We start from the raw sequence: 72,089 nt of genomic DNA, 5'->3' as shown, positions 1-72,089 counted from the left end.
CGACAGACGTGGGATGTCTGTGCGATTTTAGTGGGTCGATTGGCTAGATGTCGAATCGACTGAATTGACTTGCGGGGACTCGAATCCCCGGCTCCGATAGTAAGGGAGTAGTCCTCAAACTTGAGGAATCACGAAAGTTACATGTGTATGATGACTGTATATTGAATTTTTGCAAGAGGTGATCGTGTCTCAGACATGGTCATCATAAGTCTTGTCCAGTGCAGTCAAAGCATGTAGCGAGGATGGTGAGTTTCAAGAAGAGAATCTGTCCCCTATCAATACGTGATAGAGGTATCTCCTGCACACTTGGAGATGCGTTTACGCTCTATGAACCTGTGGCCACAGTCATTGATCGAATAGAAAAAGAGATTCCTATGTCGAGCAATTTGGCGTAACGCGATCTCAAGTATTAAGCATAGGCCTAGTCTAGGATGGGAGCCGACACCCAATTCCATGCCCTAGACTAAGGCCCAGAGACAGCGAACGGATGGACTGTACCCATATGGACCGAGAGCCTAAAAGTTCATATGGATATTCGCCTAGTCTCTAGTGCCATGTACTGTTGCTAGATGGCCACCCATAGTGACGGGCTTTCTTGATCTAGAGTTGATAAAGAATTGTTAATTAAATTAGATTTAATTAATAATAGTGTTTGACACTAGCCCAAGTCTAGCTAAAAGGTTAACCTAAAGAGTCACACACAAATCACCGAGATGGGACGAGGAATTAGTTGGAATTAATTTCATGAGTAATTGGATTACTTACAATGAAAGATATCCATTGGATGGAGGAACCCAAAGATAAATTAATAGGATCGATATTGAGCTTGCTCTTATTATTTAATAAGTTGGACTTATTAATTAATAAAGACTTATTGTCTTAATGTATTTAATTTGATTAAATATATGATGGGCTTAATTAGGTGGATTTTAATTAAATTGAATTTAATTAAAATGACTTGGGCTTTGTATTCTTTATTCCAATAAAATCGGCCAAGCACCCCCTAATTAAACACATTGGATAATTTTAGGAAAGGAAATAGTTGACTAGAAATTCTCACTTTTAGAAAGTGCTATGTTGGTCATTCTTTATTTGGAATAAAGAATATATTGCCTTATAGATAATGGAATGGACCTAGACACATTGGAGTACATCCATACAAGGTATATATATATATATATATATTCTGATTAGTTATTTGGAATAACTAATTATTACACAATACAAAAAAATCCTCCTACCCTAGAAGTCCGCAATCGGTCGGCCCCCTCTCTCTACACACTTGGTGTGTTTTTCCCTTATTTTTTTCTAGCAAAGGGAATTAAGGGTCCCTATATTCCGGTGTAGTGTGGACGTGTCTTTAGAGGACTTTTACGTTGGAGTCTCGCCTGAACAAATCAACAAAACGAGGCGCAAAGAAAATCAAATAAGAGGTAATTCTTGATTTACGTTTCTTGGCGCTCCTCGGTTTTAATTTCACCATAAGCTTCGATAAAGTTTTATATTGTTTATTTTATTAACTGCGTTAGACGCTCAGGAACTCCAAGGGTACACCCCTTGGAGTCATGGTCTTATTATATTCATTTTTTTTAATTTATGAATTTTAATTACTGCTTTCGCTTGCACGTTCCCTATAAGATCCACTCGCTTGCTCCCTTCAATTTTTTAGTTTAAATATATTTTAATAAATTATATTATTTACTGTAAATAATATTAAATACTTGTTTATAGTACATTTATTTAAAAACTTAAATCAATTTTCTTAATTCTTATAATGTTTTAACTTTCTTTTAAAAGTATAATTTTCTTTCTATTTTTTTTGAATTAGTTTATATTAAATTTTTATTTTTTTTATATTGGTGGAGGCGGCTATGCCACCGCTCGCTCAGATGATGGTGTGGGGAGGGCATTCTAACCTCCACGCAACTGTTATCTCCCATAGCAGAGGAGGGCGATCTGTCGCCCTCCATCTTTGGGTGACACCCACTATAAAAAAAAAAAAATTATTGGCGACGAATTTTGGGACGGACTGAAGTCCCATTTCATTTTTGAGATGGTGTTTGGAACAATTTTTTGGATGAAACGATGTCCGTTTGAAAACACCCCATTGAAAAATATTTCGCTATGATTTTGGGACGTATGTTGAAGTTGTCCCATAATTTAGGACAAAATTTGGGATAACCTATAAAAGTCATCCCAACATCTGTCTAAAGGATGAATAATTGAAATATAAGCGTGGGACTGCTTTACGGACGGTTTGGGACAACGTTTGGGGAGTGTTTTCTCTTTTTATTTGGGACAAATAAGACAAACTTACAGATGATAGACATAGTATTTTTTGAACGGTAGTTGGGACGTATTTTCATTTTTATTTGGGGTGGAATGTCGTCCCAAATTCAGTCCCTATTTTTAGTAAATTTAAAAAAAAAACTAATTTCCTTCTTTTGTTGTTATATTTTTTATTGGGCTAAATTTTACTGTATTAAATTTATGATTGAAGGCAATATTTTTCACAATTTAAATCCAATGTATAGTTCACACTTTTAATTTCAAAACAAAAATATTAAAATTTAAATCCTAATGTAACGGCTAGGAAGAATGCTGGTCGGTTAGCTGAGCGTCTGCAGCTTCTTCATCCTATTGTTGCATGGACTCCTCAACTGGGGCAGCAGCAGCCGGTGGATGGTCGAGGCGCAACATCTGGATCCCCATCTTGCTGAAGAGAATTCCCAACATAAGTTTGATTTTTTTTAAGTTGTGTTGAGAATGGAGGTTCTGACGGCGAGGCGGCATTGGATATCGATGCTCTGTGGTCTTTGGTCCACGGGCGAGCGGCATCAGTCAATGTCTCAGACCCCATACCAAAGACTCAACCCTGCTTTCTTGCCCCGGTTGCCTCGGTCCAAAGTTATTTCTCCTCTAAGGGGTGTGACACTGGCAGCAAAGTAGCCACCCTCCTCCGTTGCGTCGACTGCGTGGCATGCTCCTCGAGCATCTTTTGATATGTCTCCTGAGAATAAGTAAGATATAATATGTTAATAAATAATTAAATTTTTTGGTTTAAGGAAAAAAAAAGTGTAATTTCCCGCTACCTCTTCTGCCCTGAACTACTCCAACTGTAGTCGACTTTCTTCTTGTAGTAGGCAGCAAATACCTCTATTCGCTGAGCTGGACGGACGAGCTGAGCTTCCTACATATATATTTTAACATATAAAAAATTTGTAAAAATTTATTATTGAAAATAATTGAACTTGAAATAGATCGAATTAACTTACTAATTTTTTCTTGTGCTCGCCCATTGAGGAGGACCCCCCACGATAGATTGTGTTGGCGGCTGTAGGATCCACTAGCCGATTGGCCTTGTTTTGAGTTGACTTCTTTTTTATTCCATTTCTTGTCCAATACCTTAGAAGGCCAGCCCAAACATTGTATGCCATCCAAATACATTTATCTGAAAACTAAAAGCCCAACAATAAATATGTTCAAGTAATATATATTCACCAAATATATTCAAACAATTACGTGAACAAAAAAAGCAAAATGAAACTGCAAGAAATAATTCGAAGGAACTTGGCAAGTTAATTACTTAGAAGTCACTGGCAAGATAAAGAAAGAACAAAATTATTTCTTCATTTACAACTTATTTCTTAGTAAATCAATCCAAACAATTTATGGGTGGTAGAAAAATAAAAGAGATATGAACCAAAGGCATAAGCAAAGTAAATATACACCACAAGCATATTTATAGATATATACAATTAGACTCAAGATGGATAGTGGTAAGAGAAACAAGTTGGGCAAATCATATAACTGAAAATGTATGCCATCCACACCATGATAACACAATTTCATCATCTTCAGAAAATGTAAAGAGAATAAGATTATAGAGCATTTTCAAGAATTTGTAGGCCAAGAATCTAGTATATGTAAAGAGAAACAATAATATGAAACCAAATATCATGAAGTGCTTCAAACACAACTGTTGACGTGTTAGGAGAATTTAGAGGTACGAAAATAAAGCATGAACAAAATATAAGCTTCAAATTCAAGTATGAGTAGAACTAAATAGTATTGACCTTCTAACTTCTTGAATTCCTAGAAAAAAAATTAGTACAAAAGGAAAATCATTGAAAATGGAGTTTGTAAATCTCATTCTTATAAACAAATAACTGGATTAAGAAACAATCAACAACAAATACCAGTCCTCCTCATCTAAATGAAGCTCAGTTCAAGTTCTCTGCGAAACTAGATCAAGAAAAACTTTCTACTTTCGTTCTCAAAGCTAATAATTGAAAATTCAATAATTGCAAGCAATATACAGTATATCACGTCATGTATTGAAACTGAGGAAAATAAAATATAGAAATGCTTTAACTGAAGAAACGAGAAGATGAGCAGGCAAATAATTTCTATTAAGACGTTTCATCAAACATTTACACATCAAAATTCAAAATCGAGATAAACCACCAAAAGCACAAGAAAATTTCCATCAAGATGCAGTGCAAAAAAAAAAAAAAAAAAAAAAAAAACACCAAAAGCACAAGAAAATTTCCATCAAGATGCAGTGCAAAAAAAAAAAAAAAAAAAAACAAAAAAAAAAAAAAAAAAAAAAAGAAACCAAAAGAACAACTTAGAATAGTAGAAAGAAAATATGAGTATCAGTCGTCAAAGGAAAAACAACTGACAAGAAAATAAAAAAAAATATCTAGCTGTATCTCCATAATAATAATCATCGTCATACACCCATCTCCAAATCATCAGAAAAACAACCCATCTAAGCTCACAAACTAGCAGAAACTTTCAAAACAAAGAAAAAAAAATAGTAGCAGCAGCTATTGAGTGAGAGACATACTTTGAAGAGGGAGAGAGAGAGAGAGAGAGAGAGTGAGAAGTGACGGCCGACGGTAAGTGATAGCGCAACGTGGTGAGAGGGAAAGGAAGAGTGAGAGACACGGTCGGGAGAGAGAGAAATGTTGTGAAAGGAAAAGGATATTAGGATTTGAGGCTAAATCCGAATTATATATTAGAATTTTAGGACGATATTAGTAGTTGTAATTGTCGTCCCAAAGATAGTAACTTACTAAAATGAAGTCGTATTTAACAATGTCTATCTCAAGTATGATGGGATTGTCACAAATTCCGTCCTAAAATAATTTATTAAATTTTTTTTTTCAATTTGAAAAAAATTAGAAAAAACAATACGTCTACAACTCCAAATTGTGTAAATCAATTACTAACATTTGTATTATAGCTCAATTTAATTGTACAAAAATTAAAAAAATTATATCATATATTTACTAAGAAGGAATACGATAATTTGATGTTCATACTTATGAGACTGTTTTTGTAATCAACCATAATTATAGTAAAATTATTCGGCAAAAGCAACTAATTTTAGATCCGGCGGTTAGATACGACCACATTGAAGCCAATCCAAATTACGGATATTGATTTATCGTATTTGAAAAATTAGACTATTATTCAAGGATGAAATGGGATGCCACATTGGACGGATATTAGACAAGAGAGGAACAACTGTCCCAAACTCCGTCCCAAGTTTTGAGATTATTGAATTTTTAACCCACCACAATTTAACTTTGGGATGCACTTTAGGGCAATTTTAGGATGATTTGAGATGGAAATTGAATTTAGTTTGAATTCAAAATTTTTGTGGTTTTTAGGTTGTTGCGGGAATCTGATAACTATTGGGACGATTTTTTCTGTTCGTAGGTCACTAACCCACTGGGACACTTGATCGTAACATCTCTTGAACATGTTGTTTTCGGCCTTGATGTTAACCAATCGGGCAGCCGCCGACAATTGGGATTCATCACAACCATTGTAGAACATTTGATTGGTTGTACATACTACATCAAAAAATTGTGACACATCATAGCTATACGAACTAGGGCCGGCCTCAATACCATCGGCAGGAAAAGAACTATAGGCACCCACGGGTTTAGGGTCAGGATGCTCCAAGAAAAAGTGCGTCTTAGCAGCATCATAAACCATCCTCTGATCCCAACTCATCTGCTCAAAATCACCCAAACGCGTCGCTATGTTAGGTGCAACAAAAGTCTCCACAGAAACTGGTGCAGGCGGATCATCATAGTACTCTATCACTTGGGCCTTGCCATGAGCAGTCCAATTGTAGTATCCCTCCATTAACCCTTTCATACATATGTCGAACATAACCTCCTGTCGTTTTGAAAAAATGATTTCTACATTTACGACACGAGCACCTAATTTTGTTGTCGTTTGCATATGCTTGTTGATCCTTAGCCTAATTTACAAATTCTCAAACTCCCGTCAAACTAATAAATTTCCCGGTGAGTACTTCTCATACATCCACCTCCTCGATTGTCTTAACATATTTAATTAATTAAATAAAATACAATATACATAAGTTACAAACACCTCAAAAATCATATATATATAATTAACTTCCATACTGATAATACATAATATACTAAAAATAAGATATCATAATTTAAATAGTTACATTATTTAATACCTAGATAATGGTACACCTCCTCCACCTCAATTTTCCAAAACAAAATGATTGATCAAACATTGGGCAAAATAGATATTTGTATATACTTCATTACATAAAAGATGAAGGTTGATATATATGTATATATATATATATTCAACTTTTAGAGCTTGAACAGTGTTAGGAATGATGTAATTGAATAAAAACACAAATGAGATGGAGCACAAGAAGTTATGTACCATTTTGGGGTGGTGTTGGTACGGCTTTTGGGATGAAATTTCGATACAAAAAATCCGTTATAATATAGCCGTTAGAGATTTTGGACGGAGTTTGGGATGAAATTTAGGATGGCAAAATGTGGCCATTACAATTTAGTCATTGAAATTGTGGGACGAAATTAGGGTCGACTTGTTGAGATGACATTTGGGAGAACATTCCATTAGAAAATTGGACATATTCAAGTCATCCAAATTGTTGTCCAAATATGGGATAGCTTTGCCATCGTCACAAATGTCGTCCCAAACTATTATCCACTAAAATCTTACAACAACATTTAGGACGATTTCGAGGATGGATGTTGGGACGAACTTGTTATTTTGGGACGATGAGTACTAGAGCAAGATGTTCCGTCCAAAATTCGTCCGAGTTCGTCCCAGAATCGTCTCAATTCAGGATGATTTTTAGGACAAATGTTAGCCTTCCCAAAAGTTCCTCCCAATAAGGCCTCTCTTTTTTGTAGTGACCGTCACCAGATCTTCGTTATTGCCCAATGTCGTCGCCCCTCTTAGGGGTGGGGGAGGGGAGGGGAGGTGGGGTAGGGGGTATGGAGTTCAAGGGTGTGGGAGGTAGAGGGTTAAATTTATTTTTTAATAATAATCTTATTTTTATAAATTATAATTATACATATAATAAAATTTAAAACTTAATTAAATCTAAGCTGTTAATTATTTATAAGTTTAAGATCTAACGGTTGAGACGAACTGATTAGATTCTACAATCTTTATACACTCAAAAAAGATGTAATGGTCATTAAGAAAAGATATAATATATATAAAAAAGGGCATAATAGTCCTTTAATTAAAAAAAATAACGGTGTTAGCTTCAATTAACGAAAAGGGACAAGTGCGCTAGATTTTGTGAAAAAACAGAGGAAGGAGTTTAGCGAGTTCTCAAAACACAGGGGGGTTTTGTGCTATTTGATGTTTTTTTATATATCAGGCCTTTTTATTCTAAGGCACTAATGCATATTAATTGATAGAGTAAGTGCAGCATGATGTCTTAAATTGGAATGTGGGCCGTAGCAGACATTTTTCATTCTTCACCCGGTTCTTAGTTTCTCGAAGGTAATTAGTTAGATTTACTTAAGATTCCTAGAAAACACTATTGCAAACATACTTTGTCGAGGAGATCTCTAAAGCTGCGTTTCAAATGGACCCATTAAAATATTTGGGGCCGGATGGTTACGAGACTATATTAAACATGATGTTGCAAGTTATATTATCAACTTCGTAAATGATCTTACTTTCGACGAGAATATTAGTCGCACCTAAGTGTTCTCATTCCGAAGTGTAGGAATCTTGCTCACGTTTCACAGTTTAGACCTATAAGTGTTCTCATTCCGAAGTGTAGGAATCTTGCACATGTTTCACAGTTTAGACCTATAAGCCTTTGCAATTCTATTTAATTACATCCAAAACTATTGCCAATAGACTAAACCTCTTTTTGATGCTATTATTTCCCAAAACCAATCTGCATTCATCCCCGTTTATCATTTCGGATAATATCCTGATCGCCCTAGAAATAAATCACTACTTGAGGACCAAATTTGGGGTAAGAAAGGTCATGCTATCGTTAAGCTCGATATTAGTAAAGCGTGTGACAAAGTGGAGGGGTGCTTTTCTCGAGAAAATGTTAGTCAAGTTAGGTTTTAATGAATCACTTGTCAAAGTTGTCATGATTTGTGTTAGCACTATGTCGTACTCTTTTATGTTACATGGCAACGACTTTAGATCTCTTTTCGGTACGATAGGGCTCTATCAAGGAGACTTTCTCTGCCCATATTTGTTCTTACCGTGTTCCGAGGCTTTTGGTGCTCTTTTATGTAAAGCTGAATAGGACACCATGATTCAAGGAATTGCAGTTTGCAAGCGTTGCACCGAGCATTTCTCACTTGCTCTTCACGAACGACACACCAAATATATTGCCAAGCTAATATTCCTGCAATGTTGCAAAATCGAGAGATCCTAGATAGTTATGAAAGAGCATCAATTCAAGAGGTTAACTTTCAGAAATCCATGGTGGTCTGGAGCAAGAACGCACTAGCCCATCTAGTAGATGCGATCCCAAAGATCCTTCGTCTCCGTCGTGATGAAAACCATGCAACGTATCTCAGCCTTCCTCCAGTCGTAGATCAATAAAAAAGAGGTGTTTGCCTACATTCAAGATCGAGTTTAGAAGAAGATGGAGGGATGGAACGAGAAAAATCTTTCTCAAGCAGGTAACCAAATTCTCATTAAATCTGTTTATGAAGCCATCTCTACCTATGCCATAAGTGTTTTTTGCTTTTCAGACACGCTTCATGGAGATATTGAATATGTGATTGCTAATTTTTTTGGGCACAATAAGGATAAAAGAAAGGCTCACTAGATTTCTTGATCTAATCTATGTAAAAGGAAATTTAAAGGTGGTTTGGGCTTCCATTCATTGCGAGCTTTCAACTTAGCCCTTCTGGCTAAACAAGTCAGGAAACTCTCGATCAACCCTCACAACCTTCTTGCCTGTGTGTATAAAGCAAAATATCATTCTAATTTAGACATCATTGAGGCCATGATGTGCTACCATCCTTCCTTTACATGGCTCCATCATGAACCCGACAAATTGTCCAAGTAGGGAGCAGAAGGAGAATAGGCGACAAAAGAGGTGTTAAATTTTGGAAATACAAATGAGTACCTAGACCTACAACTTTTAAGATTTCCACACTAGTGATTGACGGACTTGGAAATGCTATTGTGGCTGCTCCCATTGACCCTATCTATAAATGAATCGGATTGATCCATCATTGACATGCTCTTCAATCCCAAATATAGAGACCATATTCTCAAAATCCTCTTTACAAGAGGGAATCAACAAGATTTCCCATGTTGGCATTACACGAATGCTGGTAGTTTCATAGTAAGCAGTGCCTATCTTTTGGCGCTCTTTTGTTTAATCCTGCTTCCACAAGTTTAAACTAGTATTGCTCCAGTCTTGGTCAATGGAAAATTTATTGGATGTCGCCGAACCAAGTAAAGATCAGATTATTTGCTTGAAATTGTGTTGGAATGCTCTATCTACTAATTTCAATCTGCAGAAAAGATTCCGAACGGATGATTTTGTTGTCCATACTGTAAGGATCCAAAATGAAGATACAATTTCTGCAATGCCATTATGCTCATCAAGTTTGGGCTTTATCGAATATTCCTGGGTCTTTAGTCTCATAATGGACAACAAACGTTTTTTACTAGATTCAATGTGCTATTGAGCTATTATCTAGGACTGAATTTGAATTCTTTCTCATACGTTGTTGGTTTATTTGGTGGAGCAGAAATAGAATCCACATGGAAGGCATTTATTGCCCACCAGAACAAACAGTCATCACGACCAGGAGCTATCACGCAACATTACTTCAGAATCCAACCGAAGCTCCCACTCCAGCAAAATCCCAATCCATTCCACGTTGGTCAAGAACTCCCTTGAATGTGGTTAAAATCAACTTTGATGGGGCCACTTTCAACAATGGATCATAGGTCGAAATTGGTGTGACTGGGAAGGATTACACAGGTTCGATCATCTTCTGTATTGTTCATAGGTTTCATTGTATGGTAAATGCTAAAACGCTCGCTGTCACAGAGTCAATCGATCTTGTTCACTGAATGAATTGGCCACAAATAATCTTAGAAGGTGACTATCAGACCCTCATTTTCAAGCTGAAAAGTATAATCAAAATTTCTCATCCTTAGGCCCTCTTATTGCCGAGATTAAATAATCATGTGATCTCTTCTCTTCTTTTAACTTCGACTATGTCAATAGGAAAGCAAGTAGATTAGCATACTCCTGTTCTAAGGGTTCCTTTTTCTCTGATATTGATTTTCATACTTTCAAGTTGTATAACGGCTTATTTTTGTAATAAAATTTTGTCATTTTCCTCTCCAAAAAAAAATAGCTTCTTCCATGTCACCACTCCCACTACCAATGGGAGGACTAAAAGCAGTCTACTTGACAATGGGTCTTTGACTTTGTGTTCAACTGGCTTGGTATTGGCAACTCTAATTGTAGACCTAGAAGGCAAGCCACGAATTGGACTCCAAATGTGCTACTTTTTCTTAAAGAGATTGTGTTATACACCGAATCTACTCAAATCAGAATCAATTATATGATAAGTGTAATATAATTGGCATGTGATTGAAGGTTTACAGATTCACTTGGCTACTAACCAAACTTAGACAAGCTTTGTCATAGAAATCTATTAACATGGCACTTTACCACCATTTTAGCATTTTTATTTTGTAGAAAGTTTTTTGAGAAGTCGTTTGGTATTGATTAAACATGTTTAGTAAAAAATCATTATTTTTTTACTTTCTACAATTGCAACTAATACGTTTTGGGAAAATAATTAGTTTTCAGTTCTTCAATATTGACTTCTAGAGAGATGTAATTTTAGGGGGTGTTTGCAGCTACTTAAAAAAAATATTTATGAACTTATTATTATAATAAGTTGAAAAGAGTTTTTTTTTTTTTTAATATCTTTAGCTTTTTGCTCCTTTAAATTATTTAACTTAAGCTAATTCAAGTAAAAAACTATATGTAGCTCCCTACCAACTTTTGCATCATATTGGTAAAATTAAAAATACTATGTTATTTTCCAAAATGATCCAACTTTAAATTTTCTTGACTTTTCATTTCTTTTTTTAAATATTCTTTCTTACTTAACTTACAACTTGTTCCCACCGTAACACTAAAAATGATCATGATAACCTCTTTATTTTAATAGTTTATTGATCTAATAATGATGAGAAAGCATCCAACATTAATTCTTCGAAAAAAATTTCATATTAGAAACCCATTTAGACTATATTTTTTCAAACAAATCTCGAAAGAAAGTGGTGTTGCTGCAAATAGTATCAACCCATAAATGGTTGTAGATGACAATGTCAATAGAGCTAGCACTTGTGTATTAGTATTAGTAAACTTTGTATGTAGTCGTCAAAATTCAGGGTTTTGAACAAAGTGATGACACTTTACAAAGAATTCTTCAGCTAGAAGGTAGCTTAAAAATGCCTTTCAAAGAGCGCATTACGTAAAGATCCTCGAGAAAATAAACTTGGGAAAGGAGAGTAGCATTTGTGTATGTAAAAAAAATTACAAACTGAATGTGTATTATAGTGTCCTCAGCTAACTTATTAGCTGCCTAGTTCACCTCCCTACAACAAAAAGCCATCCTTGCTTCATTAACTCTAGTCCATATCTTCAAGCAATATCAAAATAGCTGGATTAGGTGCTTGGGCAGAGTTGCTTTCCTACACAGAAGATTGATTACCAACATGGAGTCAATTTGTATAATTAGGTGTGAGAATCCTTTAGTAATTGCAAGTGTTAGACCATGCACATTGAATGAGCGCCCAAACTTCAGCCATAGAGTTTGTATTGATTCTTGTGGAAATAGAAAAAGCAGCAAGAAAATAGCCATTGTTATCTCAAAAACTTGCTCTGCTACTAGAGTGCCCCGGATTACGAAGAGCAGTATTTTCAGACCATACATGAATCGGCCAATTTGACCAGGAACTGACCATGTGTCTGGACCAGTTCATATGGTTAAAATGAGTGAAGTCAAGATCGATGTGGACCGATAAAATAGGTAAAAATCAGTTCACTCAGTAGCCGATCAGACCAGTTTTGTCTTTTGCTAAAAAAAAAATACTAATATAGTTACATAAATATTCCACTAATCAAGTGTGCGGTCCACTAAAAAATAAGATAGTTAAATATAGAGGCAAGTGTTTTATGGATAGTTACTCAAACAAACTATCACTATATTTGTAGCTTGAAATGTTTAAGCTTGATTATGTTTTTTCAGTGTGAGAGAATGAGCAACTTCTTACAGCCAATATGGTGTGCTTGGATTATGCTTCTCTAATGTGGGACAATGAGCTCCTTCAATATGGTTGTTCTTCCCTTCTTCTTCATCTACTTATTTATCCTTTTCTCCAATCTTTTTTGGGCTTTTTATTTATAAAAGATTTTATTTTGATGTAGCGGTTGCTACCTATATTTGATCCAAAAGGAAAAGCAACAAACAAAACATTCAAGTTTCAAACTTTGAGGGATTCTAAATTTAAACTTTTGTTGGTTTGAATTTTGATTTAATTTGCTCCTCCAATAGTTGATTTTCTATTGTTTAATTGTTATAGTTTGATTTCATTTATAATTGTATCATCTTTATAAATTGTTATAAATATATAATGTATTAATATGCTATATATATATATATATGCATGTATATAATATTTTCCGATCAATCGATTTTTTCTCCTCGGTTCGACCGGTCGCACCAATCACCCAGTAATTTTTTTGGTTCAATCACCGATTCATTGTTCAAATATTAGAAAATGGGATCTGTGTATATTTCGTTTGATTCATTGAGGTGGAGATGGAGGTGGAGGGATCCATTTTAATATTTTTATATGCTTTTTTTTTCATATGTTCCATAAAGTGTATAGGCGAAGAATCTATTTAGTACAAGTATTCAATATATGCAGTATGCAAATAAGATTATTTCTTGTATTGAAAAATTAAGATAAGTGGTGTATGGTATCACTATCATTCTTGCATAGAGATAGATGTTGTCTGAGGATAATTTGTGTCGATCATGGAGGAATTTTGATATTGGTAAACTAAGATATCCATGGATCTAGGCATAGAATACGGCTCGAGGAGAAGCTTTGATTTTTCATAATATTTTTCAAGGTAAATGGACAATTGTTGTTTGTTCTTGAAAGTATGCAGATTTTATTGAGAAAATTCTATTTTTACCTTCAAAATATCCATACTACGGGAGAGGAATTGTATTCAGTAAAATGCACCAATACTCTAAAATATAATACGTATCATATTGGATATTTATCCTACATCATGTAAAACATGCTTATGCCTCTAATATTGTATCCAATATATTAGGTAGCGTGTTTTATAATTCAATGATCTCAAATACGCCCTGATAGTTTATCGGATACAATTCAGTAGCCTATTGGACACCTTTCAGTTGCATGTCGAACGTATTTCAAAAATATTTTCATCTTTAATAGTTTTCTTTATGAAAACTTATTTCTTTTGTAATTGATTTAATATTCCTATAAGTCTATTATCAAATATATATATATATATATATATAAATTTGGGTAGAATCTGGCGATCTCCATGGGGTCATGTGTTTTCGATTTATTCAGAACTACCCAGAACAGAGAAGCATGTTAGGCTAACTAGGTGGTTGCCAACTAAGACCCTTTATGCTTGAGTCAACCAAAGATCGAAATGATAATATTCGAACAGAGATATCAAATGTGATAAAAAAGTAATAAATATGTCAAAACTATATAAACGTAGTGGCATAAAGGTATTTATAGGACCAAATATGCCTCCCAACCTAGTCCACGTGTCGTCATCTTAAATCATAAGCTATTAGAGGATTTACGATTTGGATTTTGATTATCTCGATCTCATTAGAGGTTTTATACTTGAAAAATCTTTTTTAGATCTTGATTATCTTGACATCATTGGAGTTGGTACTTGGTAAATATTTTTCAGATTTTGATTTCTCGACTTCATTGGAGGTTTCAACTTGAAATTTTTTTTTTGACTTTGATTGAAATTAAAGATCTTTTTCAGATCAACGTAATAGATTTGAAAGGATCTTATTCAGATCAAAATGATGACTTTTTACGTGAAAATAGTTTATCTTTTTCAGATCGGAATACAGAATGACGTTTTCCATTCTAGCCAAAAATTTTCAAAATTACCTTTCTTAGGTTGCTTTCATACACAAACTTTTTCAGATTGTGAATATCCCAAGGCCTTGGCAAATCCGTGCCTTCTAGATCTTGTAATTTGTAGGTTCCCTTATTTTTACCTTGATCTCCTTGTAGGGTCCTTCCCATCCAGGGTCCAGTTTTTCCGCGTGTTTGGATACCTTGACTTTTTTCAAGATGAGATCACCTACCTGGGAATATCTTAGCTTGACCTTATGGTTGTAGATTTTCATCATCAAACTCTTATGATGCAGAATTATCGCATGAGCATGGTTTTTGTTCTTTTTTATTGTGCTGAGATCGAAAGATATCTCTTGGTGATTATCCTAGGGGTTGTATTGATAGATCCTTGTTATATCTTCTGTAATATATGCGTGGATGATCACTTCAATTTCATAAACTAAGCATAATACAGTTTCGCCAGTTGTTGTAATTGGTGTTGTCCGATATGCCCACAACAACTTGGATAATTCTTCTAACCATGAACCCTTAGCACCTTCCAACCTAGTCTTGAGATGTGGTAGTAGAATTCTATTAGTAACCTCCGTCAAGCCATTTGCTTGTGGATTTCCTATTGCCGTAAAGTTCTGCTAGATCTTTAGCTCTCTAAACCATATTGTGATCCTTGGAATGTCAAACCTACGAATAATATTTTTCCAAATGAAGTTGATTACCTCTTTCTCAAAGATTTTGGCAAATGCCTCTGCTCCTACCCATTTGAAAAAAATATTCTACAACTACAATGATGAACTTCTTTTGAGCTGGTGTGGGGGGGGGGGTCCCACGATTGAATTCCCCATTGATCGAATGGGCATGTGGTCTTCATTGGCCGCATAGGAGTCGCAGTGTGTATCAAGGTCGCATATTTTTTACAACTCTCGCATTTTTTTAGCAAACTCCATCGCATGGACGAAAAAAACCTTTACTGTGCTACTTTTTGTGCAAGCAATCTCCCACCTGAATGGTTTCTTCAAATTCCTTTATGAATCTCCCTCAATACATATCAGGCCTTTTTCAAACTTAAGCATTTAAGTAGTGGTCCATCTATTGATCTCCTATAAATACCTTTGGCTTGAATTTTGGCCTCCTTGGAGAAGTGGGATTGCTAGACACGACCTCATCCCTTAAATATTCGATCACCTCAGTTTTTTTCATGATTTTTCTCCCCATACACAATGTACCTCGCTCTCTACCGCATCTATTGTCGCCACTTCTTCTATAATTACTGTAATATTTGTATCTTTTATTCTTAACCGTGGCTCCAAACTTAGATAACATATCTACCCTCTCATTTTCCTCTCTTGTGATTTTGTTGTATCGGACACTTGTCAAACTCTTTTATAGCGTCCTTCACCTCCTTTAGGTATTGCATCATGGGCGGCACTTCATGGGTCTCGTACATTTCTTCGACCTCATAGCCACCAACTGGGAGTCAGTGTAAATATCTCACTGTCTTACCCCTACTTCATATGCCATTCTTAGACCCAAGATTAGGGTCTCTTCTTTTGCCTCATTGTTCATGTGGAGAAAGCCAACTTTCCTATGATCTCGATCTCTACCATTCTGGTCCTTGAAGCAACACTCCTACTCCATCACTCAAGTTTGATGACCCATCAGCATACAATAGCCATCCTTCCTCTTTCTTCAGTTGTAGTTCACCTGCTAACTCAACAATAAAGTCAGCAAATACCTATGCTTTTATCGAGGTTCCAGCCGGGTACTTGATGTGTAATTATCTAACTCAACTGCCCATTTAATTAGGCAACTTGCCGCATCTGGTTTTGCCATTACCTGCTTTAATGAGTGGTTAGTGAGCACCACAATTTTGTACGGCTGAAAGTAGGGTCATAACTTTCTAACAGTAGCAACCAATGGTGGTGTCAACTTCTCTATCTAGAAGTATCTTTTTTCAGCTCCTTCCAACATTCTACTGACGTAGTACACCAAGTTCTACACCCGTAATTCTTCCTTTACTAGTACCAAGCTTACTGCCTCATTAGAGACCGGTAAGTATAAGTACAAAATTTCTCTTATCTTAGGGTTTGCCAACAATGATGGAGACATCAAACATTGCTTTAAATATATTAAATCCTATTTGCATTTCTCTATCCATTTGAAGTCATTTACCTTCCTCAAGGGCTTAAAAAATGGTAATTTCCTATCAGTCGATTTGGAAATAAAACAATTGAGTGATGTGACCTTGCATGTTAGTTTTTGAACTTACTTGATTGCATTTTGCGAGCCCAGGTGCATAATCGCCTCAATCTTTTATGTGCTCACTTCGATCCCCTTTTCGCTTACCATGTATCCTAAAAACTTACCTCCTCTAACTCCAAAGGTACATTTGGTCGGGTTTAGCTTCGTTTTGTCATTCCGCATGACCTTGAATGCCTTTTCCAGGTGTGTGAGATGCTCCTTCTCCTTTCTACTCTTGACCAATATGTCATCAACATAAACCTCCATGAAATTTCCTATGAGATTCTTGAACATCCTGTTGACAAGCCTTTAGTATTTGGCACCTGCATTTTCTAAAACAAAGGGCATCACATTGTAACACTAGATACTATTTTCAGTAATAAAAGAAGTATTATCTCTATCTTTCTCCGCCATGCAAATCTGGTGATATCCTTTATATGCATCCATCATGCTAAATAGGTGCAACCTGCTGTTGAGTCCACTAGTAGGTCGATTCAAGGTAGTGGGTAGGGATCTTTTGGGAATGTTGTATTTAAAACGGTGAAGTCAGTGCACATCTACCACTTTCCTAATGCTTTCTGCATAATCACCACATTCGGCAGTCATTCTATGTATTGTACCTCCGCTACATACCCGGCTTCTATCAACTTATTATCCTCCTCCTCAATAATCTTATTTTGCTCAATCCGGAATGAAATCTTCTTCTGTTTCACTGGCTTAACTTGAGTATCCACATTAAGTCTGTGAACAATCATCTAGGGTGTTACCTCGCTCGTTCCAAACCCTACAAGAGGGGTTTTAACTAGCTGCAGATGGGTGTCACCTATGTCCATTTTCCTTAGCACTTCCACGAACAAGATGTCAACTGAGCTACTGTTATCTATAAGCACTTTGTGAACCGCATAGTTGGCAAAGTCCATTGTGATTATCATGACATCCTTCTGGGACCCAATCTCTTGGTTCAAGTCTTTCATTCCAAATGTTATCTCTTCTTCGTGCTCAACATTCAGTATCTGCTCTCCCCTTCTCTTTGTTTCTGAAATTTCTCGCGCATTTTTTTCTTGGTCGTCCAGAGTCTCCATTTGTTGGTCCCCCTGAAATCGTATGAATAACTCCTTTAGTGGGAGCATTATCATGAGCTCCTTCCTCTATTCTCACTTCTTTTTCTTTTCTAAATCTATCCCTACTACGAGACTCATTCCTGGACCTATTTTTGTATTTTTTATTGCTCTATATTTTCCCCTCTTGATTCAATACATGTTCCATAAAATATCCTTGTCTAACTAATCTTTCTATCTCATCTTCAGTTGATAATAGTCCTCTATACCATGACCTCTATCCCTATGAAACTTTGTTGGAATACTTCTTGGTTGGTGGGTTACGATTTTTTATTGGCCATTGCATTACCTTTGCCTTTTCTACCACCATCATGGCCATTGTATTAGAATGTTGAGCATCATATCTCTGTGAAGATTCTGAACTTCTAATGTTCCGTTGTTAATCGTTCCTATGAAAATTTTTGATGAAATGTCCTCTCTCTGCCTTATAGTGAACAGGTATGTGGTCGATCTCTTCGCTTTTTTCTTGCTCGCAAAATGGAATGCTAAATTTTGGATCAGCTAGCCATATGATTCTATTTTACCACTAGGTATGCTAGTGAACCATTCTTGCGTCTTTCTTATCGAAGTAGTCATAAACAATTTTGCATTAATAGGATCAAATTGACCATACAAGATCCTTGGTCCCCTCCTACTTGCACAAGTCTGGCAACCTAAAGTTGTGGAATACTATCTCAGTCAATATCTTGTTCGAGAAATGTGAATTCCTGTTTTGGGCAACTATCTCCCCTCATCTTTTGAGTTCATCTATTTACAATCCCAATCTTTCCATCTATTAGCCTACCTCCTCCACTTCGGCTTTAGAAATGCCCGGTTCCCTTAATCCTCATTTCTCACCTGTCATCCCTAATTGTGAGTGCTATTCTTAGTTTTTCCACAAACGGCGCCAACTAATTCGGGTAGAATATGGCTGGAGTCACTTATTTTCTATCTCTTCAAGACTACCTAGATAAAAGTGTAGTCCTTGAGAAGATAGAAGTACGTTGCATTAGTTGGGTGGCCCCCAATTAAGACCCTCGAATGTTTAAGTTAGCTCAAGATCGATATAATAATATTCGAATAGAGATATTAAATGTGATAGAAAGTAATACATATATCATACCATAAATATAATGAAATGAAGGTATTTATAGGGCCATATGTGCCTCTCGACCTGGTCCACGTGTCATCATATCAGCCATAAGCTGTCAGAGGATCTACCATTTGGATCTCGGGTCTCTGAAGCAGATTGCTGGAGCGCATCGGGGCGCAAAAGAAGCAGATTTTGGAGCTCCATCTAAATTTTGGCATTGTTGGAGGGTTATTTGAATCTTTCCTCAAGCGGGTTAAACATACCCCTATTATATATATATATATATATATATATATATATATAACAACATTCCCTGAGGTTTGACATAATTATGAATACTCATTCGTTGTTTGAGAAATTACAAATACACCCCCTCCCCATCTGATATTTGATGAAATTATATAATTCTTGAGTGGAGGTATGAAATTGTCAATTTTTCTCTTACTATATTTTTTTAAAAAAAAATTATAAAAAAATCGAACGGAGTGGATGAAATTTTTTAAAAATTATAAAAGAATTATCCACTTAGTCCATAAAAAATAAAAAATTTTAAAAGATAAAAAAAATATAATTCTTAATCCACAAGGGCATTTTGGTCAGTTCATCACAAAACAATAGATGAAAACCTAACGAATTGGGCTAATTGTTAAACGATCATTAAAATTAGAAGGGTGTTGATAATTTTTCAAACAATAAAGGGATGTTTATAAGGGGAAAAAAATTTAGTCCATTATTTTAGCTTTCGTTAAATTTTAGTCCACTAACTATGATAATTATCACATTTTACGCACTATATTTAAAAATTACTTCAATTAGGTCCAATTTAGGGTTTTGGTGTCAATTTTCCTATCAATTGAATGAAAATTAATGATGTAGCAGGTAATTGCTTATTTGTCCGGCAAAATGAGTCATGTCATTATCTAACATGGCTAATATGTACACAACACATCCTACGTGGCATAATTGAATATAAATATATACATAATTATAAAGCAAAATTATATATATAATAATATAAATTTAAAAAAAATAAAATTCCTACCCTCCAACTCCCCCTCCTATCGGTCCACCTCCGCCGCCCCCAGCGCCCAGTTGTGCGTCCCTAGGTGTCGGCAAGTCACCTAGTGGTGGCGCGTCGCCCTCCGTCTACTGGAGGCGGTGTCGCCACCTTCTGTGGCGGCAAGAGCAAGCGAAGGGGAGGGGGAAGGGGGTGGGGGGTGGGTGGATGGGTTATTTTTTATTTAAATTTATATTATATAAAATAATAGTTTTCTTTTTCATAATCTATAATTGTATATAAAATAACAATTTTTAGTTTTATAATTTTATGTATTATATGATATAAAATAAGAATTTTATTTTTTATAATTTATAAGAATTTATAATTCCCTATAATTTTATATACTTTTAATAAATTAAATCTAATGTATTTTTTCCAATAATTTTTTAATTAAATGAATAATTATCTGTAATAAAATTATTTATAATAATCTTTAATTATTTATAAAATAATAATTATTTTTATAATTTATAAGGATTTATAAAATGATTATTTATAATTATTTACAGTTTTTATGAGTTTATATTTTTTTCAATAATATATTTCTTTGAAGCTAATATATTGAGTTATATATTTTATTCTAATTTATGATATATTTTAAAGTGTGTAAGATTATTTATTATAGGCATGCATAGACGACGTGTCACGAAAGTCAATATAAAATATAAATTCAAAGCTTATTTTTATACAATTTGACCTTTTGTTTATTTAAGTGTTTATGTGGGAGAGAAGGGATAAAAAAAATATATCCACTTCAAATGCCAAGGTATTCTTTAGTGCCAGATGTGACAATTAAACTATGTATAAAATTAATGGACTAAAAAATTTAATTATTCAAGAACATAAATCCATCTCATCTGCTACGTCAGACTTTAATGCCACGTGGGATAAAAAAATCCTCAAATTGAAGCAACTACAGCGAAAATTAAAAAAATCAGCCACCGAAATATCTAATTGAAGCAATTTTCAAATAAAATATACAAAATGTGATAATTATTATAGTAATGGATTGAAATTGAATAAAAGTCAAGTTAATAGATTAAAATTTTATTTTTTATTTATAATTATGTCAAACGTCAGAAAAAGTTACTGTAATTTGCCCTATATATATATATATATATAAATGCCAAAATAATACAAAAGTATTTACATACAATAACAGAGTTGGGTTGTATTCTAAAATGTTAAAGGATTATCTTATCATACTATCATATTTGTGTGACTGTGTTTATATTCATACATCATACTATTAATCCCAAATCACTAACTAATTGTTTGGTTGAAAATTGTTTTGAAAATAAAAAATATATATATATATATTTGGAAGAAATATGGAAAAAAATGTGGGTGGATAAAATAAATAATTCATAAGGTATATTACTCCAGAAAAATATTTTTAGAATATCTAATATATATATATATTAATTAATTATGATTTATAATTAAAAAAAATTGTTAGTTCATCATTAAAATTAAATGAAAAGCTTGTTGTTACATTAAGTTATGAATATTAAAATTAAAAAAAGTATTATAATTTATTAAAATGTCCAAATTTGTAGTCTGTCCACGTGTACGTAGATCTTCAATCATTCCTTGGTTTTCTCTTCCGTTTCTACCCTCCAATAGCTCGCAACGTCCAGAAGTACCCGTCTAGAAACAGGGGCACAACAGTAAATCATCGCTGTTTCTTGCCAGCCTCACATATTATATTTCCAGTTATTCCCCGACATTGTCGTCAGTTCCACCCTCATTATTCATCTGCCTCCGATATATCAGTCCAAATTCTCATCTGACGGCCATAAATCCACCAACTGTTAAAGAGCTCAAAACATCAAACGGCGTCGTCTCAACCTCACCAGCACGAAAACGGCCGCCGTACAGACAGAGTCATCAGAAACGCGCACCTGCACCTGTCATCCGCCGTACCGTCCGTCACCCTCTTGCACTCCGCCACGTGTCCCCCACCCCATATATATATATGTATATATTTCTCTTTATGTAGGGAGAAAATTCATCCATTTCAACTTGCAGAGTAATGGAGGACGAGTTTCAGTTTCAGATACAGCCGCCGTCGCTGCTCCTCAGCGGCGAAGCCTCCTCCGCCGTCGATGAGGCTTATATGAATGGCGTCTGTGCTGGTCTCAGCTTCCGCTCGTTGCTCGCTTACGGTTCTTTGGACAACGCTGCCGCGGAAACCGCGACCCGCTCTTCGCCATCAACGACGGCGTCCCCGCCGAGGCTCCTCCTTACAACTTCTTCTCTGAAGCGGCGTCATCTTCTCTTCATCACCAGCTACCAGGCCTCCTTTCTCTGGAGCTGCCTCAGAACACCGCCGTTGTTGAGTCCCCAATGATGAACCCTAGAATTGAAACGGCGCAGTACGGGAAGCAGAGGCGGAGGCGGCAGCAACAGAGGCTAAGCGACAAGACGCGGTGTTTACAGAGGCTGCTCCCATGGGATGAGAAGATGGACATGGCGACAGTACTGGAGGAGGCGTACAAGTATATCAGGTTCCTCCAGGCGCAGGTCAGGGTACTCCAGTCCATGCCCTGTGAAAGCGGCGGCCGCCCCCGCCGGCTTCATGTGGTACAACAGCCAGCATTGGCTGTGGAGATTTGGGGAGGCTGAATAGGCAGCAGCTGCTTCAGGTGGTGGTTAACTCTCCGGTGGCTCAGACGCAGCTTTACTCCAAAGGCTGCTGCCTCTACTCGGTGGAGCAGCTGGTTTTGCTGAAGAAGAATGCTGAGAGAAAGGCTCTATATCATCAGATGATGTTAGAATCTTCGAACCCTAATCCCTTCCTTTCTTGAAAATTATATCTGGTGGGCCCCTGGATTTTGAAAAATACTCTTCATCTTCTTGTTGGTGTTTTTGTTTCAGACTGATTGATCTGTTGAGGGCTTTTGTGAATGAAATGGTACTTTGTGATGGAAGTGGCATTAATTTGTGTAGATGGAAAGCAGAACTAATAGTAGCTAAGTGAAACTGCAAAAATATGAGTAATTAAAAAAGATGATCAGTTTCTCAAAATCGGAGAATGTGTTGGTTTTTGGGTATAAGCATAATGGATCACTTGTTCATGTAATTCTCTACATTTTGCTTCCTTTCTTGTTCATCAATTTTCTAGACCATGACGTTATGTACATTGTCTGAAATTTCATGCATCATGCCATAATTAAAGTTTCAAACATACATATATAATTAAAGTAAAATCCAAAAATAGAACAAATCCCCTCAAACACAAACACTGATCGAATCAAGTCAAGTACGAATATGCATGATTCACCAGTTTTGTATTAAATCCTCTAAACTATATATATATATATATATATATATATGTTTCTTTTGAGCTGCCACAACGTTAATATATACCTTTAGCAATAGGGTTAATTATTTTTTTATTAATAAAAAATAAATAAATTATATTAATATAATTTAATTAAATAACCTAATATTATTATGACAAAACACGACTCGAATTAAAAAATTATTTCTTTTTATAAAAATACCCATGTCGTGGTTTCATATTTTCTAATTTTTTTTAAATTTTATTGAATTAATTTTTTTATAAATTGATTATATAAAAATAATTTTTAACAATATATTAAAATCTAAAAAATTATAATATTAAAATTGTATTACTGTAAAAAATTACAATTAAGTATACAAATGTAAATAGTATATATTTTTTTGTACAACTGTAAAAAATACAATGAACTACACAATTATTCTTGACAACTCCGGACCGGCACATTTGATTGTGTAGAAGAATTTCTTTGTTGGGCTTGTTGCCTTGAACGCTTTTGTGTCCAATCCATCTCGTTTGTGAATACGTGATGTTTGGTTTCGATCAGGGCGTGAAGAGATACGAATAGTAGTGTCGTGGACCAACTCAAATTCTGGGACATCCGAATAATCTTCGGAATGCACAGGTTCAAATAACTTGGAATATATATTCCTGTAAGCCATTAAATCATAATAATCCTTCACTACTGATACAACATTAATCATGTATGCAACGCATACTTTTTTAGCGTGACTACAAGGAATACCAAATTGAGTCAACTTGCTACAAGAACATTCTCGGTTCGTAATTTTAAGGACATAGGTATTGAGTCCGTGTCCATCTGACTTCTTGTAACAATTGAGGCGAACTGTTGGAAATTATGGTATTTGGTGATTGCTTAACAGAATTTTTTGCCAACATGTGAACATCTTATATACAAAATCCATCCACAGTTGGTTGTTGGCCAACATTACACTACTTTTCGCTAACCTCTTACAAAAATAATGGACAGTTCGTTAAAGTGTCATCTCAGCTATTATTGTCAACGATAGACAGCGAGCCCCTTTCAATAATCCATTAATGCATTCCAACATATTTATCGTCAAAATACGGCATCGCCATCCACCATCATGAGATGTCCATTTTTTCCTTGTTAATCTGGTTCTAAAAATTCAAACACGACTAGTTTCTGGCTCTTTATCTCTTTCATAATTCGATTGAATTTTCTGATTTGATATTCAGAGCCAGTTCTCCAACAAAGATCCTTTAACACGATATTTTTGAAATGACTGTTGAAATTAGAACATACATGCCTCAAGCAATACTGGTACACGCCGTGAGGTGGCACAAAATCCAAACTTTCATGTACTGCTTTAATGAAACTAGGAGGACGGTCAGAAATAAGGCAAATGCCACGTCACCCCCATATAACATATATGCTTAATTGTCTAATAAACCACTTTCAAGATGAATATGATTCTTCATCGACATTTGCAAAAGCAAGAGGGAGTACCTATTGATTTCCATTCATAGCAGCAGCAATTAACATTTTGTACTTGTACTTTGTATATAAATGGCTCCCATCTACACTGATAAGTTTGCGAAAGTGTTAAAACCATTCAATACACGGCTTGAAAGCCTAGAAGACGTATCCTTGCACGTGCGGATGGTACTTTTTGGACCCATTTTTAACAACATAATCTTTTCGTACGTGTAAAACAAATCCTACACCAAATAGAATTTTATGGCGTCTACAGGTGCGGACGCCTTCAATTGAATTGCCATCTCATCACTGCATTGGTGGAGAGATGACGATCCGAAACACACACTTCTCATTTTCGTATAGGGGAATCCACAATTACTCTACAAGATATCCAAATAATATGGGCCCTCCAAATAGATGCGAGCAGGTGATAGGAGTTGATTTCGACCGAACAACACAATAATGGCAGGAATACTGCCTGACTTATTTAAGCTTTAGCCCGGATGTAAATGCGTTCAAGAGTTCTAGACTACAAACGCAGACAATTATATCCCATTTAGCGGCGGTCGAAATTACTCATAACACTCCCCAGGAAATCATCATCCAGTACACACGTGCCATTGTGTTGCTCCTATTGGGTGGGATGATGTGCCCAAATTCATCACGTAACCTGGTATCATTACTATATCTTTCAAAATTAGAGGATATAGAAATAGCCAGGAACTATAGCTGGGGGAGCGCTGTGCTGGCATTTTTATATCGTGAACTATGCAATGTCAGCGCAAAAGGCAAAGCTGTAATTGGTGGTGTGCTGCAATTGTTGCAGGTAAAATTTAATTATTAATGTATACACAATTTTTTTGTTATGAATATTAATTAATAACAAATATTTGTTCGTACAGATTTGGGCATAGTCACGGATCACTCCACTCAGCTCAGGACTTGGTCCGGAACAACTATTTATGGGCCAAGTCCAAACGGACAACAATCGCTGGCTCCTAGCACACCATATGGTGTTATTTGGAATTGTGAGCACATGTTCACTAGAACAATACGAGCCACTGTCCGGGTAATAAGAGACATATTGGATGAGATGCGGGTGGATCAAGTAACTTATATTTAATATTATACGTACATTTATACCGTGAGTTAAATGCGCATTAATTTACGTCTTTTTATTTATTACAGTTCATCTGGAAGCCATATGACATGGACTCAGATGTCATTATAGCTTAAACGGCTGATTTGAACCCCCAGCTATGGAGATCCTCATGTCCATTAGTATTCTATGCAATAGTGGAAATGCATTGTCCTGAACGGGTTCTTTGCCAATTCGGGATGAGGCAAAATATTCCAGAAGCGACGGATACTCGGGATATGAGCCTCCGTCAGATCTCCAAAAAAACTACATGGGCATAGACTGACACCTGCAGCACATACAATACATCACTAGATGACAAAGACGATATGACACGATTTTTCACCGACTCACGATGATTGGTTTCAATCGGCTCCATATATGCCAACCCAAACACAAGATTATTTTTCACAAGTACATTTTGACATTGGTCTTGGTATCAATCAACCATATGCACCAGGATACAATATTTCACCAATTTCATTTCCATCGTTTGGTGCATACAGTGATAATGTGGAGTCTAATTCTACAACAATATCAAGTCGGTTCGGTGGTGATGTTAATGAGGCGCAAAATGAGCCAATCCAAAATGTGGGCGAAAAAATAAGAAGATCTCGGTGTCAACGCCACAAACGCAATTGTGGAACGGGTGGACATTTTTGACATTTGGAATTGTAGAGTTCATTGTATTTTTTACAATTGCATAAAAAAATATACGCTATTACATTTGTATACTTAATTGTAATTTTTTTAAATTTATACAATTTTAATATTATAATTTTTTGAACTTTAATATGTTGTTAAAAATTAATTTTAATAATTAATTTATAAAAAATGTAACTGAAAAAAATTTAAAAAAATAAAAAAATATAACAAGTCGTGATTTGAAACCACGACATGAGTATTTTTATAAAAATAAATAATTTTTTAACTCGAGTCGTGTTTTCAATAATATTAGGTTATTTATTTAAATTATATTAATATAATTTATTTACTTTTTATTAATAAAAAATAATTACCCCTTTAGCAATATATATATATATATATATATTTATATATAAGATTTTACAAGTGGTTGCTAATTATACAATTACACAGTTCTTAATCTTAATCAATTGTGTTTTCCATATATTAATAAAAACACATCTATGAAATAGAATAAAGTAAATTGATGCATGTTCCAAAGATTTAAAATATTAAAACTTTCAAGACACTTAATCTTAATTATAAACATTAAAAATACGAATTATTTTGATTTTCAAAAGAATTACTTCTGTGTATTACATGTGATGCAAATGAAATATGTTCCTATTTTTTTTCATATATGCATAAATATAAGTAATAATAATAATAACAATAATAATAATAATAATAAGAAGAAGAAGAAGAAGAAGGGTAAATTACAATTTGCCCTTGGACTGGTACTGATATAATATTTATCCCCTTAAATTAACAAATATAACATTTACCTTCTTGGTTGGACGAAAATCCCCCTCATGCTTTTAATAATTTTAGTATATATATATATATTAATTTTTTGCATATTAAATCATTAGCAAGTTCTTTTTTAATAAGGAAAGAATTTAAATTACAAGTGGAGTATAAATGCTTTTTAAAAGAAATTAACAAATATATATATGCTTAACCAAAAGCTAAATATTTTTTAAAAAATAAATAAATATAAATATTTACTATATTTTTTTAGAAAAATAAACATTTTACTATATTTTTTAATTAAAAAAACTATTTAATTACTCATTTTTATCTAAAAGAATAAATAGCTAATACCTTAATTTTATTATCAAATAAATAAAATCTTTTTATGAAATTATTTTGTATATTTTTTGTACTCATTCATTACTTCTCTAAAATATAAAAACATTCAAACTATTTAATTTACTAATTTTCTATTATTATTATAATTAAAAGACATTTTTTTCAATTGAGAAAATTTGAGTTAAGCTTAAATTACAAATTGTCAGAAAAACAATTCTTTGAAATATACATATAATATAAGGGCAAGATTGTACAAAAAATTAATTATAGAGGATAAATATTATATTTTTTAGTTTATGGGGTAAATATTACTTTTACATATAATTCAGTAATACAAAATTTATTTTACCCTAATAATAATAAAAGAATCGAGTTCGAAACCTAAAATCCACTCGCATCGTAACCCAGCAGGTTGCCATGGTCGATCTCTTGCTCACTTATAATGAATCATGTGAATCATGTGAAGTGTTTACTTGGAGTAAAGACTCCAACATAATGTTTGGTTCAGTTTTGCTTTATTTACTAGATGTGCTAAAACATGGACAATGTTTGTCTTGATGTATTTTTGAAAGTTTTGGTGGTGTTTTGAGATGTTTTTGAATGGGTGCCTCATTTGTTTTTTATCAAAATAAGTTTACACTAATTATAGGCCATACAGCTAAAAAAAATTATATACATACTCATACATATATATATATATGATACATGATTTCACAATGAACATTAGTTTTCGTCTCCTACTAAACAACATCAAACATACCATACTTATTTTATATTATCTCCAAAAACTAATCCAAATATACACACCATCTCTAACAAATACTTATTTATCTTTGTTTTTCTCTCTCTATCTCCACAAAACACACCAAAATAAATTAAAAATGAAACCAAACATAGTGCAAGTCTTTTTCTCCTTTTTTCGTAAAAAACAATATATATATATATTTTTAAGCCAGATGATTAACAATAAATTTAATGTTTAAATGTTAATTTTTTTAATACTTTTATTAAAATTGTATATAATTTTATACTGTTATAAAAAAGAATTTTTTGTCGTACCAATTTGTGAATACTCAAATTTACCCTTAAACTCATTTCTTTTCTTAAAAACAAATTTGGTCAAAATAATAATTTTAAAATTTTTAATAATCTCACTATTTCACAATTTTTTTTTCTCTCACCCATTAGTTCTCAACAAACTTCTCCATATTTTCTTTTGTTACAAATTTCTATACTTTTAACAAACTTATTATTATAATATATTTTTCTTTAGTCATCCCACTCCACGTTTCTTTTTTTTTTTTTTATCACAAATTTTTATTCTTCTCCAATTAATATTAAAATTCTTTTTTATATGCTCAGGAAAACTACTTTTGGAAGACAAGTTGAAAATAGGTACCAACCTGGATCTGCTTCACTTGGGCAAGTCGTCGTAGGGAGAAGAAAAAAGAAAAACCAACCCCAACGACACACTTGTGGCAATGAAAGACATTATTAGTTTTGTAATATTATCTTTTTAATACAAATCAGACAATATTATCTTTATCAATTACACACAATTGAACAAGAATAAAAATTTTATTTTTCTTTCAGATTCATTACATTTTATTTTAATTAAATAAAATTGAATTCTAATAATGTTTAAATATCAAATTTATTATTAAGATTGCCTACTAATATACCAGCTTAGAAAGTGTTTTTTTTTTTTTTTTTCTTAAGAAAAAACTTGGAGTCGTTGCTATGTAACGACTTCACTATATTTTTCCATTCTTTTGGGAAAAAAAGATTGAATTTTGAAGTCGAGACAGACAGTGACTGAGGACTTGGATTAGGATTGTAATGCTCAGGTTGGTTTCATGTTCTGGCATTTTTTTATACAAGATATAACACAACCAATGTTTGTTTTTATATTTTTTATACCATATCTGTGTGTTTTTTTATTTTTCAACTTTCTATATATAATATATATATACACTTATATATAATATAAAATAAGCATGATTTGACATAAACAGTATGTTTTGCCTCCCAAAAATACAACATTAGATATACTATATTTTTATATATAAAAAAAGTATGATTCGAAAATGAACAGTGATTTTTATCTCCCAAATCCCAACATCACACCTACACCATTTATTTTAAAATATTTTAAATTAACTCAAAACACAAAACCAAACATACCATAAATTTCTTAAATTTGCACCATTCGTGCGAAGTTTTTCTTTTTAATATTATTTTATTATTTAGGCCTTTTATATTCTTTATTTTTTTTAATAATAGATCGATACAACTGATACATCAATATAATTAAAGACGGATAAACAAATTATATCAATTCAACAAATAAGTAAAAGGAAATAAATTACAATAATGCGCATAATGTCTACAAATACTCACATGAAGCGAGATAAATACCCACACATCCGGTGGAACGCTGACCTTGAACTTGTCTCTTAATACTCACATAATGATAGATGATCTGTTTCTTAATACTTTTTCTTGTTTTCTTTTCTATGCTGAAGAACAACTTTACTACACGATCAGTGTTGAATCATAAGAAGCTAACTTTAAGAATCACATGGATAGTATCTGCCCTTTTTTTTCCCTTTCACAGAGACAGACACCAACAAAGTTGTCTTAACTTTCCTGATTCTTTGAGGGCAAGCCAAGATCAACTGATCCAACTACTCAACACAAATTTACCAAAAGAAATCAGAGGGAGACTGGGAAATAAACTATATAGCTTGGCTCCCATGAGACAAAATGCACTAAACTTGCATGTTCAGAATTTAGGCATTTAAATAGTAATCAAACTTGCAAACATTCAGATCAACTTAGGACACAACTAAAATTCGTCTTATGCTATGTCTGCTTTGTATTCAGAAAGATGATAACCAAGTATTCCAAAAGATAGCTCAGTAAATAGAACCTTGAGCCACACAATGCCCAAAAAAAGGTCTATAGTACAACATAAGTTTGCAATTATTGTTTTGTTTACACAAAGGAACTTACAAGGCTGTTAAGAATGTCAGTTCTTAATTGTTGGGAGGTTTCAGACACAAATATGTTGGCAAAATATTTTAGCGTCCGAAAGCAACATAAGCCAGAGACCAAAGAGAAAAAGAAGGAGGAGGGAAACAATAGAAAAAAGTATGAAACTAGGATAAATAAGTCATATCTCGTGTGATTATTGAGGAACTAGTTCGTTTGATCCAGGAAGAGTATTGGAGTTCTGCACAGCCTGTTCCAACACCTTTTCAAATAGGTGCATCAATTTTCAAGCAAAACCAAAACAAGCACCATAATTCGACAGTTCCTCTGTTCAAAGATTCAAACTAAGTGATGCCCTACAACCGAGGGGAGGGGGGGATGGTGCCAGACATCAAGCTTTTCATTTGTCAAACTCCCAGATGACACCTCCATCCTCTGTCAGAGCAGTAGAAATAAACATTACTCACATAATTTTAAACGCATATCATGAACATTAAATGAAAAACGAGTCAGTATAAATCTCCAGGATCATGCAATTAGTTTTCTTTTAACGACAAACTTTTACTGGTGGAATAAAAGAATCAGCATTTTCCAAAAGCAAGTCAGTTAGATCTAAAGTTACATTGACGGCATCATATGAGATCCTATACTGTGCATCTATATTATATAAACATCAAATACGTACAGCAATGGACTTAGATTCAAGCCATGAAAAACATTGGAAAATGCTGGATAGTATATTTCTAAACAGTTGTAATGGAATCAAATACAAAATCAAGAGAAAAATATTGACGAAACACAATACCTTTGACTTTTTTGTTTATCCAAATTTCTGTAAGCATGCCAGCTCCAACTCCAGCAGCTATCCATGCTCCATAAAATACAATAGTAGATGGTAAAGATCTTCTGGGAAGGAAATAATAATCTGGAATTTGCCTTATCTTTTTTGGTAGCCGTTTCTTTACAGCTGCTCCTTCACCAGACTCACTACTTACTGATTCTCCAATACTTTTCCAATCCATTGTTTTAGATACATCTTTCTCTTCCATGCCCATGATGGAAAACCAGTCTGTTACTTAGGGCTCTGCTGCAGATCCAAGCATGCAACATTTTAACCGTAATGATAGAATGTGGCATAATCAACAAAATCACATTAAGAAACAAACACAAAGTTCGGACTATGAGAAAAGTACAGAAACCACCTCATTAACCTGCTTGTAATGAATGCTAAAAGATAGCATGTATGCTCAAGTAAATGAGCATAAAGAAGACCAAGGCTCGTTGCTTGGTATCCAATTGGTGATTGAGTAGTCAGGCAAGAAAACAGGACTTTGGAGAAGAGGTTTATTTTCAGGTGCATAAAGAAATTTTTTTTCTCACCATAGATTCAGATAACAGAATATAATGTGTTGCCATGTGGGTTCTTTGAATTTTTAAAATTATTAAATCAACGAAACAGGCAGTCAATTGGAAACAAGATAGTCCTTTGGACAATTAAGAAAGAAGCCATCTCAATATTTCCAAGCAGTGCAAATATGGTGACCTACGAACAATATTTATAGGCTCTGATTTTTTAGGCCGATAACTTAAATCTAGTTTTATAATTTTAGAATTATCATAGCATTTCTGTCACAGGATGACCATCAATCGATACCATCATAGACTAACAATTTGGTCATGGCATCAAGATATAACCAACAGCCAGCAATGGGAAGAAAAACATAGCATTTTTGCCATTTCATTCTCAATAATGGAGTACATCTCAGAGCAGTAACGAGCAACCGCATCATGCATCAGAACAGTAGAGCAAAATAATGAATATATCTGCCACAAGTATTTAAGAAAAAACTTTGAACAAGGTGTGGATAATAGAAGAAAACGTACATAAGCAAGCACAAGAGCAAAGAAGTTGCACAGAGAGAGAACGGCCGAAAGCTTAAGCATAAAACATGATAGATAAACAAAGTGTAAATTTTGATATATAACTCAAAACAATCAAGAAATCATCATTACAATGTTGCAAGGTCTGTTTTTGCACCTTAGCTTGAAAGAAAGTTCTTTCCAGAATGGCTCTTTAAAACTAGAATGCTATCGCTTAACCAAAGCTAGTCGTAAAATCATGAAGGGCAACGGACGCCGGGTGCATACCTAATTGAGAGCCATAGTTGTTACATGCGCGCAGTGCGCCATGGCAATTATGGATCGACAAATTCACAAATTTCACAATCAAACCAATTTTTCATAAAATCAGAAATCATTTGCAAAGTCACAAATTCACCCGTCTTTTTAGAAATTCACAAAAATAAACCCAATTTTCATAAATTCAGAAATTATTCACAAAGTCACAATTCACCCAAATTTTCAGAAATTCATAACATAAATTTAATATAAGAAATTCATTAATCTGAAAACAAAAAAAAAAATAAGAAACTGAAAACGTACCTGATAATTTGAGAGAGAGAGATATGATAGTGGCGGCTACACTGTTCCTCCGCGTTACCTCAGCCGGTTGTGGTGGTGGCGGACCGTGGTGGGAAATTCCGGCGGGGGTCGGATGGTGGAGGAGCACCGGCGTGTAGGGGAAAGTTAAGGCTCACGAGGGAGCAGAAATGAGGATTAAGAGAGGTACGAGTGACAGTGCGGTGAAAAATGGGTTTACATGTTGTGTAGGAAAAAAGATAAAAATTATTACAGTGGTAATTATAAATTTTAATAAAGTTCATCAATTCCACAAGTTTACATATTCAGTACACCGTTGATGTTGACGTCGAGATCTTCTTTTTTCCTCACCTATTAGTTCTATTAGCTCGTTTATTTTTCAAATTGCGATCAACAACTATATTTCTAAAATAAATTATACTTACAACGGAAATGATACACCTATTAAAATTGACGAGCGCTATTAAAATTTATAATTACCACTATAGTGTAATATTTTTATTCCTTTTCTATTTTTTTAATTATTACTAGATAATAATTAACAACCATAAATCACAAATTTAAAATAATAATTCAATGATTAGTACTATTACTTAAATATTAATAATTAAGAAAAAAAAGAAAAAGTAGACCAATCATTCCTAAATTGACGACTCACATTACAAATACAAGTCTACATCAATTTAGGATAAATATATATTTTATTTTTTTTATAATATTTTAATAAATAACCTGTGGAAAATACTTTTGCTTAAGTATGATAATTTTCCGACAACATTTACAATAGAAAACAGTCGGAAAAGTCGAGCCTAAGCTTATAAAGTAAACTAGTGATTTGTGACATATTTTATGTGTGTGTAAATTTTATAATATTATTTCAAATAATATTCATTATTTAATAAAGTATAGGCAAAATAATATTAAAATCAATATCATAAAAAAAATTATGTTAAAAAAGGATGCATAGAGAAATTGAAGTAATTATAAAAAAAATAATGGAAAAATGGAAAGTTAGAAGAGTGGGTGGGTGGGGAGTGAATAAATAAATTAAATTTAATATTAAAAATGACATACCAAATTAATTAAACACTAATTCACTTATCTTCTATTATATATAGAGAGTGTTTGCGCGCGTTTTAAAAATGTGCTTTTTAACTTCTGACTCCAAAAAAGTACTTTTAAAATATTTGGGATACTAGTTTTTTATTCTAAAGAGGTGAAAGAAAGCGTTTTTAGGCCAAAAGTTAGAACCATCTTGAGGGGTGCTTTTAGCTGCTTTGGTTTTTTTTGTAAAAAAATTCAACTTTATTTTTTACTACTTTACCTTTATTATAACAATCTTAATTTAATTTTACCATTTTTAATTTATTTCTAAAAATTTTATATTTAAAGTTGACATTGTAGTTTTTAAATAATTTAAATTTTAACAATAATTAAATTTATACTTTCACATGTTTAATATTTTAAATTTATGATATTTCGTAAAAAAATAATTAATAGTGACAAACAACAAGTAAAATGATAGTAGGTATAAATAGTCTTTCATCAATTAAGTTTATTTTAAAAGTGATTTTTCTCCAAACACTATCCAATTTAATTTTTTATTTGCTTTTGACTTTTTTTTACAAACACTGCCCAGTTTTGATTTTGTTACAACTTCTAACTTTTTTTTATAAAAATCAATTTTTTAAAAGTAAAACTTTTTACAAATACTCCCACAGTATAGATACTAAACACAACGATATCGTTTTGACAATTATTACAAAAGCCGTCAGAAATAGCAAAAATCCATCCTAAAAGTTGTTCCTAATAATTTACCAAAATTATTTAATTATTTTAAAAAAATAAAAAATATAAATTTAGGCTATGTAATCATAACGAAGTATATATTTCTATTACAACACAATTGAATGACATATAAAAAATAAGGTTGTGTTTACTAGGTAGTATTAGCATGGATATCTGGCATTATCTATACTAATGGTTTGTTTACAAAATTTTTGCATGACCAGGTACTTTTACCAAGGCCCGGTACTATGCTGCAATATTTGCTGGATTAAAATCCGGCCTCCAAGGGTGGGATTAAATTATCCCGTTCAGTTTGGAAGACTCCTTCATTCTTCTTTCGCCCCACTTTTCTGCTACTTCACCCCCAATCTTGTGCCAAATCACTGAGTTGTTCTCTTCTTGGAAGGAGGAAGAGTCGAAGCAGCTTGTAGTTAATGGGAAGCAAGAAATCTGGGGATCGCCGGAGCAATGATGAAGTTTTCTCCTCCAAGAGTGAAACTCTTTTGCAACCGGAAGAAGTCATTAGCTTTCTAATGTTCTTCTGCAACCCCATCATTTCCTTCAACACCTTCATCTCCACATCTTTCAAATATAGCTGCTGCAATACTCAACTCCCTAACCCCACAACAGGCGTTGAGGATTTTCAACTCAGCTTTGAAAAATGTGAACCTTGCGACAACTTTTAAACTCCATTCAGCCATCGTTCATATTTTAAGTTAGGCAAAGTTGTATGTGAAGGCCAGGTGTGTGATAGAAGGCCTGATCGAGATTTTGAGGAGAACCCGAAAGCCCAAAAAAGTGTGTTCCTCGATTTTCAATGAGCTTAAGCATGTTCAGACATCAGGGTATCGTCCAAACGTATTTGGAGTGTGATTGGTGCTTTGTGCGAAAGGGATCTCGCTGATGATGGGTATTGGGTATACCGCAAAATGGGAAAATTGCCTGCAGTCTAGGCATGCAATGCGCTTTTGAATGGGATTCTGAAGACGAGTCGTGTTGAACTGATGTGGGAGGTTTACAATGACATGGTTTTAAATGGTTTATTGCCTAGCTCGGTGACTTATGAAATACTAATAGATGCTTCTTGTGATCGAGGGGATATTGTGAAGGCTAGATTGTTGCTTGAAGAGATAATTGGAAGGGGATTAAAACCGACGGTTGTGATTTACACGACCCTTATACATGGACTATGCATAGAGAATAATTTGCTGGAAGCAAAAAAAAATTTCACAAGGATGCGAGAGTATGGAGTGGTGCCTAACCTCTACACTTACAATGCTCTAATAGATGGTTATGGTAAGAAGGCGAGTGTTGAAAAAGCGCGCAGGGTTTATTATGAAATGTTGGATCAAGGAGTGCTGCCAAATGTTATTCCCTATAGCATCCTAATATATTTGCTTTACAAGAAAGGTGAGCTTGTAGCTTTTAGGAGCTATTTTTTGCATATGGTGAAGTTGAATGTAATTTCTAACGTCTATATATATAATTGCTTAATGGATGGCTTCTGTGAGGCCGGTGATCTATCTGCTGCTATGGACATGCATCGGAGATGGAGATATTTGGTATTTTGCCAGATGTTGTCATGTATGGAATACTTATGAAGGGCTATTGTAGAATTGGTAGAGCTGAGGCCACAGAGAATTCATTTTGCAAGATGAACAAGGAAGGATTGATGCTGAACTCTGTCCTATTCAATACGCTGATTGATGGGTATTGTCAGAAAGGAAGCATGTAAAAGGCTGTGGAAATTTCTTCTCAAATGACAGAGAAGGGCTTGCAACCTGATATCGTTACATTTTGTACACTGATAAATGGCTATTGTAAAGCAGGGCAGTTGGCGGCTGCTATGGGACTTTATAATGAAATGACAATTAAAGGTTACAAGCCTGATGTAGTCGCTTATAATGCTTTGATTGATGACCACTTCAAAAATGGTTACACTGATGCAGCTCTTCAATTGCACAAAGAAATGATGGATGCTGGTATAGCTCCGAATATTTTCACGATTAGTTCTGTGATTGATGGGCTGTGCAAAGACGGACGGATAAATAATGCATTCAATTTTTTCTTGGAACAAACTATAGTTGAATTTTCTGCTGAAACAGGTCAGGTGGATAGTAATCATATGGTTTACCGCTCCCCCAATAATATTACATATTCAATCCTAATCAATTATTTGTGAAAATGGTCAGACTTTTAAGGCCAGTAAGTTTTTCTCGGACATGCGAAGCAGTGGGTTACAACAAGAAGTGTCTGACTATGCTGCCATTATCCAAGCGCACTTTGGAGCTAAGCATGTGCTCCCTGTGATCATGCTGAAAGTAGATATGGTGAAGATGGGGATACTGCCAAATGCATTCATATATAAGGTACTAGATAGAGGCTACTAGGAGACGGCATACTTTGCATCAGCTCAAAAGTGTCATGATCATTTATGGAATTCAGGTCTGGATTATACAAAACTTTCTTTTACACAGTCCCCTGTATAATGTAGATGATAATTCTGCAGTGATTCGTGAATGCAGATCAAGTCTAGAGCAGTTGTTACCTTCTGAGAAATTCCAGTTTGATTCATACAAGTGTAAATTCAAGACGAGAATAATATTCCAAATTCAAGGGTACAAGAAAGTAATTTAACAGTTAAATGATTCCACTTAATCCGGGATGTAAACACGTTTAGGCAGATATATTGTGGATTGTGTATGCCCTAGTAAACGTATGTGTGGTCTGTCCCATTTGGGACAATCCAATTTGTTGTCCCAAATCAATCCCAGGTAAGTATATCCTGTCCCATCAAGTAAACACGGGCCTAAGTATATTGTTTTCATATGTTAATATAATTTAAAGTTCATACTTATAAGTACTAGCAGTCTACACACATGCGATGCGTGGATAAATTTAAAAAAAATATCGATCAAATGTTAAATTACACTGATAAATTTTTTAAATTAGTTTTAATAGCAGCCGCACGCGGACCCCCGCGTATAAGAATTTTAGATATAATCAATGCAAACACAAAATCTTCTAATTGTAAACAAAATGATCCATAGCACATAGTCTTTTGTGAGCATAATATAATGCAAAAATAATATGTATTCCTGACTTTATTATATGAATTCTTGACTAAATAAACTTCTTGAAGTAATTCTCACAAATATTAATCCTGTCTGATATTAATTCTCAGCTTAAATATTGGCAAAAATTCTATTGAAATAGTCAAATAGTACATTATATTTTTAATAATTTGAGTAATTGCATCCGATATTGATCCAAACAATAAAAAAAATAAGATAACAAATTATACCAAAGAAAAAATACAAAATAAAACATAAAAGTTGCCAAAGCTTTAAAAAAGTCCTTTCACTAAAACAAAGGCGGGATTTGGGGTGGGTCTTGGAACGATTTCTTTTTTGTCTTCAGAACGGTTTCCGCGATACCGAACTTATTTGGAGCGAATTTTTGAATGATTGAAAATTCGTCCTTACAAATGGCATAAGAAAAATTTAGGAATGGTTCAGGCAAAACCGTTCCTATTTGGGACGACAAATGTAACACACTAAAAATTGTTCCTAATATTGAATTTATCTAAATTTTTTTATTTTTTGAATTGGAACGGGTTTTACGGATTTTGGAACGGCTACATCATTTTTGTTAGGGAACTTTTGGAATGGTCTTTATTTTGAAACTGTTTTTATTTGTATTGGTGATAGAATAAGAAAGTTTTTGGAACTGTATTCTGCAACGGGTCTAGGAACAGTTAGTCTTAATTAGTTATACGTATGTAGAATTGTTTTAGTAATGGTATTAGGAATATTCTTTCTTAGTTTGAAACACGTATGTGAAACTGAAATAGCAATGGTATTTGGAACAGTCAGCCACTAATTAGGAACACCTGTTTGAAATGGTTGTAACAATGGTATTTAGAGCGGTTTGTGCAGTTTAGGAACACGTCTTGTAAATTTGCAACGGAAGCATTAAAGAAATGAGTAGAACTAAATATTGAAGAAATAGTAATCAAATTCTTTTCAGAAAGATTTGAAATTGCACAGCAATTTGACTTGAGTTAAAGTGGGGTAGAATAAAATAAGGGGGGAGGGAGGGGGTTGATAGAATTGATTTGTTATGTGCTTAAGGATAAGCATGGTTTAAATGTGGGGGAGATTTGATTAGGGAAAATTATATGGTTATTTTGTCTTAATTTCCATCTTTTCTGAGATATGATGCTTGTTTTTTGTGATATTTGTGACATTGTAGGTGCTTTCGTAAAAGAAGAAGAATCATGCAAGAAATAAACTCGAGTGAGAAAAATTGAAGAAATTTAGTGGACAACATTCTAAATAACCAATCCCAATGAGTTATTAGAGATTGGCCCCGCATAAGCAAATCCAAGATAACCCATACCTACAAGCTATCAGATATCCTACTTACAGAAGCACATTAAGTCTAACCCGTGACCACGGGTTACCAAGTATGTTGTGTGGCAAAAATTAGAAGGTCCCAACTTATTTGCTGCTATAAAATTATTGTGGAACCACTAAATTACTTTGGAATTAATTCTAATTATGGTAGGAAAAGAATTGAAAAAGGAAAAAAGAGTTTGATTATATAAGAAGTCTTTCCCTTTATTACCATGGTTAGAGACTATTATGAAAGGGAAAAGCCGAAAGGAAGCAAGGGTTGACTAAATTTATGCGAAAATACACGTTCCAAAAGGGAAGAAGAACAAGGAAACATGTGGAGAAGTCGATCCGCCACCAGAGTGACAATCGATCTAGCCTGATTTTCTACTACATGAATTTTTTTATTTTTTTTCTTTATTTTAGATTTACTTAACATGAACAACTTTATTTTTTGCTAACGCTTTTTGGAAGCCTAATTGAGACAATGTTTTGAATACTATTTTGATCCATAAATTATTGTGCTTGTTATTATGATTTGAGATATTAATCACCTCTTAGATTAAATTAATTATGGTGATGAAATAGAAAGGGATTCTGCATAGTAGTTAAGGTAATTCATAGTGAATTGAATGATATGTAAGCATATATTGACATGATTCATCTGGTCATATAGGTTTTTCATAGATCCTAATGTATTATTATCACGAGTCTTAGAAAGGAGGAATCTATTTTTGGTAATACATTAATACATTAATGTTACACTTATTGGATCAATTAGGTGGACATATAGCCTTAGCATCTCATCCATTCTTGAATCTTTTCCAACATGTTTGTTTTCCATACTCTTTTCAGTAATTTCTCTCAGTAGTAGTAGTTTATTGCTTGATCTTTGGTTGTCCGGATAATTAGAGATTAGTCATTATTTTGGTAATTATTTCGTTATATCCTCGTAGGATTGATACTTATTATACTACTTAATAGGTAGTGCACTTGCTAGTAGCCTATACACATTTGGTAATCAGTGTTGATGATATTTTCATACACATACTTCTCAATATACATGATATCAAAGTTGTGCCGTATCAAGTGCGTGACCCAATATGGAAGACCCCAAAAGATATTTTTTTTCGCTCACTCGTGCACTTTATTGTAACTTGATATCTGTTTTTAACGGTTTTTCAACAACAGTACTATATTGTTCCACCCAACCACGGATCTCCTCTTTGATCAATCTCAGCCTTGTGTCCTTTTCGGTCGACTTTTTGGGGAATGATCTAGTAGCGCGTCTTCCTTTCGTGCTGCAGATGGAATGCCCATGAACGCTTAGTTCGTGGCTTGGTCGTGCATCCATACACCTACATGCCATAATTGCAGCAATTTCTTGATTAATGGTTGCATGGACACATAGATCAAACATTTTGGATTGGGCAGACCGGGGATCACCAATGTCAGGAACATGTACTTGGACTTCATACACATTCTGAGTGGGAGACTGTACAGTATTAGGATAACTAGCCAATATGAATACACGCGACCATACAGCTCTTCTCCATCTGATGAAAGATATGCCACGTCATGTGCTCTATCGTAGCGGGTGAAGTATATAATCTTTGCAAACTTAGAGTCAATGACAACCTAAGGATGGGATATGCAGACTTTTTACGCTGGGAGTTTTGAGCCCTAGTTGGTTTGCAGTTCAAGTTATCACAAAACTTGCAGTAGTCAAGCTCATTATCATCCTTCCAGTATAAAATGCATAATCCTCTCGACAAGTAAACCTAAATCTCTTATCATTTTTCTCATGTTATAGTAATCGGGGGGAAGGGTGTGACAAGATAATAGGTCACCAGCCCACCGAGACACCTCATTGTAGAATTTATGGGGCATGTGTACTCAACCTTGATGTTCACTACTTTGGCAACTGTCAACAATTGGGATTGATCACAACCATTGTACAACAGTTGATTGACTGTTGTACTACATAAAAAATCGATTCGATAAGTCGGACACATCATAGTCGTATGAACTAGGTATGGCCGCACCACCATTCATTGGAAAGCAGTTAGCACCCTCGAGTTTGGGCTCGGGATGCACCAAAAAGAACTGTCGGCCAGCAACATCATAAACTATCCCCCGATCTCATTCATCTGTTCATAATCACCCAAGTGCATCGCCATGTCAGGTGGAACATGACTTGGTGCACGAATCGGTGTGGGCGAATCGTCATAGTACTCCATCGCTGCTGCCTTGCCATAGGCAGTCGAAGTGTAATATCCCTCCACAAAACCCTTCAACATAAGTCAAATAGAATATCATCCGTCATTTTGAACTTACGGATTTTTGCACTTATAACACGAACACCTTATTGTCTCGTGATTCATGTATGCATGTTAATCCTTAGCCCAATTTAGAAAATTTCGAACACCATCCTCAAACTCCTGCCTAACTTCTATATTCCTCGGCAGGTTCTTCTCATGCATCACCTCCTTAATTGTCTTAATATTTATGCCCTATTACATATACACATATATTAATTATTAACACCTCAAGAATTATAATATATTAAAAATAAGAATAATATCATAATTTCAATTGTTTCATTTTTACCAAGACAATGGTGTACCTCCTCCACCTTAAATTTTCATAACAGAATGATTGTTCGCAATTAATTCTAGATTGCGTGAATTTGATATTTATAATATATATATATATGTGTGTGTATATATATATATCTATAACACCGATACAAAAGAATTGGAGGATGATATATATACAATATTGGGAGCTTTGATAGGTAGGATGTAAGAGTGGAAACACAAATGAGAGAATTATTCAAATTTATACAGTTTTTTGTGATGAAATTTTCAATGAAATTAGGGACAACAGAGCTTTTGAAATATAGTGGGACCTGGTCTCCCATGTTTTTCCTCTGTTGCAACCGTTAGGCCATGATTCATGTTAAGAGGCCAGGATAGTCATAATTTCTTGTTATTTCATTAGCTAATTTTCTTTGTAGAATTTGGTTTTGCCTTCGGTTGTGTTGGCAATAATACCTTTTGGTTTCTTCTAAAAAAAAAAAAGAAATATAGCCATCAAAAGTTATTCCGACTGTTTTTGCAACGGTGTTTGGAACCGTATAGCCATTAAAATATTCGTTAAAATTTCTCACCAAATAAAACTGTCTGAAAATCCACCGAAATACATTTAAACAATTTAAAGAACAGTTTATTCATAAAGCATGGAAATTTTATTGTTACAATTTCAATTCATTAACAAAATAAATTAGTTTTATTTTATTTATTTATAGAAAACATGATGTGTTGGTTTATATATCTTTATTCATACTTATAATATATTTTAAAATATAAATAATTATTTATTGTATGCATGCAGAGACGACATGCCATAACGAGGGACGACATGTCATAACGGCTAGTACTATTAATAAGAGAAGAGGGCTTCTAAACAGAAAGTAGTAGTTTTGATACCATTACACCAAAATATTAATACCAGAAATGCCCTTAAACTTCCGAACTCATTTTAAATTTATTAATATTTATTGTTAATTGAAATTAAAATAACATATTAGCATTTATTTTGCATGTATATATAATCATTATTATCAATATAACATATATTGTACAAAGAGATTAATTTTTAATTTTATTTGAATAAAATATATATTGACAATCAATGCATTACAAAAGTAAGCAAACACTTTTTGTATATAAGCTTGTTACGAAATGACAAATTTTAATATAAAGAAACAAATTATAAGTTTCAATAAAATAAAAGTACTACTAAAAATTATATGCACAGATTCTGCATGCAACAGTATCTAGTAATATTATACAAGTAAGTTTCTCCCTCCTAAAAGCCACATAAACATAGAAGAGTTTGAGGGTGTTTGGTTAAACTTTTTTAAAACATCTTGTAAGCTCTTACATCTTATCAGATGTTTTAGAAGCTTATAAGATGTTGGATCATAATTTGAAAATAAGTTCGTAAACTGATTGGATAAAATAAGATGTTAAAACTTATTAGATGTTTTCACATCTTATAAGATATTGGGGTGTTTGGCATAATAAGAATTTTTTTTAAGTAAAATGACTAAAAGGGACATCATACCATTAGAATCAAATAAGTTGTTATTTCTTGATATATTTTATTTTTAAAAAATTAAAAATGATTTTATATATAGTACACATTAGTTTAATTATAAATAAAAATTTAATAAATAATCTTTTTACAATAACAAAAAAGTGATAAATTATCGCCTAAACTTTTGGGTAAAAATAATATATATGTAGATCCGTGCTAGTTGAATATAAATACGGATATATAATTGATATTTTCTTTGTCAATGCAATGATTATTTTAGTCGAATAATTTTTAATATCGTGAATTTATATTTTTTAGTAAATATAATATCAATGCCAATCTTATTTTTATTTAACTATAATAATTTATTATTAAATTCTGAAGTATTTTCTCTTTTTCGAATATTAAAAAAATTAAACAACAAACATATTTCTTTAATTCCTAGAATGTGTGTGTGTGAGAGAGAGAGAGAGAGACAGAGAGAGGGTGTGTATGAGAGAGAGTATGTGGATGTATGAATGAAGATATTTTTGTCTTTCAACATATTAATTTTATATAGCTTATAAAATATTATAAAAAAAGTTAGAAAAATTAATTTTTTCTTAAAGAGCTAGCTTATAAGATTGTATATACAATGTTGATGTCTATCTCTTATGCGAGCTCCATAAGTTAATTTAACCAAGCAATTAGCCAATTATAATACAACACAGATGCTTGGAGGCTTGACTTTATCCCAGAACCAATGACACGCATCCTAACATGCTCTATAATTAATATTGACAACTCTTCAGCACTATATGAAGTCCCTTTATAGCGTATATTGTTTCGTTCATTCCATATGAAGTGAACCAAAGCAGCTAAGAGTGAACATGATGCAACATTTAACTAGTGAGAGTTCCTCCACTTTTTAGTTCCCCATTCTATCCCCTTCTGCCAACGGCCATGAGAATCCAACTCTTCGACAAGGATTTGTCAAGCATCTCCTCGTATAAGTACATTGGAAAAGAGGTGGGTGTGATTTTCTTCAAGCTATTTGTCACATAAAACGCACCTATTGTTCTCTTGTTTGCACAATGGTATGTCCAAAGTGGAAAGTTTTTTACGAATAGCAATCCATAATATGAAAACAATGTCTAGGAGTGTGAAAAGGGCCTTGTAGAAGAGCATCCCATCCCACATGAGCAAATTGAGGTTGGAAAAGTTGTAAACCATCAGATATTGTGAAGTTACCAGTAGAGTTCCTCCAACAAATATGGTTGGTAGTACCAACATGGATTATACAGACTCCATTTTTCCTTGAATAACCTATCAAGGATGTTTCACCATAACACTTGATTAACATGAAGTACCCTCTCCTGAGGTTTACAGCAATTACAATGTAGATCCCTTGTGATTTGAAAAATCACATTTAGCATTTTTGAGTTTGCTTCTGTCTAATAAATAAATCTCTCTGTTAGTCAAAGTTTACCGAATTTGTTGATATTAATAAAAAATTCAGATAAAATTTTATATTTACAAACGATTGACTTATTATTGATTTATTGTAGGTCAAAAAAATTTATGACCAAATTACCCTCATATGTCTTCACACGTTAATGCATGTGAGGCGATATATTTTTGCAGTTATAAGTATCAACACATGTTTAAAGGTGGCCTATTAAGAATATAATCCATATATAAAATACATAATATTCTAGCCTCCAAAAAGTGAGGTCCAAGTCACTAAATCTTACGTCCTGTCTATTAGAATCGGCCTCTAGGATGTAATACTATTCATATAGTAAAGACAAGCACATAATAAATCAAATTCAAAGCTTTGAGTTGCGAGGAAATATTGCAATCCCAAAAATTTCACATCTTCTTTGGCTTCCTTGATACCAAATTTCAAAATCACCAATTATTTTTTCCATAAATTGGAAGAAGATTTTGCATCCAAAAAAGATTTCAACCTCTAGATTGAAATTTGAAGACAAGAATAATTAGGGAAACAATCATCATTTCTAAATCCTCTTCAGAGATTGTAACTTTTTTAAATTTAAATTCAAAATTAATTTATCCATATTTTTTAGTCTTAAAATTACTTTTTGCAGATTCAAAATTTATGTCACTACAAAAAAAAAGTATGGGATTTGGGACGGATAACACGATCGTTCCGAAAATCGTTCCAATTGGAACTCTTGAGGAACAGAATCAATTCATTGATATCAGGATCCTATTAAATTCCATCATTTAAAACTTTGGAATGGCCAAATCATTACTAGAACCGTTTACAGATTTAGTGTTACAAGTTGTTTTCCTATGGTTGTGCCAATATTGAAACAGTAGTATATTGTAATACATTTTGAAACGGTTTCGCAAATGTTGGAACAACCCACCAATTGCACATAGTTATCTTTCCAAAATAAGGTCCAATGTCCGTTAAAAAATAGATAGTTGAAAAAACCATTCCAAGATGAGGTACAATTTGAGACGGTTTAAGTACTTAGAAAATTTTGTATTACAATATCCGTTTCTAAATATAGTATTTGTGGGAAATTATATGTGTTTCAAGAACAGTTTCAAAGTGAATTATAATTTGGCACGGCCTTGCAGCATTACAACTTTGTCATTCCTACACTTGTTCTAGGACCTGTTCCTAAATGTGTTGCAATGGCTATATTATAAGGCTTATTTTTGGAGTTCCAAACACCATTCTAATGCCCGTTCCAAATTTTTCTATATATATGTTACTTTCATTTCATTTAACCTCACTTATAAAATATTGTATTTTTTTTCCATTAGGAATGATTTTTTTTTTTAAATTATCGTTCCACCACAAACAGTTTCAATCTGTATGGTATATTGGTGGAATTTTAATTTGGAATGGTTTGTTTTCAATTTTACCGTTCAAATGCCCGTTCCATTCCCCCCAAAAATGGTAGGAAAACTCAAACGTTGGAACGATTTTTTCAATTTGATCGTTCCAAAGTATGTTCTAATATAATTTCATTTGGTGGCTCTTGCAAAAAAGGGAGGAAAGTTCAAACGTTGGAATGCTTTTTTCAATTTGATCGTTCCAAAATGATTTCATTGGGCGCCCTAGCAAAAAAAAGTGAAAAAAATAAAACTTGGAATGGTTATATATTAAAATAACTATTCCTAATTACATTTTTAGAAAATCGTTCCTAACTATATTCAATTACTGTTCCTAATTATAGATTATCATTAACCGTTTCAAAGGTTGCTGATAATCGTTTAAAAAATATGAATACAAAATGTATCTCAATATCCACTTGTCGAATTAATTCCGAACTTAAACACGTATAAGATTCTGTCTATTTGAATATATGTAACAGTATGCTTTAAAATCACATGGTCTGGTTAAAGGTTGTGCCATTTTGAATCTCGCTTATTATGAATCAGATATGATATCTCGATATCCATGTACCAAAAATGTCCAAGATTTCATCGAATTTAGTCTTTTGTCTATTTAATCATATCTAACAGTCTGATCAAAATTTTAAGAGTCTGATTAAGTAATATAGTATAACAGTTTAAGATTCTAGTTACATCTATGTAAGACTAACAATTTTGGATATACAAATAAACTTGGCCTTATGAACATGTATCATTTTCATGAAAAAATTATATGTTTTCAATGATCTTCATTAATTTATGGTCTACTTTTCTTTCATCATTAATATGTCCGAAATGATTTTTTATTCATTATTAATTCGGTCAAAATGCATAAAACCCCCCTGTGTTTTAGAAAGTATGCAAAAAACACCCCCTATTTTCAGAATAGGCTAAAACCCCCCTCCTATTTTGTTTTAGTCAGCAAAAAACCGCCGTTCTGTTAGAAACTAACGGAAGGTGGAGGAGACGCGCGTCTGCTGCGTTTGGTAGTTATTTTATGTGGTTTAGGTTCATATTTAATGACACTTTTGACTAAAATACCCCTATATGGGTTTATATAGCATACAAATGACTTTTTTTGGCTTGTTTTGTGTCTTTCTTTTGTCATTTCTCACCCTAAAAAACAATAAGTATTAAATTTTGTCATATTAAATTTAAGTTTAAATTCAAAGAATTTTATATTTGTTAATTGTTAAATCCAAAATTATTTTAATTAATTAAAATATATATTTAATTACAATAATTATCATTATAATTATTCTTAATTAGTTAAAATATTTAATTATTGTAATTATTTAAAATATTCTTAATTAAGTAAAATATCTTTTAATTAATATAATTAAAATTAATTAAAAAATTTAAAAAAAGAAAAAAAAGAAGAAGAAGAAGAAGTCAGACGACGAAGCATTCGCGATGCTCAACGATCGAAACATTGAAATGCATGTATAGAGTTGACGAAAATCGGTGGGAGGGGGCTAATTCGAGCCGCAAGGAGGAGACGACGCGATTGGTGGTGGTCCGCGATCGTGGGTCGTTCCGGTGACGGCGAAAAGCTTCGGTGGTCGTGGTGGTAGCCCATCATATGGTTGATGAAATCCAAAATTGTTGGAGGAAAAATATTCGCCTAATCAAGAGGATTCGAATGATATATGTGGCGCCCAGCGACTCGCCATGACGGCGCCGGAATTTTAGAAAGAAGGTGGCGGTGAAATATTGGGCGAACCAATGGAAAGGTGGTAGTGGGGACGGAAGACGGGTCTGCGTTCGGCCGGCCGGTGGCAGCGGGGGAAGGGGTGGGGTGGGGTGGGGTTAGTTAGTTTATATATATAATAATAATAATAATAATAATAATATATTTTTTAATTTTAAATTATTTTTTTAAAATATAACGGTTAAGATTAATTGAATAGATCTAACAATCAGTATTTGATCAAAGAAGATTCAACGGTCATTAAAATAAGAAATAATATATATTAAGTAAGGGTATAACGGTTATTTTCTAAAAAATTAACACTGTTAGTTGAATTTAACGGAGAGGGGGCGATTGAGCTGAGTTTTACAAAATACAAGGGGGCTTTTAGCCTATTCTCATAACAAGAGGGTTGTTTTTGCAGACTATTTAAAACACAGGGGGGTTTTATGCATTTTGTCCTTATTAATTTTTTTAGTTGAAAATAAAAATTTATTTGGCACTTAAATTGAAACGGTTTATTAAATATAGAGAACGGTCATTTAAATGCCCTCTATAAACAACGTCGTTTTCGGACAAAACGACACCGTTTGTACCTTTAGGAATGGTTTTACGAACTGTTATTTTAATATATGACCGTTCTAAAATGAGTTCAAAATGTGACCAGTCCACACTATATAAAACGATGTCGTATTAGTTACTTAGGAATGGTATTTGGAACGAATTTTTAATACCTGAACGTTCCAAGACCATCCAAAATTTTAGTATATAAGCGTTACTTAGCAGATTTTTTCTCATTTTCCCTCTTTTCTCCTTCTTTCTCCACAAGCAGCGCGCCTGCACCTCCCCCCACCCCCCCTCTCTCTCTCTCCCCTTGCCGGTCGCCTTCATCTGCCAGTCTCCACCGTCGTTAGCCCCGTCATTTTTAAATGTTAGTTTTCTTGCTATTTTTTGTTATATTTTGGAAAATATTTATGATAATAGATATGAAAATATATGTTAACATATATTTGTTATTTTTTTCTTATTTCACCTAAAATAAGGTTAGTAATTTTATTTATGTATGTAATATGTGTAATTTTTTGGACGAAATTTTTATGTATAATATGTGTGATTTTTATATGTAAAATGTGCAATCTTTTGGGCGAATTATTGTATATAAAATGTGTAATATGTGAATGAATGTTTACTAATGTTATGTCATTTTTCGGGTGAATTATTGTATGTGAAATGTATAATTTTTGGGTGAATTATTGTATGTCATTTCTATCAAAATATTTAGATTTTTACTAATTTTTTAGATTATTCTATAATTAAAAATTTAGAATGTACCTATGTATGCCATTTCTGTGATTTTTCATATTTTTCTGTAATTAAATCTTTTAAATTTTTCAGATTCTTAGAATATGCAACTTTTTTATAAATTTTCTGAAATTTTTTTAAGAATTTTCTAAATATTTTTTTAAGTTTCTGATTTTTTTTTTGTATTTAAATATGCATTTTGTATTACAAAATTTTCTGAAAATATTTTTTTGAAAATATTATTTTTTTTTAAATATAAACTTTTCTTCTCAAATATTAAGTGCGCATTTTAGCAAATTTATTTGGACTTAATACACATTTTAACAAATATGTATAAATATATATTACTTATAATGACAACATAATTATTGTGAAAAAATTATTTTTATATAATTATCTGAGTTTTTTTTTTTTTTGTAATTTGCTGCAATTTTCTGAATTTTTTTGAAATTTTATGTACTTTTTCTATTTATTAAAAATTTATTCTATTTTTTTGTTTGTTAATAAAAGTGTTTGTTGAAATTTATCAAATTATTTTTCTACTTTTTTTAATTTTTTTTTATAATTTTGTGTAATTTTTGTAATTCGTGTAATTCTATGAATATTTGTGTAAATTCGAATGGGCACCTGGAATGGCAATGAGGAAGTTGAAACAAACACAATGTCTGATTTAGATCAAGCTGAGGCATCTCCTGTCGAATTATGGACAACAGAGGGATTAAGTACTGTAGCTAGTGGGGTTGGCAAACCACTGTACCCGGATGTTATTACGAGAGCATGCACGAGACTGGATTTTGCTCGTGTATGCGTCATGCTTGATGTTAGCTCGAAGTTGCCGAGGCATATTGTTATCATGACACCTGACGAGGATGGAGGGGAAATGCCCTGTAAAGTCGATGTGGAATATGAGTGGCTTCCCCCAAAATGCACCGGTTCTATAAGCCTGGGTCATTCCGCTAAAGATTGTGTGCTCAATAAACAAACAAAACTAGCCCCCAATTTCCGTATATGTTCCTAAGGTGGGTCCTCCGAGGGCACCGCCTAAACCCACCAGAGTGGATGAGGATATGCAGCAGACAGTTGTTCGTGCGACAATGGATGATGGTATGGAGCAGGCTGTTGTTCATGAGACCACCATTGAACGTGGAGGTCCAAGTCATGAAGATACCATAGTTATTTATAACACATTTGATGCCTTACAGCTTCTTGATGATACAGATGAGGCTACCCGGGGTCCTAATTCAAGCAGCCCCACTAGTGGTGACCTATGTTGAATGCGGCGGTGTTGGGATGTTCGTGGGCTGAACAAGAGGGACCATCAGCTCGCGTTAAAAGATCTCGTCACTGAGTTCAAGTTATATTTTTTGGGTATTTTAGAAACATGAGTTCCCATTAATAATGTTTCTTGAATCCAAGGATTTTTAATGCCTCAATGGAAGTGGTTTGTTGATCATGTTTCGGCTGAAAATCGTATATGGATTGCATGGGATGATAATGTCCTTGTTGTGCATGTGCTTGACTTGGGTGCACAATATATACACAATGTTACTGTTAAAGCTGTGCAGGAGTCAGTAGTTATTACTGTTATTTATGGTGCAACTGAGGTGGTCGACCGCCGCCAACCATGAAATTCCTTAGTCACGCTTACTAGCCAGTCTGTGAACACTCCATGCCTAGCGCGGGTGTGCGCCGCGCCCGGGGGGGGGGGGGGGGGGGGGGGGATTTTAATGCTATCCGGGATCTCAGTAAGGTATGTGGTGCATCCGGGGATATAAGGATGGCTATGGAGGAATTTAATGCATGTATTCAGGATACCGATTTGCTACATACTGCCCACGCAGGGAGAATGGTACACGTGGCAAAACTGTAGTACGAGATTACGTAACCTTTGGAAGAGGTTGGATCGGATGCTTATTAATGATGCATGGCTTGCACGGTTTCCAATATTGTACTATTCTTGCCTGACCCCACGCACGTCTGATCATTCACCGCTCGTGTTATTTGGGGATAGGCAGCAACAACTTGGAGGTATATTTCGTTTAATAACTACCTTACTCTCTCACTAGATTTTATCCCTAGCGTGTAGAATGTGTGGCAAAGTGGGAGTGCCAATGTATACGGTGACAAGGCAACTCAAAGCACTGAAACCTGTTTTTCTTCAGCAGAGGAGGAATAAGGGGGACTTATCGCTAAATGTCCAGTTGGCGAAGGGGTTTCTCGAGTCAGCCCAGATCATCGTGAGTTATGATAGACAGAATGAGCTTTTCTTACTATTGGAGCATTGTTGTCGGCTTGTATATGTTAAAACGGCTAAACTTGAACAGATCATACTACAACAACAAGCCAAAATGCAATGGATGAAGGGGGAAGATCAATGCTCCCGCGTGTTTTTTCGTAAGATTGCTCAGAGGCGTACTGCAAGGAGGATCCTGCAAATTAATGATGAACAAGGGACCACCCATACAGACCTGGGAATGGTTATTCATGAGTTTGTCTCCTTCTATCAGAATCTGTTGGGTGGAGAGCCAGGAACCATGTGATCGATATTCGATATCTGAGGCCATGGGCGAGACATGTATTGACAGAGAAGGACACTCTCAATCTCCTCTCACCTATCACTGCAGCTGACGTGAAACAGGCAGTGTTTGATATAGATGAGGACAAAGTGCCGGGGCCTGATGGGTTCTCATCAGGTTTTTATAAAGTTGCATGGCCGATCGTCGGTAAGGAAGTCACGAAGGCCATACTAGAGTTCTTTGCTATGGGGAAGCTGCTAAAGCAAATCAATACGACACTTTGGTGCTTATACCCAAGGTATACTCCCCTATGTTAGTCACTGATTTTCATCCCATATCATGCTGCAACATATTCTATAAGATTATTGCTAAACTTATTGTCTAAAAGTTGAGTGTGGTATTGGATAAGTTGATTAGTCCTTGTCAGGCTTCCTTTGTTCCTGGTCGGAGCATAGGGGACAATATCTTGCTAGCACAAGAACTGTTTACTGGTTATAAACAGGCACGCCTACCACCTAGATGTGCACTGAAAGTGGATATTAGGAAGGCGTATGATATAGTAGAGTGGGATTTTCTCCTAGCAATGCTACAATTGTTTGGATTCCCGGTTACTTTCATAAGGTGGATTGAGGAGTGTGCCACATCCCCCTCGTTCTCGGTTGGGCTAAATGAGAAACCACATGGTTTCTTTGAGGGTGCAAGAGGACTACGGCAGGGTGATCTCCTATCGCCTTATCTCTTTGTTCTTGTCATGGAGGTTATGCACTTGTTGTTCCTACAGATGCGAGCAGGACCTGTTGTTCTCTTTCCACTGGAAATGTGAGGCTGCTCGGGTGTTTCAACTTGGATTTGCAGATGATTTGCTATTGTTCTGCAGAGCTGACATGGACTCTATTGGGATCTTCAAATAGGGGCTGGACCGGTTTGCTACCCTCTCGAGACTCACCCTTAATGTTTATAAGAGCCACCTTATTCTCTCCAAGTCAGCACAAGGGATGCGAGACCAGATGCTTGTTATGCTTGGCTTTCAGGAGGGGCATCTTCCCTTGAGGTGCTTGGGACTTCCCCTCCTTTCATCTAGATTATCCATTAATGACTGTCAGCCTTTATTGATGAAGATAGACCAACGCATTGCTGGTTGGGAGGGTATGGGATTATCGTATACGGGACGAGTCCAAATTATTAAATCGGCACTCATGGCTTTCAGTATCTATTGGTGTTCTGCTTTTCTATTGCCTAAAGGAGTTATAAGGGAGATTGAGAAACGCCTACGAGCATTCCTATAGAAAGGCACAAGGAACAGTGGCTATGTAAAAGTGGCATGGGAGGACGTTTGTAAGCCATTATCGGAGTGAGGTCAAGGCTTACGGGACGTCGCCAATTTGAATCGGGCTTTAATGAGTAAGAAACTATGTGACAACATTCGTTGTGATAGGACGTCCATCTGAGTGGAATAGTTGTACCACGGGCGATTATGAGAAACATTAGTTTGGATAGTTTCTGACCGTGGGGGTGGAAAAAACTCTTACGACTACGTACGATCCTGAGGCCGATTGTTGATTACCAGATTGGTGATGGGAATAGATTTTATCTCTGGCAGGATCGATGGCACCACCTTGGCCCTCTTATTGATAGATTACCACAAGGGCCAGGTCTTCTTGAGCTGTCGGTACGGACGAAGCTCAACAGTGTTATTAGGGAGGGGCAATGGCATTGGCCCCTCATCATTGAAATCGAGTGCTTGGAGATTACATAGGCATTGCCTCAAATCCATGGAGGGAATGATCGCATCATCTAGCACTTTGAGACGGGCCGACCTATAGCCCAAGCACTTTATCGATATTGGAGCCATTCAAGGTAGGCTGGGCTTCTCTACTTTTAGGCTCCCTGAAGATTCCTCGGCATACTTTCATCCTTTGGCTTGCTATCTTGGAAAAGCTATCTATGACTGATCGATCGTGGTTATCACACCTCGGTGACTGTGTTCTATGTGAGGAGGGGGCAGAGACCCATAACCACCTATTATTTCAATGTCGTTATGCCTGAAAGTGTCTCACAGCTATTAAAAGGGTTGTGAGCTTCGCCTGGCCTAATCGAGAATGGCCACGGGACGTTGACTAGGCTGCGTGAAAATGGAGAGAGAAACACATCGTCAACGCGGCTTACCGGACACTCCTGGCTGCTTGCGTATACCATATTTGGAGAGAACGGAACTTAAGACGATTCGAGTAGACTAGGCGGCCATCATCTATTCTTGCCGCCATCATAGTTGAAGATGTTAGACAGAGGATCCTTTGTAAAAGCTTATCATACTCAGTTAGTTCATTTGTTATATAGACTATGGCGTATCCCTTGGCCAGTCGAGGGAGAAACCAACCGTTGAATACTGTTGTATTGTACTATTGTACATTTTTCTTAATGAAACTTACATTTACCCAAAAAACAAAAAAAAAGAATATTTGTGCAAATTCTGTAATTTTATAAATGTTTACGTAAATTATGTAATTTTATGAATATTATGTAATTCGAAACTTAATATTTATTACAATTTTATAGATTATGTCTAGTGGTAACCCGCCTCCTCCTGGATGTGGTTCGAGAGCTTAAAGGTAATTTCTTTTAAATGCTTAATTATCGTATAATTTGATTATTTTTAATATTTTAACAATTTTGTAATTTTATGTAATTATTGTGTCATTTTCTGTAATTATTATGTAATTCTCTATATATAGTTTGAGTGTAATTTTTTGAAATTATTTATGTACTCTTCTATAATTATTCGGTATTCTTCTGTAACTATTTTATCATTTTTTTTGTAATTATTGGGTAACATTATGTAATTATTATGTCAATTTTTGTAATTATTAGTAACATTCTGGATTTTGTTTATTTATTTCTGTAATTTAGAACTATTTAGTACAAGAATTACAATGTCCTTTTATTTTAATATTATTTTATTTTAAAAATCACTAATTAACATGTCCTTTCCGGTTTGTCGAAAATTCCACGAGCGCATTAATGCGGTTGTGCGAGAACCCCCTGCCCCAATCGAGGACGATATGGACGTAGCTGATGAGGAGGGTATTAGATTAAATTTTTTTATATTTTGTAATTGAATAATTTTTATTTTAATATAATATTTTTTTCACTAATTATTCATGTTTTGTAATATTTATTGTATTTAATTATTCAATTAATTAAATTCATACATATATTAAATTTAGTAATTAATTATAGATTTTAAATTATTATTTAAAATTATACAATTAAAAAAATTAGAAATAATTTTAGTAATTGCAAACAAAATATTACAAAATTTCGAAAACAACCCAAGAACCATTACTGAAATGGTTTTATAAAAGTATTCCTAAAAGGAATAATAGTTCCTAAATATATTCCAACTCAAACTAATGCGTACACCACTATGTGTTCTAAAAAATACTCCTACAACATTTATAAAAGACCATTCCAAATAAATAATCAATCGTGCCTAATAGTATTTCAAAAAATGCACACAATACAATTACAATGATTATTCCTAAATATATCATCATCTTAAATAACAACAGTTTCAAATTTCAGCCGAGCATATTCCAAAAGTCGTTCCAAAATTATAACGATTTTATTTGTACAGCCATTCCAAAACGTATCCAATGTGTTCCAATCAATCAAATCAATTTTTCATATTCAAATACACTATTAGGATCAGTCAAGAATAATGTGGCACAATAACCGTTTCAATTTAGGAACAGTCCTGCACAAATCGTTCCTAATTATTAGGAACGACGTCTATAGCGACGGAACGTAAATTATTTCAAAATCCACTTCAAATTGATTTCTTCAATTTCCATCCGTTTCAAAAGATAAGAAGAAATCGTTCATAAAATCCACCCCTAAATTTCATATATTTTTTTTTTTTTTTGTAGTGTGTGAACAATATAAACATCAAATGTAATTTGCTACTTGGTCCAAATTTAGGTGTAAACGGATTTATAATATATTTTGACCTAATCCATATATATATTTATAGTAAAAGTGTAATTAATTATCTGAATTTGCTTTTGGATCCCAATGATATAAATGAAAATTACTATTGGTGTAATTTAATTTCCCCCTAAAGGAAATATTAACTAATTATTAAATGTAGTCACTTCCAATATTTGAATAGATTAATCCATAATTATTTGGAAACTTATAATGGAATTAACGAATTTTTAATCAATCTATTGACAACCCTAATTTATCACATATAATGCATCCCCGTTCTTGTTAATTTTCTAGACATACCTATGAGCACACACAATTTTTTTCTATTTTTTTGGGGTTTTCACCGCAGGTTTTCTCATTTCACATTGGAGATGAAACTAATCATATTCGAAACGGGAACGAACGAGTTAAACCCGAGTTAAATTCCCATCAATAAGTGTGGCTTCAAGATTTCGAACGCGTTTATTGCTGTTTAAATCAATATATTAGGAGTCAAAAACCCTAATGCATATGCACCCAACATCAAAGATGCCTAACCTGCAGTAGTCACACTACTCCTTAGTTGTTTTATACCCTACTTTACTTCTTCCTCTATGGAAAGAATCCCCCCAAACAAAAGAAGGTTAAAGTAGGTATAAAAGCAAAATAAAGTCACCATTCTAGTGACAAAAGAAGCTTTTTCAAGAATATTTAGGTATAATTATTTATTAATAATTCTATTCATATATATATATATAGAAGTCCCTTGTTGCCCTATGTCACATTTCATTTGTCATATGATCTATAAAGGTGTTCTTGAATAGGGTATAGTTTATTACATTCTTGTTCGTCTTGTCCCTCAAGACCCCACACACATATTCTTGAGGGAGAAAATGAATAAATTTATAGGCATTTTTGCATGTCTCCTGATTGTGGCATTGGATGTCACTGCTGGAATTCTTGGAATCAAAGGCGAGGCCGCTCAAAATCAGGTGTTTTTTGCGTTTCAGATAGTGTTATAACAGTCAAAACACACACGGTCGGTACCATGTTTGTTAGTCATATAAGTGTAACACATCGGTTTATGCATATCGCTGTCTCTTTCTGGTACTGAATTTGTGTTTGTTGATCGTTAGGAGAAGCATTTGAGGCTGTGGATATTCGAGTGTAAAGAGCCGAGCCACGAGGCTTTCGTTCTAGGCGTAGCTGCCGCAACCCTTCTTAGTTTGGCTCATGTTCTTGCCAATTTGCTCGGAGGGTGCAGCGTCTGCACTACTCAGGAGGAGCTTCAGAAAGCAGCCCCCAGCAAGAAGTTGTCAATGGCATGCCTTGTTTTCACATGGTACTCCTCACACCTTCCCTTCTCTTCTTGTCATTGCAACGCCGTATGAATTTATATTTACATATTTAGATTTTTTTTAAAAATGCGAAATCATATTTTTTTTCCATAATCATTTTCGAAAATTCATCATTTATACCTGAATCTTTTTTTTTTCTTTCTAGAATTTGGATAAAAAATATTAGATCTTAGTAAAAACATTACATAAATTTCTAATTTTACCCATTATATAATATTTTCTTATAATAATTTTGTACTTATAAGGGAAAAAACGTAATGAAGTTAACCTCACTCCCTATATATATTGCACTTATCCCCTTACAGTATAAGAATATACATATAAATATTAAATGAGGAGCATAATTGAAATTTTATGTATTTTTTTTTATTGATGTCAACATTTTTCATCTAAATCCTAATGGAAATGGGTCAGATGTAAACGGAGAATTTTCAAAAGGGATGTAAGTATAATTTCGAAATATTTTTGGGAAAAACTGTAATTTCATAATATTTTAGAAAAGGTCTTATTGTAATTACCCCTATGTATATTTATTTTTGGTTAAAATCCAACAAAAGGTAATAGAAATGGGGTGATTTGAATTAAAGAATTTGAAATCAGGAATTTATAAATCTTGAAACCTTGACTAACTGTCATTAGAACTATTTTAAGTTTATTATAATAAATTTCAAATCCATCAAAATATAAGCATCATCCAATTTCTATATGCACCCCAAATCATTACTTGTGAATACAAATTAACTTCATCTTCAAAGATGTACTTGAATCAAATTACTGAGGGTCCAAAAATGAAAATCTCAGATGGCGAAAAAAAAAAAAAAAAAGATTTCATTTTTAAAAATATTTTTCTTTATTTTTAATATTCTGCTTTCTCTCTCTCTTTTGCTGATGACAATAGGCTGATATTTTGTGGGTTGTACGCATGTAATATGTTCAGGATCATCCTGGCGGTTGGTCTATCTATGCTGGTGATGGGAACAATATCAAACAACAAATCAAGGGCATCCTGCGGCTTCACGCACCACCATTTCCTATCTACTGGTGGGATTTTGTGCATGGTCCACGCCGTGTTTGCCGTTGCCTATTATGTTACCTCCACCGCCGCGCTCCCTTAAAACCGGCCAACATGTTTCCTTAACTCCCCCTTTTGTCTCCTAACTTTACCTGTTAATTAATTGATCCAAACCCAAATTCTCGTTTTTAACTAAAAATGACTCGATTCGTTTCAACTTTTTCATCACTCGTTTCCTTGGATAATATTCGATCATGTTCCCGATCTCCTGAGACTATGTCTTGGGTCGTAGTTTGATTTTTGGGGTGTTCATGTTGTCGCGATTATTATCGTTTGCATTTTGTTCTTGAGAAATTATGTCGCGGGTTTGTTAGGTGGTGTTTGGCTAATTTTGTCTGAAATTTTAGATTAATTATAAAGACTATTTCTGTCTGAAAATCATGTTGTGTGTCGTTACCATGCTTCTTGTTAAACAATTCAAGGTTTCTCATAGCATGTTCCAGGTGACTTTTTTTTGGGGTAAAAGAAGGTTTAAGTGGCTTATCTCCTATTACCACCACGGGTTAGGACATGCCCTAAAATTATAGGACTCTTTAAGGGTACTTAACATTATTCCCTATCAGTACAACCTTATAAAGAATATCGAAACTCATCTGACAAATTTCTATTTGGCAATTGAGAAGCAAGATACTGCTATCGATAATGCTTATGATCTTAAGAATGAGGGCACTGTGAACAACATTTGTACCTCTGATTTTAGGCCAAGATCTTACATCTAGCTCTATAATTTTAGGAATATCATAGGATTTCTGTCAGAAGATGACCATCAAAAGATACCATCGAACATTAACTGTTTGGTCTGGCATCCAGAGATGACAGGATAATATGAACAGCCAACAATGGGAAGAAACGGGTAACGGGCAACCGACCATCATGCATCAGAACAGTAGAGCAATATAATGCATAAATCGGCTGTAAGAATCTAAGAAAAACCTACAAACAAGACGCAGATAATAGAAGAGAACGTACATGACCAAGCACGAGAGCAAAGTTGCACGTAGAGAGAACTGCTGAAAGCTTATGCGTAAAACATGACAGATATCCAAAAACAAAGGGTAAATTTGATAAATAAATCAAGCCAAGCAAGATATCATCGATGCAATGTTGCAAGGTCTGTTTCCGCACCTTAGTTTGTGAGAAAATTCTTTCCAGAATGGCTCTCTAAAGCTGGAACGCTATCGCTCAGCTAATCACAAAACCATGAACCAGAGCAACAGACGCTGGGTGCATATGTAATTGTGAGCATGGAATCTAGAGATAATCAGTTTGCTAGGCGGCTAAACTTCAGATCGAACATGCATTGAATTGCACATAGCTTTCTGGAATCATCAAATCAGAAACTACAACATTCATTAATGTATATCGTTAAGTATACAACTCATCTTTTCATAACGCTAGCTTTGCTGCTCATCGTTTTGTCGACTGGCACTTCCACATAGTTAATTTAATTCACAAACTCAAAATTTAGTCAGTCACCAGAAATAGAAACTCATTTAATTCGCAAAGGATCAGGTCAATCAAAGAACACGTTTTGTTTCATGGAATATTGGTGTATTGAATTCAAAATGATCAGTTTCTTTAAAATGAATGTCAGAAATGAATGGAGTATGAATTAAACATTGGACTCTAATGTCACAAACCGAGAAAATAAGTCCATCCTAAGCATCAAAGTTCTTCATGGCTCCACTCATACCATATAAACTAGTGAAGTACGACTGTATCAATATTAAGGGTAACAACTTCTCATTTAACAGGCAAAATCAGACGTAAAGTAATGAAGTTGTATAAAGGGAGCAACTGCATAAACAACCTGAACTCAGACCAAAAGGATTTTGAAGCTCTGGGTGTTGGATATCTAGTCATTCTCCACACAAATAACATATATTATATCAGCAGGCAAAGGGATTTTCATGGAGAAATGTGTTTTAGCCAAGTTGGACTTGTTTATACACCATTACAACATACAATCAGCTTAGTCTTTATAGATACATTGGCAACTAAAAGTAGGCAACAGATGAGAAACCGGAGGAGGAGCATTTATTTTATCCCCATGTCAAAATCACATAATATCAAACACGTAAAAAAAAGTTAGTTGGACAGATAGGATTATTCTAAACAAAAAAGGTAAACAGCCCTTAAGAAGGTAAAGTGATCTCAAACCACACAGCAGGCGGAAGTATAATCCAAGAAAAGTGTAATACAAAGCCTAAGCATCTTTAGGCAATATAATAATGGGGTAACAAACAAAATACTTCAGGAACCACCTTGCAATCTGATTTAAGCAGTAAAAACGGAACGAGACTTTATTTATAACCTATTTATCACCTCGAGTGCTTTAAATGTAATAAAGAATGGGAAAATCCAAGCAAGAAGGTAGTTCTATTATCCAAAACAAATTGTGTTGCTTTAAAGATCTTGATGACAAGATTCCACAAAGATTCAACATTTCTTACTCATTGGCATTGAAGGTACCATGGGATTCAGCATATCGTGCCATCATTTTATGTAGGATATGCATCAGTCAGTTATAAGCCAAGCAATGCTATCTACTTATTTGACAGAATTGCTATAATAAGTAGACGGCACAGGTAACACGTCTCAACAATTTTTATATTTAAAAAACTGAACTCATCACCAAAACAAAGATTGCTAGACTACGAACATAGCATCCAGTTGGACAGAATCTTAAAAGCTCCATTACCCTAACGAAAAGAAAGATGCAGCCCACAACTTAACTCATATGGATCAAGAAAAATATGAACTTGTGACTACAAAATTATACCCCTATTTACTGACCGAAAGCCATCTTTACTTGTTCTGTCATCAAAGCTAACATCTTGTAATTTAGCTCAGCCTCGGCCGCAATCAATTGCTTCCATTTGTCATCCAATTCCTTGGCCTTCACGCTCCCAATCAAACTCAACCTTTCCCTCACAAAACTCATCCCAGCCTCGGACATCGCCAAAGAGGGAAAGTTCCCCTCAATATTATGAAATGACTCATTTACATATCGGTACTTGGACCAAAAATCCTGCTCTCCACCTTCCTTTTCCTTATTTGCAATCTCTTTCTCGTCCACCCCAATCTTTTCTGCCTTCAGAATACCTTTCTTTGCATTATCACCTTTCTTACCTCCTTCACTATTTCCAACAGCAAAATCCCAGATTTTCTTGGAGAGTTCAAATGTCATATCCTCATGTGGCTTGGAAAACACAGGGTCCAACCCATTCCCACCTTTCTTCAAAGCATTCAAGAACCTCTTCTTCATCCTACTAATCTTAGTTCTCAGCTGATCCCTTGCGAAATCCACCTGCAATTTTCCCTTAACGAAATCGTAAAAAGCCCCCATATCCGCATTCGGGTCCAGCCCTTTTACATTCGTGAAATCAATCATTCCATTCAGCAAAGCAATCTCATCCTCATTACTCCAGAGCCTGGTGATACACCCAACCCCTCCACCAGGGGTGGCAGAGGATTGTTTCTCTCCAGTTCTTGACTTTTTGCCGCTTCTCAAAGACTGTTGATCGCTATCACCTTCTTCATGGGCGCGCTTTGCTGAGACCACAGATGACTTAGCGATGGGCTGCAGCTTGTAATCAGAAGGGGATCCTTCCGAATCAGGGTCAGAATCCGACCCATTTTCTTGAACAATTGATTTCGAACCAAATTTGGCAACTGAGATTGTAGTTGTATTACTTTTCACCTTTTCCTGATCTTCTCCTTCATCGTCAGATGACCCTTCTTCCTCTTCTTCATCCGAAAAGTTTCCCTTTTCTTCTTCAGAAGGGTCTGATTCCTCCTCCTCCGAAGAGGGTTCTTCCTTCTCTTCTTTCTCTTTGGTGGGCTGACGAGAGTGAGAGGGGGCTTTGGGCGCCATAGCCTTCTTTCTTACTGTGTGGGTGTGCTTTGCTTTGTGAAGGAGGAGAAAAGAGCGTCCTAGGGTTTATGAAGTATTTATATTGGTGGTGTTCTGTGTCGCCCTTTCTACGCGTTAAGGTTATTTAATTTAATTACTAAAAAGAATTTACGCCATGTTTGAGTTAGGGATAAAACCAAAGTTATTTATGCAATTTTGATTCTCAAATAATTTATATTATAATTTTGGACTTCAAATTATTATATTTTTAGTGTTTTTAGTCTTTTTGTAAATAAAATCATTAAAATAAATGGAAAAAGTAATTATTTTCCTCCTATTTTAAAGTATTTTTCAAACTTTGGTCCAATGCAATTATTTCTTCCATTTTTCTCAAGTTTCAAGAGAGATTAAATCAAAAAAATGAATTAAATCAAGAGAGTTCAGATTACAATTTGTAGGCCTTCTTGAAACGCGTGTACGAATTACTATATTGCTCGTATACAATCTTTCTTACTGCCTCAATGGAAGTGGTCTGTTGATCCTGTGTCTGTTGAAAATCGTACATGAATTGCATGGTATGACACTATTCTTGATGTTAATGTGATTGAGTTAGGAGATCAATTTGTACACTGTCGTGTAACTGTTAGCGCACTCCATACGAATGTGATTATTACTGTTGTGAATGGTGCCACTGAAATTGTTGAGCAGCGTGAGTTGTGGCCATCATTGGGGGTGCTTGCGGGTCAATGTGTGGATGACCCGTGGATAGTAGGAGATTTTAATGTTGTTCGTGACCTCAATGAGGTGTGTGGTAATTTTGGTGATATCAGATTGGCGATGGATGAATTTAATGCTTGCATACAGGACACGGGATTACTACAAATGCCCATGTAGGGTGAATGGTACATATGACATAAATTGAGTTCGAATTCACGAAGTTTATGAAAGCATTTAGATCGGATGCTCATAAATGACATATGGCTTGAGCGTTTCCCTAACTCATACTATTCAAGCCTCACCCCACGCATCTCGGATCATTCACCACTGGTGCTTTGTGGAGATCGACAACAACAACTGGGAGCTATGTTCAGATTTGATAATTACCTTACTCTTTCACCAGGTTTTATTCCCAGCGTGCAGAATGTCTGGAAACACGACATTATTGGAGTGCCTATGTATGCGATTACACGGAAACTAAAAGCTTTAAAGCCAGTATTCCGACAGCAACAACGCAATATAGGAGATATTTTGGACAATGTACGACTGGTTAAAGGATTCCTTGAGGAAGCATAGATCTTGGTTAGCTCGGATAGACAGAACGACCTCTTTCTACTTTTGGAACACTGTTGTCGTTTGGTATACGCCAAGGCAGCAAAAATGGAACAAATCATGTTACAACAGTGAGCTAAGATGCAATGGATGAAGGATGGGGATTAATGCTCAGCGACGTGCCACTCGGAGAATCTTGCAAATAAATGATGAACACAGGACCACCTACTCAGAGCCAGGAGCGGTTATTCATGAGTTTGTCTCCTTCTATCAGGCTCTGTTAGGCGGAGAAAGATGGAGGTAGGTGATAGATATCCAGTATCTGAGGCCATGGGCTAGACATGTCCTCAATGAGGAGGAAGGGCTTCAGCTCCTTACACCCGTCACTGCAATTGACATCAAATAGGTAGTGTTTGACATTATTGAAGATAAAGCACCTGGACTGGATGGGTTCTCATCGGGTTTTATAAAGTTGCCTGGCCAATCGTAGGTCCGGAGGTTACGAAGGCAATCTTGGAGTTCTTTACCAAGGAAAAACTGCTGAAGCAAACAACACCACACTTCTGGCACTTATCCCTAAGGTACATGCCCCTATGATGGTCACAGATTTTCGCCCTATTTCGTGTTGTAATGTTTTATATAAGATTATTGCCAAACTAATTGTGCAAAAGTTGTGTAGTTATTCGCCTCCTGGTCAGGTCTCCGGCTTAATGTGTATGAGAGTCATCTTATCATCTCTCGATTTGCACAAAAGATACGGGAGCAGCTATTAGAGATGCTCGGCTTCCAGGAAGGGCATCTTCCGATGAGGTACTTGGGACTTCCTCTACTTTCCTCTATATTATCATTAACAGACTGCCAGCCTTTATTATTGAAAATTGAACAACGTATTAAAGGTTGGGAAGGAATGAGATTATCGTATGCTGGGAGGGTACATATTATTAAATCTGTCCTTATGGCGTTAAGTATATATTGGGTTTCTGCATTCACCCTACCTAAAGGTGTTATAAGGGAGATTGAAAAGCGTCTGAGAGCTTTTCTGTGGAAGGGCGCAGGAACCAGTGGATATGCCAAAGTAGCATAGAGGGATGTCTATAGGCCGGTGTTGGAGGGGGGTCAGGGCCTACGGGACATCACTACTTTAAACCGTGCCTTGATGAGCAAGAAGTTGTGTGATGTTATTCGATGTGATAGAACATCAATCTGGGTAGAATGGTTATATAACGGGCAGCTACGTGATTGTTATTCGATGTGATAGAACATCAATCTGGGTAGAATGGTTATATAACGGGCAGCTACGTGATAAATCTGAATGGACGGTCACTAACAATGGGGGTTCGTGGGGCTGGAGGAAACTCCTTCATGTACATCCCTTGCTTCGATCGATGGTAGACTATCAAATTGGTGATGGAAATTCATTTTATTTGTGGCATGACCCATGGAATCATCTTGGTCCCCTTATTGAGAGATTCCCAAAGAGTCCACGTCTACTTGGGCTTCGGACGGCAGGCAAGCTCAATAGTATTATTACAGAGGGGCAATGGCATTGGCCTCTCATTATAGACATGGAGTGCTTGGAGATTTTGTATGCATTGCCAATAATTCATGGCGAGATAGATCGCATTATTTGGCAATTTGAGACGAGACGACCTACAATTGCATCTCTTTACAAGCTATTGGACCCACCGGGACCCAAGGTAGGTTGGTCTTCACTACTCTCGGGTTCCCTAAAGATCCCCAGGCATAATTTCATCCTATGGCTTGCGATTTTGGGGAAACTATCCACAGCTGATAAACCATGGCTATCATACCTAGGCGCCTATATATTATGTGATGAGGGCGCAATGGAGACACATAATTATCTATTCTTTCGATGTCGTTATGCCAGAAGATGCCTGACAATGATTCGGTGGATCGTTCAGTTTGAATGGCCTAATAGAGAGTGGTCACGGGACGTTGAGTGGGCTGCAAGAAAATGGAGAGGAAAACATATCATTAACTTGGCTTATCGTGCACTCCTGGCTGCTTGCATTTACCACATTTGGAGGGAATGAAATTTAGGACGCTTTGAGCATACGGAGCGACCACCGAATATCATAGCCACCGCTATTGTGGAAGATATTAGATAGAGGATTATCAGTTTTATTTATCTCGTTCTATTAGTTCATGTGCGTTATATAGATTATGACGTATTCCTTGGCCTGTCGAAGGAGAAACTACCAGTTGAACACTGTTGTACTGTACAATTTTATTTTATTAATAAAACTTACGTTTACCCAAAAAAAAATAAGTGATAGGATAATTCAAAATTAAGTATAGGATAAAATAACTCGGAATTAATTGCATGTTGTCTACTTTATTTGATGCCCTCTATTATTGAACATATCAAATCAATTTGCAAAGTTTATTCAACTAAAATGTTTATAAATTAATTAAATACAAAATAATTATTTCAAATTTGAGTGTATAAATTGTCATATTGATAATTAGCAAAAAATTTCGAAATTCACTAATTTTAAGTTAACGAACAAAGATGTATTTTTGCATATTAAAATTTTACCCACTGGTGTTTTATTATCCAAACCTAAAAAAATTATTACCATAGATATGTGTCCAAGTTTGGATATAATGTAAAAATATTAGGTACTGAATATGGGTCATAATTATCAAAATAGGTTTTGGGTTTAGGTTTGCGTCTAGGTATTGCACACCAATTGACAGGCCTAACTTGTTGAACCTAAGGTTAGGTCAAGAGGTGAAATAGAGTTACTACGTGAAAAGACAAAAAATGAATAACCTCATTAACTCTCAAATTATCTTATCAGACATTTGGGTGCCAAAACAATATGTTCGACGACCACTTGCAATATTTTTGTCATTAAAATTATATCTAGTATAATGCACAAACACAAATTTAAAAATTTATTTTAATTTTAAAAGTACTAAGATTGAGCTTATCAATATGTGATTAATTCAATATTAATTTATTAACACATAAATGAATAAAAACTGAAGTCAATTGATTGATACGTTTAACTATAGAGGGCATTATAGTGAATATATCATATTATTAAAAGTCAAGAGTATTTTTGTTCATTTTTATTTTAATTGATTATCATAACTATAGAGGGCATTATAGTGAATATATCATATTATTAAAAGTCAAGAGTATTTTTGTTCATTTTTAGTTTAATGGATTATCATAAAGATAGGGGGGGGGGTACTTGAAGGTTTCTTTAGTTTAGAGGGTAATTGAGAAGGTGGTATACTTTAAAGGTATAAAATGTATTTAACCCAAGATTTAATCATTTGTATGCAGAGTATTTGTGTTCCCAAGAAAATGGTATAATGTTGGAGTATTAAGATGATTCGAGACCCATGGGTTCAACCTAACCCAACTAATTTTGGATTGGGTTGAATTAGTTATATTTTAAAATGAGTTGAAATAGATTGGAATTAAATAAAATTATATTTTATATGGTTGTTTATGAATTTAAAAGAGTTGTTGATGAGCCTAATATGGATTCTTAATCGATGCAACCCATAAATTAAAAAAATAAATAAAAATGAACTAACAATCTTCTCTTTTCTCAATTGGGTATACTGACAACTCTTCATACACACATACACACATCACATACACACACAACCCTCTTTCTCTACCCCACAAACACACATATACACACACACACTCACAACTCTCTTTCTCCATATATTTTATATTTTGGATAAATTACAACCTCTCCTGAAGCTTGGGTATAGTTACGAATATCCCCTTGTTATTTGAAAAATTATCAATACCCTTTTAATTTTGACGGTCGTCTAACAATTATCCTATTTTGTTAGTCTCAGTTAGGTTGCCATTTTTTTTTGTGGTGAACTAACCAAATGCCTCTGTGGACAAAGAATTATATTTTATTTATTTTTAATTTTTTTTATTTTTCTATCAACTAAGTGAAAAATTTTTTAATTTTTTTCATCCATTCCGTTTTATTTTTTTTATTTTTTTATTTTTTTAAAAATACAGATATGGCATAGTTAACAATTTTATACCTCCGTCCATGGATTACATAATTCCATCAAACATAACAAGGGAATGCTCATAGTTATGTCAAACCTGAGGGAAGGTCGTTGTAATTCATCATTATATTTTTTATTTAAGTTTTTTTTATTTCATATTACAGCTTATGATTCTGAAGGTGATGAAAATAAAATTTTCCTTTCAACAAGTAGAATTTAGTTGCACGACTTGGTGCTCATTCAAGATGAACATCCAAAATTTTATGAATTATTTAAAATTATTTTGATAAAATATAGTATTTTGTTAGATATTTAGTAGATTTTTTACATTATGATTTAGCTAATGAATCTTAACGTACATATCGTTAGTCAGAAATGACGTGCAATACAAATTTAATCGTATTGCATTACAAGTGAGAGCTACATGTTTTAGTAGTTCAAATATGATCTTTTCTTCTTTTCATTGTAAAATTTTTTAAAATATTTAGATTCAAATTAATAAAATGATTTATATTAACCCGATCCAACCCCAACTCATTTGGACCCATTTGAACTTGATTCATTTCAAATCCAACCTATTTGAACCCAACCCGAACCCAAATCCAAACCCAATCCAACCCGTCCATTTCCCACCCCTAGTTTAATGTAATGAATTATTTCTTGTCATCCGAGTCTGATAAAGACTGCATAACAGCAAACTAATAACAAGAACCCCAGCAACTGAAGCTACAGCATTAGTGTCTTCAGAAGAACCACCCAATACCTCAGGCAGAAGGCTTTTTTTTTATGGAAAGTTTCGCATTTGAATCTAGTGTTTGAGTGTGTATTTGAATCTTGTGTTTGTGAGTGTGTATTGGGTGCGTGAATGTAAAAATTAAAAGAAAAACAAAAGTTACGGCAGTAGTATTAACAAATAACAATAGACAAAAAAGCCTCCTTCAAGCGGCAAACCGTACTGAAGAAAAATGGCAAACACAGCTCTAGAGATCAATTTCGGTAACGCCAAATTAATACATCAGTGTATAATCCCTATGTTTGCATAAAGATTGAGGTAAACCACAACTAAGCTCGTAGTTGAAAGTGTCTTGACAACACTAAAAGAAGAGGCCAAGTAGGTGTAGGTGTATTCCAGCTGCTGCTAAGGGGATTTCACACTGTAAATAACAAATGTTTTACCTAAACTCAACATGTTAATTGTTGGACGAGCACACAACGCACTTCTTTGTATCCTCATCTTTGTGAAAATTTGGCAAAGAAGTAAACAACAAAAAACAGTAAGAGCGCAAACAGAACTACATGCATGACGTGGCTTGATCCTTCCCTTATGATGCTCTTGTTGAGTCTCCTCATGTTGTTTTTCATCCCTGCCTGAGCTTTGATCAATGTCATTTGCTACAAAGAAAAGAAACAGAGAAAGGTCATTCCTTCCCCATCATTGCTTTGCTTCCTAACATTTCAATATCTAAGTAGTAGAAGTACTAATCTCAATAAATCTGTTCAGAAAGCAAGAAATCGAGTAAGAGGAAATTAATGCGAAAAACTCTTTTACTCTGCAAAAGGAAATAAATAAAACGAATCCTCATCAGTTTTTTAAGGACAATTTATCAATTAAGAAAAATTCCTTCTCCTGCATAAATAGGTGCATCAAGAGCGCCTGTTCTTAGTAGATGAGAGGTCATATAACATATCAAAACATTCCCTTCCTCACCCTGATCGTCCACTAAAATGAAGCTTTCTACCTTCACCTTCCCTTGATAGCTCTCAAATGTGGAGCTTTAACAAGTTCACCAAGTTATTTCAAACAGGCTTAGTACGATAACCAGTTATCGCTTCAGCACCTTATTAAACTTGTCAATCACTTGATTCCTCCAGGAAAAGAGGGGCTGTTTTTTTACTAAAACCATAGCTGAGCATATCAGTTCTCAATTTCGTTTTCTCAATATATTTGTATACGTAACAGTTCAAGAATTACTTGAAGATCAATTCAAATTCTGAACTTATGAGTTCATGACATACCAGCTGATTCAGGAAATCATTTTGGAACTTTGCTTCGGTCTCAATTTCTTGAGCTACCTGCACATTGAAAACGTGAATAATAAGACTAGGCCAGTAAAAACAAATTATAAATGGAACAGAGGACTTGTAGCAGGATCTGCAGGTTACATGTTAGCAGCAAAATGTTTGATTTAAAGCCACATTGTTCCTCAACATGCAGTTTACCATAACTCTAAAACAGAATCTTTGGAAAACTTGATAAATGCACGTGGGTGCTTGCACATCGCGAAAGTTCTATAAATAAAGAATTCATTGCCCTAAATCAAAGCTACAATAAAGAAGAAAAAAAAATAACTTACAGGCAAACATCACCACCTAATAGCAACATGCTCATCAACATACTCATTGACTGTAGGGGTTTAATCTAAATTCAGTCTAAACCTTACAAAAGCTAATGACTTGAATGAGGTCTAGATTACAGGATAATTGCTCCTCTAAGTGATGCATGTACAATAAAAACATTCATCAACTCTTATACAGTATCCACAGCTTGCTTGCCAAGTGTCATACTCATGCAACCATTTACAGTGATAGGAGAATGCTCAACAGCAAAACAAATAGAAACAGGAAATGAAAACTGCGAGAAACTCACTAAAGGAAAAAAGTGACCGAAGGCGAAAATTTTAGGGCTTGAACATGAAATAGAAAATGAGCTAAAGGCATCACCAGTGAGCATGCACATAATATAATACAGAAACTAAAATGGGAATAAGGGCAAGAATCAAAGGGCACATGTATGCACCTAACCAACTCGCGATTTGTATTTATCCATTTACTATGTAAATATTATGAGAGTCACCATTTCCAAGTTTAACTACATCATGTATTATTCTCCATATGACCAAGAATCACAAAGTCATCCCAGAAACTAGATTTCGGATCAAAAATTGGAGAAACTAATCTTCTTAATATGCAATATAAAGTCACTTTAGCATACCAGATTCACATAGACATGAAATTAAAGAAAATGAATGGGGCTTGTAAGTTCAATCAACAATTTTTGAGACTCATTTCCATACCATACCATTTAATAATAACCAAATGACTAATATCTTCATGCTAAATTGGGCAATGCAGCATAAACGAGCTACCAATCTTAATCTCCTCCACTTTCAAGCAATCAGTTTGACAGAACCACCTATTCACATAAATTACGAGAATAACACTTTACTGTCTAAAGCCAAAAATAAATAAATAACAATTTAGACCAAAAACAATTACATCACGTAATCGCCGAACTTGCTTGCGAAGACCGGTGACCTCGTCATCAAAATCTGGATCGATTCGCACCTGAACCTCATCCGAATAACCGCCATACGCCGCCGGCCTCGTGCTCAATCCTTCTCTGTGTTCAATTGTTTCAATTCAATCACAGCCACAGGTAAAACTATCCATGACTAAATTCAAAATAATTAGCGGATATGCTTTGTAACAGGGTAATAGTTGAAATACCTCGATCGATACGGGTCAGCCATCGAAAAGTAATAAAAGCGCCGGCTAAAACCGGCCGGAGTTGCTGACGGGAAGTAATTCAACTGAGTAGGGGAGCGGAAAATTTCTCTAACCGTAAACTTCTCCCCTCACTTGAAGAGAAATTGCCTTTTTGGCATCATGGCGACGGGGTCTTGTAAATCAGGTACCACACTATATAAAAGTCATTTTTTATGTTGTATTTTACAGGAATTTGTATTTTAGGTATTTTTTATTTTTATTTTGACCCCTAAATTTTCTAATAGTATCAATTTGATCCTAACAATTTTTTTTCCCTTATGGGAGAAATACTCATGGCTATTCATTCATCAGGCATAATATGCTTTTGAAATAAAAGACTAAATTACCTTTTTCGTCCCATAAAGAAGGGATTTTTCCTTTTTAGTATCACGGTTTATGTGATTTTCATTTTAATCCCATTTTTTACCAAAAAATTTTCAACTTAGTCCCCAACCCGTTTCCTTCAAATTTTAATGAAAGAATGGATAGCCCGTTAAAATATGGGACTAAAAAGAAAATCATTTGGACTAAAAAGGAAAACTTCCTTCTTTATGGGATGAAAAAGGTAACTTAGCCATTGTTTTTTAAATTAATTTTAATTAATTTAATAAAAAGGATATTGTATTAAAAATATTAAAATAATTATAAATTTACATACAAAATAACATTTTATTGTTAACAAATATCTATATGTTATTTTAAAATTTGTTAAGTTATAAAACTTAACAAAGTTTAATATTATATAGTATTATATAATGTTTATAATATTATATATAATAGATTGGAGAGAAAGGTAAAAATTATCAAAAAAATGTACTTTCCAGACTCATAGTCGTAAACAACGTGCGTGTACGACCAACTCTGGCCTCGATGGTTTTTTTGAATTTTTCTTTTCATATCACATGGGGTATAATTGATATTTTATTATTTATAAAGGATTTTTTGAACATTCGCAATATCATAGGGGACCTTGTATATTTTTTTGGCAGGCTCTTCTTTTATCCCTCAATTGCTAGTTGTTTGTTTTTTCGCCTAAAATGGAGGCCAAAAATATGGAAAAAAATATAAGGATAGGCCTCCTTACACCGTAGGCCTTCTTCTTCATAGGCTTTCTTTATTACAAAATTTAAAATCTCACCAAAAATTCTATTTTACTTTCATTATAATGGAAGAAAATACCAATCAAAAGTCGGGA

General features: G+C 34.4%; 7 protein-coding genes across 8 annotated transcripts; 4 read left to right on the top strand and 3 right to left on the bottom strand.

Annotated features, from left to right (window-relative positions):
- Positions 22,035–23,019, top strand: LOC105162763. Its single transcript, XM_020694130.1, has 2 exons — positions 22,035–22,103; positions 22,145–23,019. The coding sequence occupies exons 1-2, from the start codon at positions 22,035–22,037 to the stop codon at positions 22,625–22,627; spliced, it is 552 nt and encodes a 183-aa protein (XP_020549789.1). The 3' UTR covers positions 22,628–23,019.
- Positions 30,609–33,331, bottom strand: LOC105162649. 2 transcript variants are annotated; one of them, XM_011080732.2, is made up of 3 exons: positions 33,119–33,331; positions 31,482–31,763; positions 30,609–31,111 (listed from the first exon to the last, which is right to left on the bottom strand). In XM_011080732.2, the coding sequence occupies exons 2-3, from the start codon at positions 31,729–31,731 to the stop codon at positions 31,077–31,079; spliced, it is 285 nt and encodes a 94-aa protein (XP_011079034.1). In that variant the 5' UTR covers positions 31,732–31,763; positions 33,119–33,331; the 3' UTR covers positions 30,609–31,076. The 2 variants fall into 2 exon arrangements, with proteins under 2 accessions (XP_011079034.1, XP_020549343.1); XM_020693684.1 differs by having other exon boundaries at positions 31,482–31,760.
- Positions 35,908–37,458, top strand: LOC105162762 (pentatricopeptide repeat-containing protein At5g61400-like). The gene is made up of 5 exons (XM_011080884.1): positions 35,908–36,313; positions 36,478–36,618; positions 36,733–37,013; positions 37,096–37,272; positions 37,429–37,458. Exons 1-5 carry the CDS (start codon positions 35,908–35,910, stop codon positions 37,456–37,458), a joined length of 1,035 nt encoding a protein of 344 aa, XP_011079186.1.
- Positions 51,379–53,093, top strand: LOC105162761. The gene is made up of 4 exons (XM_011080883.2): positions 51,379–51,703; positions 51,799–52,105; positions 52,225–52,564; positions 52,719–53,093. The coding sequence occupies exons 1-4, from the start codon at positions 51,379–51,381 to the stop codon at positions 53,091–53,093; spliced, it is 1,347 nt and encodes a 448-aa protein (XP_011079185.2).
- Positions 56,556–58,327, top strand: LOC105162648. Its single transcript, XM_011080730.2, has 3 exons — positions 56,556–56,765; positions 56,910–57,115; positions 58,069–58,327. The coding sequence occupies exons 1-3, from the start codon at positions 56,667–56,669 to the stop codon at positions 58,244–58,246; spliced, it is 483 nt and encodes a 160-aa protein (XP_011079032.1). The 5' UTR covers positions 56,556–56,666; the 3' UTR covers positions 58,247–58,327.
- LOC105162647 (STOREKEEPER protein) lies at positions 60,793–62,142 on the bottom strand. The gene has a single exon (XM_011080729.2). It carries the CDS (start codon positions 62,078–62,080, stop codon positions 60,992–60,994), a length of 1,089 nt encoding a protein of 362 aa, XP_011079031.1. The 5' UTR covers positions 62,081–62,142; the 3' UTR covers positions 60,793–60,991.
- Positions 68,233–71,056, bottom strand: LOC105162646 (bet1-like protein At4g14600). The gene is made up of 4 exons (XM_011080728.2): positions 70,856–71,056; positions 70,625–70,748; positions 69,365–69,421; positions 68,233–68,740 (listed from the first exon to the last, which is right to left on the bottom strand). The coding sequence occupies exons 1-4, from the start codon at positions 70,876–70,878 to the stop codon at positions 68,579–68,581; spliced, it is 366 nt and encodes a 121-aa protein (XP_011079030.1). The 5' UTR covers positions 70,879–71,056; the 3' UTR covers positions 68,233–68,578.

The sequence above is a fragment of the Sesamum indicum genome, linkage group LG5 (genome assembly GCF_000512975.1).
Source record: "Sesamum indicum cultivar Zhongzhi No. 13 linkage group LG5, S_indicum_v1.0, whole genome shotgun sequence".
Taxonomy (NCBI): domain Eukaryota; kingdom Viridiplantae; phylum Streptophyta; class Magnoliopsida; order Lamiales; family Pedaliaceae; genus Sesamum; species Sesamum indicum.
Note: the sequence above shows the minus strand (reverse complement) of the source record. Positions and strands in the feature narration are given on the sequence as shown.

Excerpts from the sequence above, each read along its gene's own strand:
- LOC105162647 (XM_011080729.2), bottom strand. The coding sequence starts at position 62,080 with ATGGCGCCCAAAGCCCCCTCTCACTCTCGTCAGCCCACCAAAGAGAAA.
- LOC105162649 (XM_011080732.2), bottom strand. The coding sequence starts at position 31,731 with ATGGGCATGGAAGAGAAAGATGTATCTAAAACAATGGATTGGAAAAGT. Across the intron at positions 31,112-31,481 it reads GATAAACAAAAAAGTCAAAG|AGGATGGAGGTGTCATCTGG; the intron begins GTATTGTGTTTC and ends CTGCTCTGACAG.
- LOC105162761 (XM_011080883.2), top strand. The coding sequence starts at position 51,379 with ATGTGTGGCAAAGTGGGAGTGCCAATGTATACGGTGACAAGGCAACTC. Across the intron at positions 51,704-51,798 it reads TCGTAAGATTGCTCAGAGGC|AATCTGTTGGGTGGAGAGCC; the intron begins GTACTGCAAGGA and ends TCCTTCTATCAG. Across the intron at positions 52,565-52,718 it reads TCTTTGTTCTTGTCATGGAG|GGGCTGGACCGGTTTGCTAC; the intron begins GTTATGCACTTG and ends ATCTTCAAATAG.
- LOC105162762 (XM_011080884.1), top strand. The coding sequence starts at position 35,908 with ATGTGGGAGGTTTACAATGACATGGTTTTAAATGGTTTATTGCCTAGC. Across the intron at positions 36,314-36,477 it reads ATATTTGCTTTACAAGAAAG|ATGTTGTCATGTATGGAATA; the intron begins GTGAGCTTGTAG and ends GTATTTTGCCAG. Across the intron at positions 37,273-37,428 it reads CAAATGCATTCATATATAAG|ATCAAGTCTAGAGCAGTTGT; the intron begins GTACTAGATAGA and ends TCGTGAATGCAG.
- LOC105162763 (XM_020694130.1), top strand. The coding sequence starts at position 22,035 with ATGGAGGACGAGTTTCAGTTTCAGATACAGCCGCCGTCGCTGCTCCTC. Across the intron at positions 22,104-22,144 it reads GCGGCGAAGCCTCCTCCGCC|CTTCCGCTCGTTGCTCGCTT; the intron begins GTCGATGAGGCT and ends TGCTGGTCTCAG.
- LOC105162648 (XM_011080730.2), top strand. The coding sequence starts at position 56,667 with ATGAATAAATTTATAGGCATTTTTGCATGTCTCCTGATTGTGGCATTG. Across the intron at positions 56,766-56,909 it reads GCGAGGCCGCTCAAAATCAG|GAGAAGCATTTGAGGCTGTG; the intron begins GTGTTTTTTGCG and ends GTTGATCGTTAG. Across the intron at positions 57,116-58,068 it reads GCATGCCTTGTTTTCACATG|GATCATCCTGGCGGTTGGTC; the intron begins GTACTCCTCACA and ends TAATATGTTCAG.
- LOC105162646 (XM_011080728.2), bottom strand. The coding sequence starts at position 70,878 with ATGGCTGACCCGTATCGATCGAG. Across the intron at positions 69,422-70,624 it reads AAGTTCGGCGATTACGTGAT|GTAGCTCAAGAAATTGAGAC; the intron begins GTAATTGTTTTT and ends TTCAATGTGCAG. Across the intron at positions 68,741-69,364 it reads ATGATTTCCTGAATCAGCTG|CAAATGACATTGATCAAAGC; the intron begins GTATGTCATGAA and ends TTTTCTTTGTAG.